General features: G+C 40.2%; 2 protein-coding genes across 9 annotated transcripts; both read left to right on the top strand.

Annotated features, from left to right (window-relative positions):
• The first annotated feature begins 1,124 nt into the window (after positions 1 to 1,124).
• LOC138186857 (protein lozenge) lies at positions 1,125 to 45,769 on the top strand. 8 transcript variants are annotated; one of them, XM_069127109.1, is made up of 7 exons: positions 1,125 to 1,248; positions 21,112 to 22,048; positions 23,027 to 23,257; positions 29,961 to 30,074; positions 35,532 to 35,726; positions 41,040 to 41,333; positions 43,725 to 45,769. In XM_069127109.1, the coding sequence occupies exons 2-7, from the start codon at positions 21,745 to 21,747 to the stop codon at positions 44,066 to 44,068; spliced, it is 1,482 nt and encodes a 493-aa protein (XP_068983210.1). In that variant the 5' UTR covers positions 1,125 to 1,248; positions 21,112 to 21,744; the 3' UTR covers positions 44,069 to 45,769. The 8 variants fall into 8 exon arrangements, with proteins under 8 accessions (XP_068983210.1, XP_068983207.1, XP_068983209.1 ...); XM_069127106.1 differs by lacking the exon at positions 1,125 to 1,248 and adding an exon at positions 12,080 to 12,487; XM_069127108.1 differs by lacking the exon at positions 1,125 to 1,248 and adding an exon at positions 12,080 to 12,460.
• A 2,059-nt stretch (positions 45,770 to 47,828) lies between these two features.
• On the top strand, positions 47,829 to 48,611 carry LOC138187125 (uncharacterized). Its single transcript, XM_069127607.1, has one exon. The coding sequence runs from the start codon at positions 47,829 to 47,831 to the stop codon at positions 48,609 to 48,611; it is 783 nt and encodes a 260-aa protein (XP_068983708.1).
• Positions 48,612 to 72,089: the final 23,478 nt, after the last annotated feature.

The following is a 72,089-nucleotide window of genomic DNA, read 5'->3' on the forward strand; positions in this document are numbered from 1 at the left end:
TAAAAATGATGCGGTTCGACCGATTAATCGCCAGCAAGCCGCGGCAGCGGCCATAAATATAGGATACGCGAGCGGCGGATCATTCGTAGGCGGATAATTGATTTTTTGTTTTCGTTCTAGTTCGGCCGAAATTAAAGTTTCATTTTGCTAAAGCGGCAAACCGTACAGCCGGGCAGAGAGGGAAGGCCGCGACGGAATTAGAGATGAATAGCTGTGACAGGGCGACTCGTTCACCAACGATAACACATTGCGGCGACGAGTTGGTTCGTTGGCGCCTGTATCACGGTTTACGTTTTGGTGGTCTTTACGGGTTCCATATCACACGGTTGTTTGTCTTCTCGTATCTAACAGTATCGCACAGCCATACCGTGCTGCGCCGCAGGAAAATTTTTGTTCAGAAAAGAACTATTCTCACAGTTCGATCACCTCCGCCTTTATCTTTTGTCGTACTGTGTGTTTATGGAGATATACCGACGCTAGAATTGCTTCTGATATTCACGTCGTTCGTGAATGGCAGAGAACAAAGTAAAGTTAAAATTTCTTTGTATTTTTAGGATTTTCAAATCCTCAAATCAATCGCTAATAATTTTTGCGAGAAACTATCGATAATCACTCGGCAAAGTATTTTCTTCGTCAATTAAAGATTTAAAAAATTTGACGTTAATGTCTAGGAACATTTCAGCTAACTTTCCGAATCTTTCGTTTTACTTCCTCCGGTATTTTATTACATTTTCTATTTTAATTTCTTTATTTTATTTTCCCCTGTGGAGGAAATTATACTTTAACATAACTATATGATTAGAATTCCTTTCCAGTTTTCAATTCTCAAATTTTTCAACTATGTCCTAAACTACCTTACTGTACATTTTTTATTTCACAAAATGTAGTCTTCATTCTCGATTCACAATATTTAGCACACTAACAGTTAAGGGGCTTTCTCGTCAATTTTTCTAATTTTGTTTTTTATTTTTTCAGATATCCAGAAAGAGAGACGGAGCGCAAACGATAGAGAACCACTCACAACTTCGACAGTTAGTTAACTTTTCCGCTAATTTTTCTAATTTTACTTTTTTTCCAGATATTCAGAAAGAGGGCAGAAACGTGAACGATACGGAACGATTGAGCGACGTTTAAAGAAAATGGCTGTAATTGACGGCGATGGGCTGCGTACGGGCGCAACGAAACCTCCTGCCAGTTCTCACGGGCAGCGACAGTTGTATCGGAAGGCAGCAACAAACTGCAGGCCAGGTATGTCGTATCGCGCTCCACCGACCGGTTAACCGGCAATTAGCCGATCTCGCTCGTAAATGTAAATTAGCGCCGGTGGGCCGAATCGGTGGCCGAAAAAAGAGTAAATTATCGCGGCAGCTGAGCGGATGCCCCTAACACGTAGCGAGGAACCGGCCTTTTACCCCGGCGGACGGCCACATGAACGATTATCCTGACGCTTCTAAAATACCGTTTCGTCGACGAGCAATTTAGATCACTCTACCGTGTCCAGGAAATTATTCGTAAACGTTTTGGTTTTTGGTACTGGTTTCGTTGTTGCGTATGTTGAAGTTTGAAGAGCTTTGGAGAAATAATTTATCGTCTTCGAAGTGGTTAGATTCTGTCTGTTATCCTGCAAAATATCGTTTTCTGCACTTTTGCAGCAGGTTATTCGTAAACGCGTTGATTTTTGTTAGATATTAATTTCATTGTTGTATGTCGTTAGATTGGAAGATTTTTGTAGACTTTGTTTATCTTATCAATAATTACTCTGACGCTTCTAAAATACAGTTTGCCGTGTCGTGTCCAAGAAATTATTTGCAAACGGTTTTTGGTATTAATTTCATTGTTAGTTTTTATTTATATTGTTCTTGAAGAAGTTCGTAGATATAATTTATTATCGTTAACGTGATCAGATCCTATCGATTCTCAGGAGTTTTCTAAGATTTCGACTCAGGCGGAGCTGACGGTACAGATTCCGAGGCGCTGATAGGCTTCCGGTTTCTCAGACGTGTCCTCCGTGTCTGGATCTCTGCGGATATTCGGATAAGACCTTTATTCTGATATCTTTATTGTTGACCATTGTAAATGTAACCAACGTAGAGCCGACAAATGTCGTTTACGAAGAAATAAATACGAGGTATCTGCATATATTAGAATTGACGCAGCAGCTGTTGTCCAAGAGTGCCACAATTGTAAATATAGAGAAATAAAGGCTGTTTCTATTGGATTTAATAATATTACAACTAAAAACAGTGGCAAACTTTGGTAATGAGAAATCTATGTATTTAGGCGTAATCCAGAAGACGATTCACTGAAGAATTCAGCACCAGACCGTGTGTTTATTTATACAAATCGATATTCTTATGGGGATAATTAAAAAAGTGGAATCTAGGTAGAGGAATTATTTTACATACAAATGTTATAGCGAATATCGTACTTTGCACTTTTCGCATTCTGTACACTTTTGCATCTTCAGACTTCCCATAAAAGCGTAAAAATCTATAGTCCGTTTCTTACAAATTGGTATCGTTTTCACATAAATCTATATTTCTCTCGACACTGCTAACTTTTCAGGGATGGTGTTCGGGATATTTCTGGTTAGCCGTCGACCTTATGTCGTTTCTTCGCGGCCGTTTAATAATTCCCTGCAATGGCAGCGTTGGCTGGCAGCTGCGTAGTGAGATGCCGTTCTTAATTAGCGCATGTCTTAAACGTCTGTCTCGTACAAAGGGCGCTGAAGTTTCCCAGAAGTGCCGAGAGTCGGGGTCGCGGTAATTCGAACAGGTGCGTTGCCAAACTTCGGGATTAATTCACGGTTTGATTCTCCCTTTGTGGATCACTGTCTCTAAACACTCTTCGAGATCCAGCCTCTTGATCGATCTCGGGACTCCATCGAATAAATATGTTTTTGTCGAGATTAACTAAAAAACAAAGCTTTGTTGTGGTTAGCGGCAGAAACATCAAATCTGTCAAAGGGACAGATTTCTTTCCTTCTTTTATTTTCAGTAATTAAAAGTATCAAGCAGCTTTTGACGAAATTAATATAGATTTTTATTGATATCGAAACATAATTATTTGTATTTATTTTATTTTTATTACATCGCTTTAATTACATTTATTCTTATAGAGCATATATTCACATTTATATTAGAGAGTGGCTTTCTAGCGTTAAAAGAAATTTATGGAGTTTTCTAATTTAAACGCAGATATGTAGTCTGATCCGGAAGTAATGAGGCTATTTCATGGGTAACTCAAATTAGTAACTTTGACGGGGAACAAATAAATTACTACGTTCTATGATTCTCATTAAAATAATCAAATTACGTTCAACTTAATTGCTTTTGTTGATATAAAGTGATCACCAGATAAGTAATTGCGTGTTTGGTGCATTATCACTGCATTATCAATCAATGAATTTTTAGTAGAAAAGAGCGTTGTAATAGTATTGCAAACTCCTTGTTATTCGTCCATCTTCTTCTTATCCACCGAAATTAAAAATTATCTTAAACTCATCGTTATTTTCGCATAATTATAGATCTTTAAAATTCTACGACCAAGCGAATGATTCGCATTTCAAACGATCAAGATTTCCACCGTTGCTTCGAACAATTGGAAAAACTTCTACTTTTAAACGTTCCTCAAGAATACTAATTGTAGGATAATTACTTTTGATTGTTAAACATCCGACGATACGATAAAATCCCTTGTAAATGCTTTCACATGTCTATGTACGCTTTCATATGTCTAATAACAGGCTCGTATGTCCAATAACACATGTCCAGTGATCTCGTTACTTTTGAACCAAACTACGTACCTTGTAATCATTTGGTTCGCGCTCTTCAACCCTTTTATTCGATAAACTACACGATCTGTCAAGTCCTTGCATAAATTCGCAGAATCCGGTGCGTTTAAAAAAAAAAAACCGTATACCGGTTCATAAAAAGAGGAAAAAGCTATACAAGAACGATGTCGAACGAAACCGCGAAAAGTTAATCGAACAGGAAGCAGTAAATTCCAATCGACCTCGTTGCTACTTCGATCTTCGGTCAAATTCACAATTCACGAAAAAAAGAGAGAGAGGGAGAGACGAAGAGAGACAGAGAGAGAGAGAGAGAGAGAGAGAGAGAGAGAGAGAGAGAGAGAGAGAGAGAGAGGAAGGAGGAAGAGAGGAACAAGGGAGGGATGGAAAACTGGTGTAGGAAACGGGGGGTGGGTGGTGTGCGCGGAGTCGACGGACGGTGGAGATCAGAAAGCAATTAGAGCGTCCAACGCGATCATGGTAGCGAAGAGTGCTCGAGCCGCGTCAACACTACCGGCGGCGCAAATTGTAGCCCCGTCCCGAAAAAAATATGATACCCATCAAGCCACCGCGACGTTTTTATCGCCGGGGAAAAAATGTTCTGGCCGCGAGCGTGCTGCTCTGGCTCGTACTAGTCCATGCCAACGAAATTTCCGAGGCTTCGTTTTTTGTCACACACCGCGACTTCGCCGCTGCTAACGGCGACCGAAAAAAGGCAACGGACAAGTCACAAAAAAAAGAAAAACAAAGAGAGAGAGAGAGATAGAGAGAGAGAAATAGAGAGTCTGGGAGAGAGAGAGAGAGAGAGAAAGAGAGGGAGAGAGTCGGAGAAGCAGAAACGCAGGAAACGGAGAAAGAGCGAAAAGAAAAATAGAAAAAGGGGAAAAGTATGACGAGAGAAAGAGGGAGATAGAACGAGGTGAAAATCAAAAAAATACCTGTATGTACGAGTGAAACGGAAGTATATAAAAAAGAAACGGGAGAGACACGGGGTAAGAAAGAGAGAGGAAAAGAGAGAATTCGCTTGACGTCACGCACTGGTAACGGCGCTTTATCGAACTCTCATTACCGCCGGCAGGGAGGAGGCGGTGGTGTACGGGGGTGTTATAGGGGGTAGGTTTGGCGGAGAGTGTGTTTTTCGGCCTCGTGTGGTCGGCCGCCACTCCCTCGTTGCACACCAACGTTGCCATCCCTCCTTTCCTCTCGCATCCTTCCGCCCTTCTGGCCTCACCCATCCCTCTCGTCACCCCTTATCCATCCCTCCCCATCCGCTCCCCCTCCCCTCGTTGCCCGCCGCTAACCCTTTTTACCCCTCAGCCTGCCCCCCGCGACCCTTCGTCGCGTAAACTACCCCGCGCTCTCCTCCATACCACCCCACACGACCGCTGGACGCAATAATAAACAACCGCCGGTCGCTATGGCGACGCGTCCATCGCGCGCGAACAAAACACTGCACCCTCTCTCTGTCACTCTCACCCCCTCCCCCCGTCAGCCTGGTCGCCCGGTTTTCTCTCTTTTCACCCTCCAACACCCTCTCTTTCCACCTGAAATGTGCTTCTTTCTCTGATCCATTCGGCTACTGGCCACCTTCTTCCACCACCCTCCCCCTTCGCTCTTCTCGCGTATATACACGCTATTCTTCTCTTTCTGTCTTTACCTCTCTGTACACCTCCAATCCCTTCGCAACTATTCACCCCCTTCTCTCTTTCCCTTGTACATCGGTTAGATCGACTCTCTTTCTCCCTCCCTTCCTCCCTCCCTCCCTCCCTTCCTCTGCGTTTCGTTGAACTGATACGCGCTAGCTGGTCGACGGGTTTGTCGTTCGCGCTGTTACATGCGTGCATGAGCCGAGCGACAAACCGGTCCTGGAATTACATTAAAACAATACCATTCGGGTGGTTAAGGTTTTGCGGGATGTTTGCCGTCCCCTTGTCCGGGGCTCACGGATTTTTCGAGGCTGATTAACGTCCGCGGTTCACCGTGGCCCACGACGAACCGTCATTCGTCGACGTTTAAAAATACGCCACCTTTTTTTTTTACACTCTCGCTGCTCGATGCGATGGGAGAATTCCACCCTCTGCGGTGTGTCGGGACCGGGCTCCGTCTCCAGGGTGATGTTTACGAACGGAGCAATTTCATTTTGGCCTCATTTCCGCGCAATAATTGCAACTGGAGCTCGTACTTTAAAAAAATTAATTAACATTTCATTTTAATATCGATGGCCAGCGTGTGTCGTTTCGTTCTCCCTCCTCTCTTGTCGTGTTCCCACTGACCGGACAGAATTTTATTGAAAATTCCTTTGGCCTCGAAAAATCATTGAACCAGGGGCAACTGATAAATGAATTGCAATTAAATCAGCAGATACGCGTTTACGTTTCGTCGCGTGATAAATAAAATACCGGATTGAAACTCGAAATTGCTCGTCGATATATATATTTTTCTTTTTTTATTTTTTGTTTTTTTTTTCGGAGAAAAAAAGACGCTCGCAAATTGACGTTCCACTGGCTGATCCTCGGGAGAATATCGGTTAACGATCGACGTTTAAAAATTGCATCGACGGGACCGTTGTCGATGCGTAATTATCAAGCCGTTGTTCGTTTATTATGAGGATACGCGCGCGCCGGCTCGTAATGGCGCGTGACGAAAAAGGGGGTTGCGCAGCCCCTGGTCGTGCGAAGGGCTATAAAAGTACATCCGTGTCGCCATCTCTGAGTAGAACGGCGAACATATCTGTCGTTTTGTCTGTGAAAAGCCAGAACGAAAGAGCGCTCAAATATAAATAGTTTTATTTATGCCATCTGTGCTTAAAAATTTCAATGGCTTGAAAAACTGGGTTGGAAAGAAGCGTGCGATTTATGCAAAATTACCCGTCACCAATCCACTTATCGTGTGTTACTAATTCTTCTCGAATATCGGTTGTAAGTCTGGTCATAAAAATTGCTATAAAAGTTGTTCATAGTTGACAATTACTAGCAGCTATGAAAATATACATCTTCCTATTCGACAATTAACGAGTGAATCTGTCAGAAGCGAAACTGATCAACTCCACTTTTTATTCGTTTGCGGATTTCGTTGTATATAAATACGCGTTAAATATTCATCTCTCCAGGAACAAATATTTCGTTCCACATATTCATTCATCGCCAAAGGGCTAACATAGATAATGGTAAATTCTAAGTTGAATTTAAAAAACAGTGTTTGTAACATAATCATCTTTTTTGTTTTCCCGTATTTTATAAAAGTATACATCTGCTTAAGCTATTGTAAAATGTCCAGTGATATAGTTTTCTGTGTTTCTCTCTGTAATTTCGTATTTTTACTATTGAACATTTTGGATGCGCACGTTCATATATATCATACGGCCAAAAACATATCGCATTGTAGATGATTGCGGATTTGCAGTTCGATTAGGTTCATGTAAATTCACGAGCCATTTGCTATTGCTAGTTGCTATTTGCTGTACAACTTTGCGTAGCTGAGACTGCATCACGAGCATCGAATATTTCATTTCGTAATGACAAAACTGATAGTCGTCTGAAAATGTTTTCTAGGCTTGTGTTATAATTAAAATGGAAACAAAAATACAATCGTTGATATATCTACAGTGGCTACAGTGGTTGGCAAGAATTGAATTTACATACTAATTAAATCTAAGTACATTAAATTTCGTTTCACTTAGTAGTACTTTAAAACGAACACAAAAATTTGATACAATAAAAATGAGACATAGAACTTGATAAATGAAAAACGCTTCGTTCAGATAAATTAAGGGTATCGTCAATACTCTTTCTAACCACTGTAGTTATCTTAATGTAGAAATTAATAAATGTGAAACATTTGCATTTTTCAGAATTGACACAACCTTCGATAGTTAAACTATCTCGTTATTGACGGATTAACGTTTAACAACGAATCTGGTCACAATTCTATAACGGAACTTCTTCGCAGAATCAATTTTTCATGGTCGATAATTCGTCAAAGGGCGATCTCTTTACGCGATGTAAAAACACAGCCAGACGTCTTTAACGATTCGAGTTTTCTTTGAAGCAACCGCCATTCTCGGTGCCTGCGTACGACCATCTCGCGTCTACTTTTAGTCGTTCAGGGAAGATCCGTGTCTCTTTCGTTTTCTCTTTCTGGTACACGGCTATGGTTCGTTTTCGTCGCACCCTCACAGTCTGGAGGCAACCTCCGCCCACCAAAACCGCAGCTCCCGCTCGGCCTGTACACCCTCACCCGCCACGTCGCTACTAACCGTTCAGGAAATGTTTATTCTGCCCTTTTACCGGTAGTTCCAAAGGATTTTTGGATTTCGTTGCCAGCCGCAATTTGGAAGTCAACGACCATCCCTTACGCAACCCTCTTTCGAAACTTTCTTCGATGTTGAGGGTTCTGTTACGCTCCATTCATTTTTGGTCGATTGACTTAGGTAGAGGATTGGGTTAGGGAAGATCAGAGAGAGGAAGAACTGGGGATTTTGGAAATTCATTTTAATTGTCGAATGTTGCTTGGATAAAAAAGCGAAACTAGATCTTAGAATTTTCAGTTATCTAAAATAGGGTTTTAATATTTGGGATCTGAACGATTATTTAGTTAGATATTTAGTTATCCGAGATTGTTTTTTCTTTTAAGCGGATCGTAGAAAATAATTGGAAGTTTTGACAATTTTTGTGAAATTGAAGAATTGACTCGATTTTAAAGAAAAGTAGATCGCAGATTTTTAATTATTTGGGTTTAACTTAAAATCAACTTGCATCTCGATTGATTCTCCTAAGTGTATTAAAACAAATAATCAGAAGTTTCGAAATTTATTTGAAAATTGAAGTTTTCTTTCAAATGAATTGGACGTTTTATAAATTTATTGAAAGTTTGAAGATTTCATTCGATAATAGAAATAATAGTGGTTGCAGGTTTCTAAGTATATAAATGTAATGTTTTATTTGATTAATTTCCATTAAGTGAATCGGAGAAAATAATCAGGTGTGTTGAAAACTCACATAAAAATTAATAATGAGCTGTTTCAAGAAACAAAGAGGACCAATTTATGGACCAAGTATTTGAATTTAATATTTCAACATTTTTTTCCATAAGAAGACTGAATTTAATTTCCGTGGATAGAACATGATTTAATTAATTCCAGAATAGTGGTGGCTATGCCTGTGAAAGTTTGCTTAGCTGGCTGATTCTCGTTCCAAAGGTTTCTTCGTTAATTTATTCATTCCTCTCGGTACGTCGATGTGAATTTTCCATTTCCAGGAATTACGGAGAGGGAAAAAATTAGTAACGGCGGGAAAAATACGGGTTCATGTTTTCGCAAACGTTGGTTCTTGGTAGATCTTAGGTTGGAATCGGAGTGAGAAGAACGAGGATGCGCCAGTGGGCTGGCCAGGCCACAGCGCCGCCCCTCGACTCTCGACTTACTTTTGCCATCTTGCCTCCGATTCTGCGGTTAGCCCCACTTCGACCAGAAACCAGGCAAGCCGCTTGTACTCTTCGCTCGCAAACTGGCCCCGTGAATCGACCGTCCACGATCGCGTGTCCTGGAGAGACCATTTTTTCCATCTCCAATCAAATTGTCGCTATAAACTCAAAAAATTTGTCTTCCACGCTGTGAATGTTTCTCTTTGCTGAAACTTTGGCGACCCTTCTCCACGTTTGCGCTTAACGCCTTTAATTCTTCACCAATACGTTTCGATACTTTTCAATAAAATACTCATCATATTATGCGGTGGCTATTAGCGTATTTAAGTAAATCATGAAGTCGTGGATCTTATGACAAATGTTTTTCTTATAGAGTCAGTTAGTTGTCATTCGACGATAAAACAACCCTTGTCCATGTTTACCCTTCTTCAGAAATTTTTCAAATTCAAAAAAATTCTCCGAAGACTTTAATTTTTCACCAATACGTTTTTGGTTAATAAGTTTTATTATCGTATTATGCAATTGTGGAGTTTGCAGCAGTAAGGAGGCGGCTTTAACACTTTTTGGAAAAGAGAGGAAGAGATAGATTTTGTATTAAAAAAATGCAAAATTTATTACTAGAAATGTACTCCACTGACTATAAATTTATTAACACATTTGTGAAAAAGTGACTTGATTTTGATTGATTTTATGTTGGTTTTTGTTTACTCAAAGTACTAGGAAGTACAGCCACCTTCTAGCGGATCTACACTTGTATCGTACAAAAACTGTATTTAATTAAGTCATAAGGTATTAAATGATTGCTCATGAAAAGCAACTATTTAATTTTCATTCGACAGCATTTCAAGATATAGATCGTTTCTTATAAATGAAAGTTGGCTTTCGCTACTGGGATATGTCTGAGAAATTGATGAGAGCAACGATAAAAATTGGCGAGAGCGTGTTGGGTAACAGATCTCGGTTTTCGAATGGCAACGATTATTCGGTTCACGCGTTATTTATTTCTCTGGTATGGAATATAATCCGGATAATGGGTTGGCTGATGAGCTGCTGAAGCAGACAAACGCCAGCCGCATCGAGCTACTGGCACGGAACGGTATTCTGGTATTTTTTCTTTCATTGAATGCGCAGGAATTAACGCGGTTTCCCCCTTCTCCCTCTTTCTGTTTCTGTGTCTCCATGGAACGCGGTATTCGCCAAACGAATCACAGATCCACGTTGATTGCCTTTAGTGTCACTTTCGAAATACATTGTTTCCATCAGCATTTCTTTTTTTGCATGAGAAATAAAAATCGATCAATATTCAGTTTTACCGTGTGACAAACACATTTTCTAAATTTCTTCAAAAATCCGTCCTCTTATGCGAATCTTCGGTTCTACGCGCTAAGAACATCTTCAAATTTCAAACAAAGATTCAAATTTCATTCTTCATTATTTGTGATTTTCAGACAATGATATACTGTTGCAAGATACTGGCTCTGATTTGACGCGAAATGCATCGAGTAAAGAAAAGGATATGGTAATTGACAAGTAGAAAGAGTTCATCGTTTTTCGATAAGGAAAGAAGAATTTATATATCGATAAAGGTTGTATAAAAAATATGTTGAATATTCATCCAGAATTTACCGCGCCTTATTCATATTTTGATCTCAATAGAACTCTTTTTTCATGACAGAAGATAAAATCGTATAGCATCATGTGACGGTGAGTAAGCAAGTTAAAATACTTCTCTTACCGTTGTGCTGTCTGAAATGTTATTTTCTCAACAACGAACAAGCATATCATCTTTCTTTTTTAAAATCTCCACCTCATCATTTTTAAAAATATCTCCTGTTTCAAGCATGAAATTATTCATGTTTCAGAACCGTAAAGACGGTTTCACTTACACGATTCTTTTCCCAAAATCTCTATGTGTAAACATTAAAAATATATCCTGCTTCATCTTTTCCTAAAATCATTCATGTTTCATGATCAAAAAAGTTCTAATTACGCCCTACATCTTATTTAAAACTTCACTAAACTTTCCCCAAAATCATTCATATGTCAAGATCGAAAAGACTACACCACTCTTTTTTCAAAATCTCCACCTCGAAAGATATATCTTGCTCAAAACCTCAGCCATTTCTAATATTATTCGCACCCTGAAAATCGAAAAAATGATTTCGATTGCATCATTCTCTAAAATTATTCATATTCTGAAAACCGAAGAAAACCATACCACCTACGCTATCTCCTTCTTAAAATCTCCGCCTCCCAAAACAATAACAATCAAAATCTCCAGTTTTCAAAATTCCTCATATTCAAAATCTTATGTATCGTTTTCTAAATCAAATAAACAATCGAATCTGCGCCGCTCTTCGTCCAAAAACTACTATCCACCCCCTCCCCCCCAAAACCGTGCCTAAACAAAAACCATTAACAACTGGCAAAATGGAAAAAAACGTTTGCAGCTCATTCGGCCTGACATTGAACCCATTAGCGTGAAAGTATCCGAGGTCAGCTCGTCGGTGCGTCTACCCCCGCGTCGGTAAAGGAAACAACAAAATTTGGCGTGCGCGGGGGTGTATAGGGTTGGTTTGCATGCGCGGCCGCGCGCTCACGGCCATAATAATAATTTTTACAAGCCCGCGTGTAATCAAGGCTGCGTGTTACACATGTTCCGTCGGTGGCTGCCCCTACTCGCACCGCGTACGTCCCCCGTCTTTGTCGTTGTAGGGGTGGTCGTGGCACGTGGTAGGGGCGGTTGATCGCGGGAAGGGGGCGCGCACGGTCGACGGAGGGGAGAGAGTTCCAGTTCCAGTGGGGCGGTCGTGCTCGTTAGAGCGAAACTACCCTCTACGGGATAGAGACGAGGCGGCTAACCCCTCTTTGGGGGCGAGAGAGGCGACGAACGAGGGAGGGGGCGGCGTAGTATTCACGCGGCACGGTTGCTGTTGGTGCTGTGCTGTTGTTGCTCCTTCTGCTCGTGCCCCGGTACCGTTCTTCGTGTATTGTTGTCCAATCGAGCGTACCGACGAACCGGTTTCGAAGCACGCGCGCCGCTCTCCACGCATGGTACGCCGTAACTTTTTCCTTTTTCCGATCGTGCTACGCACTACGCCGCCTCGTGACACGTGCCGTTGTTGTTGTTGTTGTTCGACCGATGTGCGTATTTCGACTATGGCCGGCTTGGTGAGAAGGTAGAAGAAGATGTAGATTATGGTGGATGTGATTTAAGGAACCAGTGTCTTCTGATCGCTATAGGATTCTGTAGGTTGAATTTGTTGGTTGAATGGGGTGAGTCGTGTATTAGGATGTTGGTACATGTATGTCAATTTTAGCGAAACGTGCATTGCTATTTGGATTTTTAATTGTTATGCAGAAACACTCTGTTTAATAAGTGGAAGAATTATTAATAATTAATTAATTAAGTGTTGCTACCAGTAGGTTCCTTCTGACGCAATGATCTTAAGAATGCTTGGCTTCTGAACGGTAGTATTATAGGTAGAATGTGCTGTTGTTACGATGAATATTAAGTTTTGCGAGATATTTTTCAAAGACACTCTTTGGAAATTGTCCTGGGGAGGGAATATCGTATATTCAAAATTTGTTGTTAATCGTTCTTTCCTGTCGATCCACTGATTTATGGAACGAGCGTCTTTTGATCACTATAGGATTGTAAATAGGATTCTCTGTTATGGGATGAACCACGTAATACGACATAAATAAATTTTAATTTTTATAAAAGGTGGCTCGTGATTCGAATTTTGAATTGCTACATAGAAACACTGTTCAGTAGCCACTGTGGAAGAATTACTTTATCTCAAGAATTTCTTTTATTTTTCATCGAACTAGTGATTCATAGAACGAGTGTCTTTTAGATACTCCAGAAATCTATAGCGGTCCAGAAATCAAATACAATTGATAGAGTAAAAATAGGACACTGGTATGCTTTAATTTTAATGAAAAGTCTCTTACTATTTACTTGAACTCTGATTTTTATAAAGATATTTATCACATTTATAAATCACATTAAAAATGTTCTGAAATATATAATTTTTCAAAATAGAATAATAAGTAAATTAATGGAAATATGCAAGAATTTGCGGTAGGAAAAATGGGAAAGTTACCGCGTGTAGAATCTTGACTGCAAGGGGAATAGGGCGTCGGTGGTCGGACGCGGCGATCACGCGAATGGGCTCGATCTTTTTGTCGCGTTTCACCCGCTCGTTTTCCATGTGTCGTTCGACCGTGTGCTCGTTTTACGAGCATCGATTTCCGCGTAACACGGTTTTTCGATGAATCCCGCCGCGTTGCGTGATCACGTTCGCTTCCTTTAACGACACGTGCTCCGGATTGCGTTTCCATTAGTCTCGTTATCATACTCTCGATTCCTACCGTTCTGTCTCAATATTTCCAACTATCCATACACTGTAAAACTATCTTTCCTTTTGACGAAACAGTAAATTCCACGTAACGATCGATCAAAGTTAACGTTCGAGATCGAAATAGTTTCAAAATATCTTTTCTAATGTAAACTTCTGGATATTACTTGTAGAAGAAAGCCGCCTTTCGAATATTGCTACTTTTGAGATTTGAAGTATATGTACCTCGTTAATAGTACATGGAGCACGTGCTTCATTCGAACCCTAGAAACTATCATTAATCGATAATGGAGCTATTAATTATTGTCATTATTGTCACATGGTCTGCTGCGCTAATCTAGCGATCTGAATTGACTGACAGATCTCCACATTTGTCTCGAAAGCTATAACAGACGTCTAAAACTCTTTCTAATATTCTTTCCTCCGCGTATTATTATACATTATAGAATTTCATGAAAATCCTTCAATTACTTTAGTTGTTAGATTATACACGACTGACACTTTTGAAGTTCTTGTGTTTTGATAAAAAGATATAGGAAAAGAAAATATCATCAACATTATCTAAAAAAAAAAAAAAAAGAGAGGAGAATGAAGTAGCCATATTTCAGTAACTTGAATACTGAACTACTATATCACAATACTTAATCATTGTAACATGTGACAAAATATTAGTCAGATGGCATCTAAATTCTCGAGAAATTTTAATTCTTCTAAAATAAGTCACCTCTTTAACATCTTGGAAATATATAATAGTTACTTGACATCCAAATTAAGAAAAAATTTCAGTTCTCCCAAATGTTAATAAACTTCTAACACATCAGTGTACTAACAATTCAATATTCTCCTCTCATATCTTCCAACCATCAAATTACACATGTACATTATTGAAAATTGAACACCATACGAAAATTATTGTGTTTAAAATAAACAAACGAAATAAACAAGCTCCATAAAAACGCCAACAAGAGTAAAAACCGTAGACAGATCTTGATCTTACTTTCACCGTGGATGAATTTCAATTTTCCTAAAATAAAATACCAAACGCTCCTTGCTGTTTCGACACGCTAACAATTCGATATTCTTCTTTGGTATCTTTCACCGTTCGTTCCACATTATACACCACTGGAATTAATGCCATAGACAAATTGTTTTGTTCAAAATAATCGAATCACGACCCGTGAAAACAGTAACGAGGGGAAAATCGACGATGGTAAAAAGAAGTCGAGCAGGAATATTCCGTGGTTGGCCGGTCGCGCGCTGATCGAAGCGTGACGAGCGGTAATTGAATGTAGGTATGGCATTTGCATTGACAAGCTCCAACAGAGATAATTCGAATCTCGTCGAACGCAACGGTCCACACGGGCGTTAGGTCGTTTGTCAATACGACGACGGCCGTCCGGTTTCCACGTTTCCACCGTATCGCTGTTTGTCACCGTCTCGTCGACGATCGTTCGCCGCTGAATACCGCTACTTCTCTGCCAGTTCGCGCGATTCATTCCGCGAATCTCGTTGCTGTTATTCAAATAAGCGACAGACTGTTGGGCTACCATGGCGCCAGGCTGCAACGTTCCGTCGTTTTCGTTCTGATTCCGTCAGCCTAATGCGCTTCGATGCTCAACGGTGGTTATATTCGTTCTCTTCCCATTTCACGGTTTCAGATCAATGATATTATATTTCGATACGTTGATATTCTATAAAACATACACCTCGTTATAGAAATTCAAAGATACGAAAATTTCGAATGTAAGAAAGTTCGTTCTGTATTTTAAGGGTATAATTTTTATTACAGTAGACATTCTAAAAAAATAAAATTTAGAAATATTGAATATTGGGATTTGAAAAACAGAAGATATAGGACAATTGACAGCTAGCTTACCTTATAGTAAGGTTCTATAATTATCTAATTATTAATTACTCATCCAGCAGCTTCGGTTCTTAGTCTAAGCGCAGGAAGTAGGATTCCGCTTGATTTCCTAATTTGGAAAATAAAAATTTTAGTACAAAACTCTTCTGAAGAATATGAACTTGCAGAGCAAGAAAATTTTTAATTTAAAAAATGCGAGAATTGAAGTTGGATACTGAGATTTGAGGAGCAAAGGCTCTAAGATATTTGAACGATATTTGAAAGATATTTGAAAGAGGCTTTAGATCTTAACATTCAGCGAGAGTTCATGAGCAAACGTGTAATTCCAAATTTTGTCTTATTCTTCACAAAATGTAGAATATCTGTTTATTTTCGAAGAGATAGACGATTGTTCGAGCAAATGAAAAAGATTGATGGGTAGCGGGGCATCGATTAATACGATGTGGGGGAAGAAGCATCGAAGATCGAGGAGGGAAGTATCGATCTTTCGAGCGGAGATCCGCGCGCGTCAATCGTACGTGTTTGCCTGGCGGCAAGTCCGCGACCGGCTGGCTATCGTCAGGATATATTCGCACAGGAAATGGGTAGTTCCATTGTTTGCACGTTCGTACAAACAGTGCAGCTGCGAGGATGCGCCGACCCAGCGGTTCTCTCTGTTTGATTTTCGAAAGTGAAGCTTCATTGTAGCGTATGTCGGTGCAGTGTATACCGTCGTGTCTGCTGTTTTCGATCGACCAAAGAATCGAGAGAACACTTCCAAGGAAACGTCTGTGACGTGTCAACATTTCGACGATTTTCCACGAAGCTTCTGATAATAACGAGCCAAGACAGAACCAATCATCTGTGACTTTGCGAGAAATTCTAAATCAAAAATTTTCAGATATCGTGTGTTCTATATTCTTGGAATTCTCATCATCCAATGTTCTTTAATTTTTATAATTTTTATTATTTTTAAAAGAAGCATTGTTTTTATCAGGTTTTATATTTCATCTTCACAGTATTGAATTTTTATAGTCCTATACTACTAAATGATACATAATTTAATTTACTTGGACTCAATTAATCTACTAGTCACTGTATAATTTTCGATTAGGTACTGAAACTACTCATTTCTATATTTATATCTTCTATTTTTCAAGTTTCGATACCTATATCATATTTTTAATTGCCATCAAGTGGGACTTCCTTACGTTGTAAATTCTTATTTCCCCGAATTTCCATAGTGAAACTTTTGTTTTCTAAATTAGTGGATCAAGAAGAATCTTTTATTCGCCTCGATGCTGCATGTTCACAGTTTATCGCAGTAGTCATTATGATTATTTGGAATACCCCTCAATTTCGTATTTTACAAAAATTGTTAGATTGCTTTCCTCTTTGCGGTTGATTATTGGATTTTATCCTACGGTTAGTTACCACCAAGAGTACCTACATTCGGTTCTATATAATTTACGAAAAGCGTCGGAAAATTTTATTTGCTTTTCGACTTTCTAACTAACTGTTTTATTCATCTTACTACAGATAAACAGTAATTTTTACGTTTTACGAAAAGCGTTAGAAAATTTCAAGCGTTTGCTTCTCTCCTTTACGATCGACGATTTAACTCGTCATCCTACTATCGACATACGATATCTATTTTTCTAGTAAAACAATCCTGGACACCTCCTAATGTCTGAAATGCAGAGCGATCAGAGCACGAGTGCACCAAACGTCAGAAATTCGAGTTAGCAGCGTCGAAAACCGCGAAACCGGGAAACCACTGGGCTTTGGGTTTCGAGTTGCCGTTGAAAAACACCAACGATCCCGCTAATCCGGCTGGAGAGTCCAGTTACGCGGGTGTTCTCGATATTAAATCGCGGGGCCCTCAACCTCATATCGGCGGGTAAACGAGAGACGAGGGAGAAACAACGGCGCGGAGGGAGAGGGTGGAAACTCTCTGGCAAACACCCGAGAACAATGATGATGACGCTCGGTCCGTCTCCTCATTAACTTTCGACTAATTAAACGCAACGACGCTCGTTACGAGGCGAGACGACGGTCGGCGCGAATTTTGGCGCACGCCACGACGCGAAAGAAAAAAGTCGCCGACCGATTCACCCGGTGAATCGATCGATCGATCGAAGTCGTCCCCGCTTCGGTTTAGCTCCGCTCCGCCCCGCGAGCCGTCGGTCCGTCGGTCCGTCAGACGCACGCGAGCCACACCGCAAAAGGGTCGAAACGAAAGGGGTGGGAAAGAGAGGACCGTGAGTATGAGAAAGAGAAGGATAGAGGTTAGAGAGAGGGTTAGGGGTCCGGTGGGAGATAAAGCGATAAAGAGCAACGGAGGAGAAAGAGAAAGAGGGCCAAGCCAGCCAGAGAATGTGAGACGAAAAGAGCCAGTGTAAGAGAAAGAGAGGATACGCTTGTGCGACGAACGGAGACGAACGCTCGCGGAAGGAGTGGGGTTGCTCACGGGGTGTGAGAGGAACCAGGAAAGGGGAAAGGGATGCTGCGTGTGTTGGCATGGACCAGTGCGTCAACGGCTGTTGCCTCACACGAACCGCCGAAATTATAGTTAGTGGCCCCGACGGGTATTTTCAGAGACGACTGTGACTACCAAAACACGCCAGCCTTCTCGGATTCTCCGCCAGCTATCTCGGAATCCCTCGTGTCACTGGAACATTCCAAGATATTCTTCGAACATTCGGAAACTTTGCGGATTTTCAGACGTTCTGAAGATGAAAATTGTTTAGAGTTGAAGTGTACTGAATTATATCGGTTTCTTTGGTGGGATTTTGGTGTACATCGTTTGGTGGATAGAGAGATTGCAGGTTGACAATAACACGTCGTGAACTTGTATCTCGTTTATGCTGGACCGATGACAGTAGAGAAGATTGTGGTGGATGGAAGCTTTGCTGTGGAAATCGAAGGTTCCATGAGAGTGAGGTTTTGTTGCGGTGAAGATTGTGATAGTCCGTCGGTTGCTGCAGTGAACACGGCCAGACAGTGAGTGCGATTCTTTCAATGGAACTTGTATTACTTGGTGATTAGGTCCATGAATATGCTCAAGAATTTAATCAAGAATTTCTTCTCACCTTTTCGAAGCATTTTTCGAATTCTCCACGAAGGAAGATTCTTCTTCCTCGATGCTCGCATGTGTCATGGATTTAAGAAGAAACGTCAAAAATCGTCTTAGCAATATAACAAGCTTCGCAATTAGTGCGAATGATATTACCGTGATACTTTCAAGAGTCGATGGAAATATTTTCCCCGGAAGTGGAAACACGAGAGTAGCCCAGCAAGAGATTTGAATGCGAAGTTAAGCGAGAATCTTATCCGTTGCCGTGTCGTTCTTTCAGGAGGGTCGTAAGATTCTTCTCCCCTCTATCTTCATTAGCATCGTGCTATCATAATCTCTAATCGTCATCTTCGAGTCAAAAGACTCTTTGAAGAAGTCTTCGAAAAAGGACAAACGTTTCTTTCAAAGATCTACATCAACAAAGCACATTGGTCTGATTATTTACACACGGAATTCCTCAGCCTTCAAACTCTTATCAAACAATTGCATACCTCTAATCTAATTGCCATCTTATCAAACATTAGGATTCTTCGACAACAGTTCCCCTCAAAAATCAACTTTGACAATGACAATTATTCTAATCTACATCCGTAGATTCCTAAAAACGGAAGACTCCGTCTCAAACTTTCGTCAAACTGCTCCATACTTTATTGATCTAATCACCACCCTCTCAAACACCGAGAATCTTCGACGAAAGTCTCTCTCGAGAATTCACATTAACAACTCTAACCGATTGCTTCAATTGCTTCAAACCGAATGCTTCAATCAGACCGGATCTGAAGACTTTTGTCTCAAACGTTTGTCAAACAACTTCGTATCTCTAGTCCGACCGAAAGATTTTGCATACGAGTTTCTCCAAAAAATCCGCATTGATAAAGCGAATTAAGCTAATTACCTACGATGTACGAAGCGAAGACGCGTTGCCTTCGTGTGTTAAGCTAAGGAGTGGAAATCCGCGAATAATCAGGCGCCGATCGCTCGTTATCGTGCCCGATGGCCTGGTGATCCGCGACACATTCCGATGACAAGTGGCTGATTAGGAGCGGCGCCGGAGTGTCTGAACGATTACCGAATCCTGCTCGGTATCTGACGGCGCTATCCTGGCCTGCCACTGACAGAACAACGTGGTAACGTGCCACGTGCACTTTGACACGCGGTTGTTACGTGCGTAGGGGTTGGATATCCATGTGGCGTGTGGGGGTTGCCTACCGGCGGGCGTTCTTTTTCCCCTATTTTTTCCGTCCCCACCACCAGCCCGCTCCAACCCCTCCTGGAACCACCTGGATCCGGTGTGTCAGCCCCGGTGACGTGCGCAAAAATTACTGAATGAACGGTGACGTCACCGGCCGACCCGCGTGAAAAGTGTGCGAGTCGTTCCTGTCCGTGTCAACCACTCGTTTCGTCTCTTTTTCTCGTACGTGGCACGCTCGCCACCCTATCTTCCCTCTCTTCCCTCTCTTCGTTCGCCGTCTGTTATTCACCATTTTTCCGTACCAGCTTCTCGTTTCGCGTTTTATCAGCGGCGACGCGATCGGTTCAGGGTGTATCGCGTCGGTTCGAAGCTCGATCGAACCGATTGAAGGGCTCCAGGCGAGATAAAGGCCCTTGCTAGCCGTCGTTAAATGGATTAGAAGCGGAAGGGTTGGTCGCACCGGCGACGGCACTCCACCCTCTGCCTCGAGACTCTCCTGGGACCAACCCTTTCTCCCACAGTTTTTGATCACGCTAACTGGTCTCGATCTTGCCCTTTTCGAAGCGATGCTATTTTCCGAGTCTCTGCCATTTGGCTTTGACCATGGTAAAATGTTGTACGAATTTTGGTTTGAATGTTGGCGGATGCAGATAAAATGATTGGGCAGGTTTGGGAATGTTTTATTCTTGAACGGTGTAGAGATAGAGACTTGAACGGGTTGCCAAGTATAGTATTATAAGTTTCATATCTTAAATATAATACTACAACCGAACATAAATGTTATCACACGTAACGCAATTTTTAATACAGTAGAATATCGTTTATATAAACTCTATTTACCTATATCAAATTTTAGGGCTACTTAATTATTATCATAGATAGCGGGAAGAACTTCACTAAATTATAAGAAGTTGAAAATATGTGTCTTCCGTGTTTGGCATTAGAAATACAGGAAATTTGGAGGACCAAGACATGTGATTATTCTCTAAGCAGTTTCTTTTCTGTATTTTTTGTTACATTTCTAAATCGTTTGTTTTGAATTCATTTTATTACATGGACCAACGCTTAGAATCTTTTCTAATATCTGCTTCTCTGTATATCCTCGTCTAGAATTTTATGGAAATCCTCTTTGATCTTTGAGCAGTATATTGCGGTGTAAAAATATTAGTCAGTTGATATTTAAATTAATTAATGTCCTTTCAATATTCTTTTCACGTTATTCTTCGTAGCGATTATTAAAATATGTAAATTGTTGCGTTCAAAATTATAGAATCTGTGAAAATAGTAACTGGCAAAATTTACATGACAGACAAATTATTCTGTCTAAAATAATCGAGTCCGTGAATGTAGTAACTACGGGACAATTGTCTTTCTTCCCTAAGAATCTCCATTATCTACCTTTGACCTGAATTTTCTTGGTTACAGGTGAAACCAGGAGATCGAAATTTTTCTTAGATGCTTCTGGTGTTTGCATTAATCAACGCGTGAGTCTTCGTTACCGCAAGATAAAATTCCCTATAAATAGCGTTTCTTGAAGAGTGGGTCGCTGGAAACAAAACTTAACAAGCTCCAAAGATCCAACAAATCAAGTAATCTCAAGATCACATCCAAAGAAATCAACTTGGAAGATCCTCGACTCACGCCATTAAAAATTAACTTAAAAGCTTTCATCCACAAGCATCATCGAACTTTCTAAAAACTACCAAAATCTCCCAAAATCTCCCATAATTTTCCACAAACTCTTCAACGTCATTATCGAAGCAAAATTTCCGAAAGAAGTACGGAAGTACTCGAAGAAAGAATAACACGATTACATATACAAAGAATTCTTCAAGATTGCCAAATGCTATTCTGAGCTCGCCGTTAAAGTAAAATCTTCGAGAGAAGAGGGTGTATCAAAGTAATCAGAGAAAGAATCGTCGAGCGTCGGGCAGCGCCATGTCAGGTCGCGAAGCCTGACCCAGGAAGAGGTGTACCGGGTGAGGGTCCTCGTAAGAGCCGAGAAGTTCCAGCAGTGAACCGAATGGAAGGATGTATCATCCGGCGTTCTGACTGCCTATGGATATATTCGGCCGTTGCAACGGCGGCGGTGGCGGAAGCACGGTATCCGGAAGCGGCGCTGGCTCGGTGAGGGGGTCCAGCAACGAGTCCAGCTGTGGAACAGCGAGTGCTCCCAGCGAGAGCGGCGGAACCAGCGACAGGATGCAGTTGACAGGAGCCTCGGCTCCTGGCGCTGCCGCCTCGCCGGAGTCGGGTGTTTCTCCTTTGACCGATGCTTACACCAAGATGACCAGCGACATCCTGGCCGAGAGAACCCTCGGTGACTTCGTCAGCGAGCACCCTGGAGAACTCGTTCGGACAGGTATACGCGAGAAACGATCGGCATACTGTGGATTTTTACGGGTTTATGGGAATCTTTACCACACACCGTATCTTCATTTATGTGCATTTTTATCGAACTAAATTTTTCTGCACAAGAATCTTTTATTATATATCAAACGCGTTGAATGATTTTTTTTTTGAAAAGTGAAACCTACATTGTATCTTATTTTGTTTACTCTAGTTTTAGTATATAAAACAGGCTCCCTTTTGTATAAAAATTGAGTTTAGTAGAAATGTAGGTGGATAGGGAGATAAGTTATTCATTAGGAAAATATGTAAATATAGGTGGAGTCTACATACTGGGCCGAAATTGTAGTTGGTGTCTGATTTCGATCGGTTGGATCTACTTAGAATTAGTTGAACGTGTAAAGTCTCATGTGAACGAAAAATTATAGCTATGGAGTTTTCTGTTATATGATCGACTTGTTTATAATTCGGATCGTTAACGATCCAAATAAATGTTCTGTCACACAGATAATAGAACACTAGTAGGTTTTGCATCTTTAAATTTCCCACAAATACATAAACATCCGCAGTACTTTGTTAGAATTCGCCTGTATCTGTGCTCTTATTAACAGATTGTAACATGTAAAATGTTTGATGCTTAACGATTCATATCACTTAATCCTAAAAAGGATACGAAATACACGTTTACATAAATGTTAAAAAGATTTGAATTATGTGTGAAAGACAGAGTTTCAAGCTTTCAAAGAGAAAGACAAGATTCAAAGAGTTAAAAAATTTTATATATCACAGTCTGCACGTATAACTACATATAAAGTTAGTTATCAAGTAGACAGATAATAGAGAAACTTTCCAATCGAAAAATATCTTCGTACATGTCGTTTAACCATAGTCAGAAAATTAATTAATATTGATATACGGGAGGCCATAGATGTCTGAAAATGTTATGTTCCTGGTTTAGCTGTGAGGTTAGGTATATTTAATTCCATTACAGGGTCCCCTCACTTGGTCTGCAGCGTATTGCCAGCTCACTGGAGGTCCAACAAGACCCTTCCAGTAGCCTTCAAGGTGGTGGCTCTAGGCGAGGTCGGCGATGGCACTTTGGTCACTGTTCGTGCTGGTAACGACGAGAACTGCTGTGCTGAGCTGAGAAACTCGACCGCTCTGATGAAGAACCAGGTGGCCAAGTTCAATGATCTTAGGTTCGTCGGGAGAAGCGGCAGAGGTGAGTCTTTTATCCAACTAATTTTTAAAACTTTGTCCCTTTGACAAAGCGTCAAATGCAAACGACCTTTTTCTTCCTCATAAAATTTGAATACAGAAGATTTTCACAAATTTACCTACAAAAAAGTCATACATCAAGCGATCAGAAAACAATCTTTTCAAGCGACAGTCTCGTTAAAAGAAAAGTACCAGGCTACAAGTCACACTATCTTCCTTTTCCAAAATATATTTCCATAGTTGTTCATGGTAACGCTATGCAATAGCCAAAGTGTTCTCAAAAAAAAAAAAAAGAAGAAAATAGCAAAAGCAATCGATAAATATTAACAGTCTTTGCAAAAAGAAACACCAAGAACTATAAGTCCTGACGATTGTCCATGGAAAATTTGAATCCAGATATTTCTACGAATTCATCCACGAAAACTTGATGCACCAATCGAACAACATTTTCGAGAAAAAGGTATAAAATACTCTTGCAAACACTATATAGCCTCCCTCTAAAATTCAAATTCAAAGTTTACTTCCCTTCTCGCGAGAATATTCTGCAACAGTCAAACAGACTTCGCAAGAAGAGCCACGTAACTCGTGAAATTAGTTCGCAACGAATCCGCCCCTTTCTTCTTCATTCACTAAACTACGGAGTTGTTGATCTTCGCGTTGACACGCTGCGTTACGGGAAGAAAACTGTGGAGGAGGGGTTTGGCGGGAAGGAAGCTCAAAGAATTCGGCCGCGTAGTAAGGGTAGGTCGCGGACGCCTTCGCGACGACCCTCGTTTTTCCTTGAGGAAAAGAGTCCTCTCGTAAGCGGCCGCGACGACCTCGAAAATTGGACGTTTCGCAGGGGTTGCCGAGTCGTTGATTGGTGTGCCAACCGAACTCGAGGAGACGACGACGTCGTCTTGGGGTGGGTAATGGGTTTTATTTGTCCGCACCACCGCCGAGCAACCTCCTCTTTACTTTCCTTCGTCGAAGTCTCGCCCCCTGAGAACAGGCTCGTTTCGCGCAGAAACGATGAGAAGGGGCTTGAAAAGACCCGACACCCCTGGAAACAGGGACGGCCGATATTAATTGAGGTTTCACTTGGATTTTAATTAACGTTATTAGGGTTGTTTCGTGCCTGCCGATTAGGTAACTCCTTTGACCTACTTCGAACATCTCTGTGAAAATCTTTCGTGTTTTGCTTTTTGGTTGTGCGGTATATTGGATATTGAGACAGATTCTTTCTATCGAAAGATTTTATTCTTTTCAATTAGCACACGTGTTACACGGATTACATGGACGTTTGAGGTTGCAAAATATCCCTTTTATTATATATATTTTATATATTGGCAATGTTTATAAATATTAAGCTAAGATTATATTCCGAGCTACTTATTCTTAACGTGTCCTTGTTTTACTTTATTATAAATGTTCTTTCATAGAAAAAAGGGGTGTGTCATGGAGAATTTCGCTAGTATATTTTTAAATAGAAGTATTTTCTGAGGAGTCACTGCGGTTATATTAAAATATATTGAAATAATTGAATATTAAGTTATAATTATATTCTGACATATTTTTAACGTGTCTTCTCTACTTTATTAAAAACGTTCCCTTTATATAAATGCTGAGAGTCACGGGTTGTTTGATTATTATAAAAACAGATGACATCTTCTCATATGCAGACATTTTGCTCACGGATGAATGATAGAGTTAACTGCTATGATTCTTTTCCAACGTCTCAACTGTCAATGACTAATATATTCTTATTGTCAGTCGCAGTTAAGATAGTTTATTTTGTATTGAAATCGCAAGACGAATGGTAGAATAGATTTAAAGGCTGAATTAGGGTTGAAAATAGGGGGGAGGGAGGACGTTCGAAACCATGAAATACCCGAATTTTCTATCCGACAACGAGGGGGTTGAATCCACCCTCGAGCTCACAGAAACGCGCCAGTCATTTGTCTGGGATTAGCTCTCAATTGTTTTCGTCGAGCGCGGAATTAACATAAGCTAGGATGAAGAATGTAAGAGAAGTGTCTCTCGTCAGGATTCCTGCGACTCCCTGGCTCCTTGAATATTCCCTGGGAGAACCGATGCGCGCCAAACTCTGCAGCGAATCCCTAATGATCCTACCGTTTGTCGAACTCGAAAACATTCCTCTGTATGCATGTGACGGAAAGGTTAGCTTTCATTCTGTTTCCGGAAGGTTCGAAAACTATTTTGCAATGGAAACGTCAACAGAATTCTTTCCTCTAACAATCATGAATATTCCTTTGTATGCCTGTGTGATAGAAATTTTAGGTTTCGTTCTCTTTCTAGAAGAATTGGAAATTATTATGAAGTGGAAACGCTGAGGATAAATTTCTTGGAAGAAATCGTCCAAAAAATTACGACACGTATCCTATGGTGTTTAAAATTAAGTAAATTTGTACAAGATCTGACGAGACCCCGTCGCTAGATACATAGGTTTATTCGCGAGTGGAAAGTTGAAGGGTATCCGTCTGCTCGTAGGGCTGAAACTATAAGCGCCCAAATGATCTATCTCGTTACAGAGCTTAGGGTTGAAGGGGTGGAAACGATCCAGACCTTGCCGCGATAGAGCTGGCATTGCAGACGAACGTGCGGGAACAGGGCTATAGCTTATCATCGATATTACAAGATTCTGGCACGACGTGTTCTGGTTTCTTCGAATCTAGACTATTTTAAGAGAATGGAAAATTAGGAAGAGGATGGTAGAACTGTGATCTGTAATACGTATGAAGTTTAGCTCGTATTACAAACAGTTTTATTAACGTAACTTTTTGGTACGCTTTTAATCATTATCTTATACGAATAGAGAATTCTGATTGCTAATAATTTTCTTAATAATCTGCATTAATTATTCTATTTACGTGAGACTGTCAGGTATTCTAGTACGTATGAATCATTACGTCTAACGAACGCTTGATACTCAATAAACTTCGCTGTTAGTGCTCGCTCACGTGTCTCAGTTTCACTAAAGGAATAGCATCTGTTAGAAGTTTTAAATGATACAATTCCAATAATTATATGCAATTACATAATATTTCGCAAAAGTTTGCACACAATGTTCGCATATTTATATATTTCGTAATTTCGTCGTATTTGAAGCAAAACGGTGATTTTGAAGGAAAGGTGGACCGGTTTTCGCTGACGGCAGTTCATCCTGACCATAATCAATTCGTTATCAGCGTACAATAGCACATTTGCGATTCGTTTGGGAAAATTGAAATTAATTAGTTAGCTCGACAACGGTCCCGCAACAATCTACACCGTTCTGCTAGCCGTGTACACGCACGGTTCACATTTTCCCTGAGAATCGTATGTTAACGAGCATTATCAGGAAATCGATCTCTACGCACTTCTGCCTATCCTCCTTTTTTTCACTTACGTTCATCCACACTCGGCGCTAGTTCAGTTTAACTCTTTAATGTTTATCACATTCAATCCTTTACTTGTTTAGGGCAGTTTCTTCCATTCCATCACATTAACAATTGATACGTAAATTTCAGAAAAAGTCCAGTTTCTATATATAATTTGAGCATACAGTAGAAGGTAGAATTATTTGAGTGATCCAAGTTTCAATATTTAAAACTTCAATCTTGAAGCTTGCATAGAATGACTAAAATTGTTGTATATTATGAGACACCGTTAGCTCCTGATATAACAACGAGAGATTGAGAAAATATCGTGTACTTTAAGTTCAGCAAGAGAATTCGTTTAAATTGAATCTGTTAACTCAATTGCTCTATTGCAGTTAGCCAGATTCCTAGAAACGAGTATTTACTAATAAATATAGTAGCGAATAAAAGAAAGTTCAAAATTGATACTGTTTAGGAATCGCGAAGAAGCCGCGAACACTGTTGCGATTTGATTTCTGATAAAGACGACGCTTTTCGACCAGCGATTGGCATAACGGACTTGGTGGCGATTAGAATCGTTTGCTCTCTCCAAGGGATCGGTCGAGAATTTGTTTGAAAGGACGATCGTCTCGTTTGTAAAGTCCAGTCACTACATTTATCCTTTAATTACTGCCTCTGCCCGCCAGTGAGGTTTCATTGGCTAACCTATGCAGGTGTTACCTTACAGGTGTCATCACGTTTAATGGAATTACAGAACAATTAAGTAAAATGTTCAACATATTGGTGATTAAATGTCATGTATACCTCATCCCTTTCTCTACAGATATACTACAAATTTAATAATAATAATATTTGTGCTAAATATTTTTTATCGTACTATAAACTTCTATCATACATTACAATCATCTATTCTGAAATACATATTATATTTTTCTCGTTGTGCTTATTAAATATAAATTCATTTTGTAAAACCATGTCTTTCTATGCTTCTTATTTTATAAACTCTATTTCACCCACCTCTATGTGTTAGGTGATTAATTGAATTATGCATTACCGAAACCAAAGACGAAGTCTTCGGAAAATTAGAACGTGGAATCTTCTACAATGTAGAGGTTGAGCTCGAAAGGGATATTCGTTGATTGAACATGAGATCGCAAATGACAGGGGATATCTTTGGAATCAGGCAAGGGATGTTTCGATAAAACGCTCGTTAAAGAGGGGACAATGTTGCGTTAAAAAAAAGTGGTGCCACGCAGAACACGGTGGTTGCACACGCAGAGGTTCACCGCAATTCCACGTGCACCCTCTTTCACTCTTTCTCTCGCCCTCATCGTTTCTCACCCCGAGTGGATCGCTGATCGCGTGGCTTTTTCTATCCCACCCTTCCTGACGCTTCTACACGATTCTAAAAGTGAATCACTGTTATCCGCCATACGAGTTCACACAACTCCTATCACGCTATCACATCTAATTCCTTTATAAATGGCAAACATTCCTCCAAAGAGAAGTGGGAGATGACAAAGAAATAGAGAAGAATTATGGTTCGAATTACATTCAATGTCTCGTCGTGATTATTTCATATTTATCGTTAGTAAGTTACATTCAAAGGATATCCATAATTTAGTCATATTATTGTAAATTTTTCTAATCAATAGCGTGATTATCTCCTTGTTACATGTATTTCTATTAAATTAAATTTTGATACGAAATAATCCAATTTTATAGTATTCTGCAATTGCTTCGCTATTGTTTCATACAACTGCGGTTTTAGGGAAGATTGCAAAGGATTCACAGAGGAGATAGGATAATGTCTTAAGTTTTCAATAAAACAAACGCAATAAGAAACTTACGTACAGTGTCTGTCTGGAAAAATGGTGGAGTTTTTATGAAAGGATTTTACAATAGTCACCGATAATTTCATTGATTATTAACAATATTATCGAATTTTGGCAAGTTACAAATTAGAAATTAGATTAGAGATTAGAGATTACATAGTTCTTTCCTATGAATTTACGATTTTACGACAATCACCTGACTCGAAACTTGTAGAATTAAACTTGAAAAGAATAAAACTGTATAAATTCTGACTCGTAACTTATGAAGATAGATCCGTGACTTGCAAAATTTCACCGATAATATTAATTCGTAGTCATAACTTCAAAATGGCAGTAACAATTAGATAGAATAGATACAGTAGGTAGAACTCATGTAACAACTTACAAAGATATAGACTTATTATTTTTCAAACAGACTACTACGTACTGTAAGTCATAAAATTTTCGTTCTGCGAATTCGAGGAAACGTTTTGCAACTAGTTTAAACTTCTTTCTTTAGACAACTGTAAGATTATTACTCCTGGTGAAAGGAGGAAAGAAAGGGAGAAAGTATCGGGGGAATAATGGCGAGTGTCGAGCGTGGCCACACGGTGGTTCACCACGCGAGCTTCTCGTTTTCGAGCGGGGAATCCCGTCAGTTTGTTGCAAGTCACGGCATCCTCCATGGCCGAGCCCTGGCAAACCTTTTCACCCAACTGAAGTTAGTGGTTCCACGGGCAACCCTGCACACGTAGGTATCACCCTTGGTGCCAGTCGCCGTGGAACCATTAAAGGTCACCCCCAATAACTTCGCCCCTTCTTTCTTTCCACGTCCTACGATTCTCGATGAGCAATTCCCCGCCACCCAAGTTCGATTTTCAAACCGGTTCATTTACCATTCTCTCGTTGTAATTTAGAGAACAAGTTATTTGGAACAGGGATGAACTATCTGTTTCTGTTTAGAAATTAGAAAACAACTGTATACTATTTGTTTTTTTTTTTTTTTTAATAAAAAACTTCAATATGGAATTGTTTGGAAAGTTTGTAGCTTTTTGAGAATTGTGTTGTGGTAGATTATGAGAGATTCGGAAGAGGTTAGATTGTTATAAATGTTATTATGAATTTTAAATAACATTACTTTGTAAAATACGACAAAATAATTTGTGCATATCTGGCGATAACGATGTCTTAAATCAAAGAGAAAGTAAATGAGATACAGAGCAAAAATTCATCAGCTGCCCTTAAACTTTTACGAGTTATACAGAGTAAAGAGGGTTGTTTTTCGTCGTTAGGTCCCTAATAGGCTTTTTAACATAACTGGACTCAACCACCCCCATAGGACGATCGTGTTGGCTGGTCACCATCACCGTCGACGACGCCCTCGATACATTACCGACGGTTAATTTGGTTACTACCAGAGTTTCGGTCGGCCAGCCACGTTTGCGAACTTCTGTTTCAATGTATAATGATAAAAAAAAAAGACGACAAAATATGACGCGACGAAAACTAATATTTTTGTATTTCGTGGTTTCAGGGAAGAGCTTCACGTTGACCATCACCGTGTCCACGACGCCACCGCAAGTTGCCACGTACACGAAGGCCATTAAAGTAACTGTGGATGGGCCGCGAGAACCGCGATCCAAGACCAGTGAGTATCACTGTAAGCATTGCTGTTCTTATTTATTATTTAAATTACACTCCACTAGTGTTAACATCGGACATTGAGGTGTTCTATCGACTTTTTTTTTGCGAGAAATAGTTGTATCGGTTTATTGGAAATTATTTCTTGATACTTCGAGCTATCCGCGATCCTTAAAATAATTTTTAATTCAAAAGCAAATTGTACTTTTCGCTACTCGCAATTTATTCAGCCATTTTCAAACCTATCAATCAACGATTTAATAATCTCTTCACCTGTTTCTTCAAAGTTTAACCATTTACGGGTGTCAGTTTTGTTAACATCTAAATTTTTCTTAATTTCAGTGTTAACGTTTATGTGTTACGATTGATTCACGATTTAAGGGAAGGTTTAAGCTTTTGAAAGGCGTGCAGACCTCAAAATCCACAGTCTCGTGCAAATCTAAATTTCTCCTGATCTCGTAAACTTTCAACCTATTACCACCAGCTATCTCGAAACTTTGCACAATTTTTTCAACTCTTCGCAATGTTGCGACACGCCATAGCTCGTGAAAAAAAAATTGAGACTTGGTGCAGGTCGCGTAACTCGCTCCGACGGGAGGCGTCGAAAGCCGCAAGTTGGAAATGGCCCGGAGGCGGCGGTGCGGTTCGCTCGTCGGGCTAAGTTTCGCGCAATTGCCATTATTTATAACCGCGGCCGGCCGCCATAACATTGATAAAGGGCTGCGGCGTTTAGCCGCGGAGATATTGTGCGTCGCCTGCGAAGTTTGCCGTCTCGTTGAAAGAGGAACTGCCGACCAGCCGCATCCTCCTTCGAATACAACGCGCTCGCTGCCTTCCAGACGCACAATTACCACCCCTAGCCGTCGGTTATTTCGTGGCGACGTGTGTCAGCTTCCTCGTTCCTTCGGAACGTTTGCCCAACCTTACACGCTGAATGGAACCGGTATTATGTCAGAGAATCGAAATTTACCGACCCCTTCGCTGTTTGTAAATCTACGCCCAGACGCAAGCCACTGAGATTGAGCTATCGAAGTTGCAAGGGATGTGAAAGGAGAGGGGATCGTCGGTTATCGATGGATGTTTCATTAGGATTTACGAGCTTTTGGAACTTCTTCCTGTGTGTTTGCATTTTTTCTTTTTTTTTTTTTTTTTTTGTTCTTTTCCTTCTAGCTTCCTTTTCTGTTTTTTTTTTAGGATTTTTAGTGGGACGTTAGTTCCGTACGATTGTACATCGCATTCGTTGGAGAATATAAGACTATTTTGGCTGTTTCTCTCTTGTGAAACGTGTCTTTACTTTAATCCACGAAGAGCCAACCAACAGTTTATGGAAATGTCGTAAATACTTCAATTTCTTTAAATTTCATCAAATTGCAGATTTTAGATGGAAGAAACACGGTACCTAATGAAAAGAATATTATGGAAAACCTTGGAATTCTATTTCACAGCTACAATTACAACAATAGTTAGGATTATTTCAATGTATCTATATGTACTTTTCCTTTTATGCGGAAACTATTTTACAGTAACATTTCTAATGAAGCATTCCTACAGAATATGGACAGTATATAGAGTATAGAGGATTCCTAGCGCTATTAAGTGCTAAATTTCTCTTGTATCTACAAAGCGAATTCAGAAATCATACTCCAAGCCAATTCTTGCAAGCATTTGCACTCTTTACACGTCGAAAATAGCTGATGTAACATTGTTTTATATTTATCATGCACATCCGTTCGCCTGTTCGGACCACCCACGAAATCGTCATAAAATACCTTAAATTCGTGTATCGCAAAGTGTACGCGAAGATTATCAAAGGTTCGTAGTTCATCGACTTAAATACATAAATTTTATTTGGATTATTAGAAACTTTATGGCAATGTAGATGGCCGTAATGGAGAATACTATAAAATGAGCGGCGCGTTGCATCTGCTAGAAACAAAATGTTTTCCCCGAAATAAAGGGATCTAGTCGAAGGGACGCGGCTCGAGATAAAAGGGTTACGTGTTGTGGGTGGTCGATCGGCGTTTCTTTAAACCGACCGCTTCCTCGTCTTTGACACGCTCCCTAATTTTATTACGTCTACATCCTCCGACACCGGTGAAACGAATTCAGAGACACGAGTATTAACTCTTTTTGGTTTCGTTCCCTAAATTAAGAACTATTAGTTCTTTGTAGTTTCATGGAGAATCGGACTCGACGTTCTCTCTCATTCGATTCTCCTCAGTTCTAATAAATCGAAACTTTTGTGTTGTAAATGAATGTAGAAGAAATATTTCTCCGTAGATATGTTATTGGTTATGAAACTGTAAAAATTCATAGGAATTATGAACAGATTTTGAAAGCCGAAGTATTACCATTACTACACCGGAAATATATATAGTACCAACCTCGATAACGATTTTTCCAAGAAGTTGTAGAGTTAAGAATATTTAACTTGATCGACTCGTAATAATAAGATAGTCTACTCCTACAACGAATGAATGCTACAATGAACAGTTTTCGACATTAAATTGAGGTTTTTAACAAGAAAAGCAAATGCTAGAAAAGTCACAATTTATTTCACTTAAAATCACTATTTTAAATTTACCTTAGAATTTGTCATCATCATGTTTGTATCATCCTCTTACTATCGATGAGCCGATGAAAGTAAATCATTTCTTTCTTCAAAATTGAATATTAAACACCTATTTATATAACGAAATTAAGCAATCGATAAAAATTGGTTGATCGGTCTTCTGATAAACTCGTACGATATCCACACAAGATTCACTCTCCATCCCTTTTGTCGAAAGGGCTATAAACAAATTTCGTATCCTCGCCGTGAATCATTGAACCCTTCTTTCGCTCGACCAGCAATATATCAGCCCTATGAATTCTATCCGGGGTCCTAGAAGGAAGAGGCAGATCCGATGGCGGAACGAACGCGGCGGCTCGTTCGAACTCGAGGCGGGCGCCGCTCGAGGGTCGTAATTAATTAAACAAGCAATTCATTACACATTCTACCCTCGTCCCATAGCCAAAGGTGGCCGCCACAGAAAGAGGATGCAGGGCCAAGGAAATTGATCGAGAGTACGAGAACGAGGGAGATAGAGTCTGTCAGTGGCGCGAAGGTCGCCTCTGGCGGAAGTTGGAAACCCGAAATCCCGAGTTGCGCACACACCTTTCATCGGAGCGATCCGCTTTTGTTAGAAAATAGCACGAAATGGCCGGCCCCCGTGTCGTCTCCGACGTGTCGAGAGGGTCGATCGGGGGCGACGGAACGAAATGAGAAGCTGTCGCAGCCAGCTGCTAACTCTCGAGAAATTCCCTGGCAGTCGCCGGTCGCAACGCGTAAAGGGGTGTCCGATGAAATCGATAGTAACGAGTCTGGAGAAGGTCCGAGTCACTTGCGAAATCCTCGTGGAAAAATCTGTTGCGGCCGCTGAACGCTTTGAAGTGGCTCTTTGGATCAGGTCTGCTTGATTTTCCGATGAAGCGAGCTTTGTTGATCTTCACGGAGGTCGAGGTCTTTTGTTTCTGGTTAAATCGATACTGATATCTTGGAGACGGTGAAAGAAAATTTAGTCCGGTTTGACAAGGTCTGTGAAAGTAAATTGGCAAAATTCGCTTACGAGATCTCCTCGTGGAAAGATCTGTTGCGATCATTAATCGCTTGGAAATGGGCCTTTGGATCGGGTCTGCTCGATGTTGGATGATGAAAGGAGGTTTGTCGAGCTCCTTGGAGATTGCAGTCCTTTGTTTCTGCTTAAATTCATAATGATACACTTTGAGGATGATGCGACAAGGCACGAGAAAATTTGGTCAGGTTTGACAAGGTCCATGGAGATAGATAGACAAGAATGTTATTTAGAAGAATGTCATACTATGACAATATTAAAAAAGACCGTTTTTATAGCATTGTACTATGTTTCCATGCTTTCTATGCACCATTACATCTTCAAATTTCCCATAAATGCATGAAAATTCGCGTATATCTGACTCCCACAAATTCTTCGAACCTTCTGCAATTTACGAAATCCTTGCAATTCTGCCCAACGTTTGACGTAAGGAAGTCGTCGGCAAATTTCTTCGTGTTGGAAGTTTCACTGCGTACGAAGGATGGTGTCGGTCGTTTAACGATAGATCTCGTTAGCTCTGGCCCCTGTTCCACCGTCGCGCCCCCATTGTGTCCCCGGGATCGTGCAGCGTACCCTATTCAGCAAACCGGCGGGAATTTCGGGTTGCCGAGTTAGAATTAGGGCTTCGATTGGATTATCAGGACGACGTGGGGATCTCTGTCCCTCGTTCCATCTCTCTCCCTCTCTCACTCTATGCTCCCTCCTGGCTTTGGTCTCCGGTGCCTTCTCCCGTGGCGCCGGTGTTGGTTCGTAGATTTCGACGGTTCACGTAGGAAAGCCAGGTCCACGTGTGGTGCCAGACTGGCCTAACCTAACCTGACCATAGTAGCAGCAGCCTCGTGAGATAGCACACTCTCTCGCCTGTTGGGACGTCTTTAATTGGGTTGGCGACACCGTCCCCGGGAAATAAAATGAATCGCTGCCTCGACCTGTCTCCTCGACCTGTTCACCTCTTCCCTGTATTCGGTTTTACTCGTTCGAAACTGTGAGCTCGTGTACCTAGCTCGTGCAAGATGATCGGAGAGAGAACACCGGTTGCCTAGGGAAATAAAAGCCGATAAATGAGAATTGAGGGACTTTTGAGAGTATGGACAGTGGGCACGCATTAGTGAAGAGCTGTTCTCTCTGTTTCCCCAGAGAAAGAGAGAGAGAGAGAGAGAGAGAGAGAGAATTTTAGGGTGGTCAGATCGAAGGTAGAATTTTGAAGCGCGATCTGAAGAAATTTCCGAGCTGAGGCGTAGTTCTGTTCGGTGAAATTTGATGAATTTAGTTGAGGATGGAGGGAGGAGGTTTCTTTCCCCTGAAGAGTGCGTACAATAGGTGAAGCGTTCTTTGGTGACGAATTTATGAAGCGTAGGCTTTATTCTATTTTAACTATCTTGCATATCTTTTACATACACATAACAACGAAGAAACGTATAACAGTTTCATTCATATCTGAACAATGATGAATAATATTCCTTAAATCAAATAAATAAAATATTCCTTATTAGATCCTTTTATAAAATATAACTTCCGAGTCTGAATATTAAATAAATTCTAGTTCATTATCGCTAACAAAATATCTATGTAACGAATTGCTTCCACTGACACATAGAGTTTCATAAGTAACTGTAGTAAAGAGTAAATAATACAGAAACGATATAATAAAGATTGTAATTGAAACAGAAATTTTAGTTCCTCGTCAAAGTTATTCAGGATGAGGATTCGTTAAGGTTCATAAATGTTTCAATGGTATTTTGTTCAGTTTTTAACGAAAGATTCATATCTTTTAAATAAAAAACATCGAAGAGAAGAAGGATTGATGCGGTTACCGGAAGTCCAGTGGACAGGCGCACGGTTGATCGCAGTGTTGTCTCTTTTAGGGCAGCAGCAGCAGTTCCACGCGTTCGCGTTCGCCTCGCAAAGAGGTGGCCCGTTTTTCGCTTCGCCACTGGTGGATCCTCTGCAACCCTTGCCGAATCCCCTGCAGCCGCTGCCGAATCCATTGCAGCCACGAGATCCGTTGTCCTCCTTCAGGCACGCGATGCCAGCCAACTGTCAAAGTAAGTATTCGATCCGCTTATCTGCATGATGAATGTTGCTCCTCCGTCCCTGTCGCGTCATCTAATTCTAACTTTGATCTTAACCTTCCAGTTCTATTTTCTTTGAATTTAATGCTCATGATATTTGTAGTACTAATTATCGCTTCGCTAGGCGTATTTTCATTTAGGTATTGAGCAGACTTGATTGATAGAAGGACGCTTGCGATATGAAGCTTTCATCGCGTTTCAGTATTTCTATTTCGCAAATCGCTTTACATAAAAGCTATTATGTAAATGTAGCCCTTCGCCGTTTCTCAGATTTTTGCTAAAATTTCTCTTGCTAAGATGATTAGACATGTGATTTGACCAGGCTCTAAATACGTTTAAGAGGAATCAAATCGAACGAATGGCCATAGGGATACGAGGATGTTTTTCCGATGAAGGAAACTCTGTGATGGATTTAACCCTACGATAGTGTATAATAATAAAGTAATTGCCATATACACGAGCATTTACGTTTTAATAACTTCGATTAATTAATAATTAATAATTAAATTAACAATTAAGTAACCAAATTAATAATTTCCCAGATGCAGTTTGCCATTTATTTACAATTTCCTCAAGGCAGCCTGACTAATTTTAATAGAGATTTGCAAGGAGAAATTTTAAATGTCGTTTCATGAATGACGATTGCAAACTAAATTCAACTTTCCATCCCTTCTGATTGATAAAGGGATGTGTGAATACTTTAATTTATGACTTCGCAATATCCTTCACTAAAGAATGCATAGTCGTAATTCGATGGTCATCGTGAGAATAATTGAATTGTTCTAAGAATAATCGAAAGATCTTTAAGAAAATACAAAAGCCTTCTCTCGATCTTCCATAACATAAATTCGATCTAAAAAATGAAATTTCATCGACAATATCGTAAGAAGCGACTGTCTGGAAGCTGGGAATATTTCCAAGCAGACGCTGCCCTCCTGGTCTCGAATACAGGAAGGGAGAAAGAGAGAGAGAGAGAGAGAGAGAGAGAGAGGTTTAGGCTTGCGAGAACTAGCTTCTCGACTCTAGAGGCGGAAACCACAAGCCTGTTCAAAGCTAGATTAAATATTATATTAAAGGGGTTGCCACGGGAGCGGCGGCTGCCTCGTCGAGGATGGTTCGTCGTTTTGGCCTGGTAACCCCCGCGTTCTCTCTACGTTTGCAACCGGATTCGCGAATTTCTATATGAAACATCGCGCTTACAGTTTCATCCCCTTCCCGCCCTTGCCTCCTTTTCTCTCAGAAAATCTCACGTTCCACCAGGTATGGTCTTGCGGAAATAAAGCGAAATTTTTCAACCAAAGTTCGAGAGATTTTCATATGTTCGCGGATTTATCCGCGCAATTTATTATCTTCTCGCGGGAAGAAACCCGTGTGGAAAATATTCGGCGAAGATAGAGATAGAGAGTCGATTTAATGAGTCGCCTTCGGATCCAAAAGCGATAACGCGGCAAAATTCCTCGATAAAGTATCAAGCATGCCGGGTATTTCCTTTATTAACTTTTTTCCCCACATCGGACATCGATAATTCGCGTCGGCGTTTCTCGATCCACTCGTTGCTCCTCCATCTTTGCCGTGAATTTTGTGACATCCGCTGGCTGGTAACTTTCGTCGATTAACGCCGTCCAATGCTCCGTAGACTTTTTGCTAGCTCATAGTATATCTTCTATATAACTTGATGTTTCATTATATCAATTGTAAAGACTACTCTTATCTATGTTTCTCTTTGTCCAAGAAAGAGCATGGATATTCCAGTGTTATTAATTTCAGTACACCACATCTCAGTATCTTTTTTTAGACATATATTCGTATTGCAAAATTGCTGTAACAATATTTGTAATTATATGATTCAAGGGTTGAGTTTAATTAAATCATGAAGTTACATGGAACCTAAATTTTCATTCAGCAATAAATAAAGGATATGGTACATTTATCATATTATTGATTTGACGATAATATAAGTCATATCTTTGAAATTAATAATTGTTGTTTTTGTTATGAGCTCTTCAATTATTTACTATACATGTTTATAATATTCATAATCTTAGGGTGGTGAAATGAGATTTTGATGTTTCTCAATCGTGCACTAATATTTTATAATACACGTTAGGACAATAATCATCGCTCAAAAAACATTGTTCTAAGAAGAAATGTTAATTTGTATTTATTAGGTATATTGTAAAGTAGGTTGATCATTCCGTCGACAAATTTTGCCCGTATATTTACGACTTATAAATTGATGTGAAACGTATACACATTTTAATCGTCAAAGTATAAACAATAAAGAATTCAATTGATAAATTGTTCTATTATAGGCTGCACCTTAGATGTGTTACAGAATATAAAGTAATGGATAGAAAAATCTGCAAGAGTTTTTCTTTTCTAACTAAATAATAATCCTACAAAAAGCTAAATAATAAATCTTCCTATATTTGATAATAATATATAATTAAATATAAATAATATATAATAAATATATATAATTAATATATAAAATAAAATTTGATATATTCAACGACGAAGACTAATTAATAAAAATATCGGTCGAAACGATAATTGATCTTTTCCTTCCAAAATATATGAGCAACTTTCTGATCAATCTAATATTACCGTAAGATACCATCCCTAAATATCTTGATCTAATCGAAGAAAATGAAGATAGGAGATAGAATTGCTGCTAAATCGAAGCTGTGAAATTAGCGTCGCGTTAATCAAAGGTTTCTCCTTACGTCGCGATATCAGCCCCAAAGGAAGCTTCCTTTCTCCCCTGGCCCGGTTAAAATTGAACGAACGATGTGAAAGCATGCTGGCTCGCGCTATTTAGGGTTAGCCTCTCGTCAACGACGGCCCAGTGGCGCTGGTCGAGCTCTCGGTTATTTGAGTTGGCCGGAGGTACGCGCGGGGGATGACCAACCCTTTGATCTCGAACGCGCCCTCCATCCCACCGTTTTCTGTCCGGCTGCACCCCTCGCGCTTCCAGAGCTTTCCGCCTTCAACCCCGTAACTCATTGGAAAATCTATCGGGTATGCTGCCTATATGCCGCAAAAATAAATCCAACCCCGAGGGGGCGCAAAAGAAGCTTCGATCCCCCGTGTATATTCCCCGGCAAACTAATTCGGATCGACGAATAATCTTCTCTCGTTCGAGCGTTTTCACTCTTTCGTTTCCTCTATATTTTTTACCTTTGCTACACGGCCTTTGTCAATTTTCAGACTATGATATTTACCTATACAAGGTGTCTTGTAAATGGGGTACAACTGGGAAGAGTATGATACCGCGTCACCGATATGGTTGCGTAAAAATTAACGTCGAGGATTTATTTCTGATAGAAGAAAAAAGTGAGTGGAAGACTAATTTCTAACGAAAGGAAAAAGTAAGTCGAAAATTAATTTCTAATAATGGAAATTTAGTTTCTTAATTGGGAGATTTAGTGTAGAGAATAGGAGTTTGTATTTGATAAAATGTGAAGTATTTTCAAGAATTTTTGAATTTGGAAGGTGTATATTTTAAAACGTTTAAAAAATAAGTTTGGTTTTCGTGCATCATCAATACCAGTGATTTGATAATGCTTTCCCGTTATACATGAAGCGTATGATTCTTAGTAATTATGCTAATTCTAATAGATAATTCCCTGGTTAAACGTCTTCCATGAAGATTCAGCAAATAAAATAAAATCATTAAACTTGTTCACTGTAAATATTTGCTTGGTGTACCTGCACTTAACTGTTATATCGGAACTGGACATATTAATATCTCTATTTACTACTTGTTATGCTTATTTTACCGTGTAATTGAGAACATACAATAAAACAGAATATTCACACACGGTAACTTTCATTGCTTTGTAATAAAAGGAATTTAATTTCATGGAAATTTATTACAAAGAACAGAATCGTGTATTCAATAGAATGTAAAATATTTTCCACAATTTCTGAAGTAATAACATTTATCTTTATGAAATTTCCTGTTTCTTTGTGTCCTCTAACATCCAATACGTATACGTAAGTACAGATATTAATTTACAGCGAAGTTAATTAAGTCCAGGTATAATTATGTGCACGCTTAGATATCCAAAATGAATTTTCAAAGTTAAGATGTTCGAAATGAATTTTTTTTCAAAAGTAATAGCTCGCGGAATCGTCCGATTTATATTTGGCTTTACGTTTTTCGTCGTTATATCGATGCGATTCTTTGGCTTCCTGTTGCCTGATTCACTGCAAATGGATTTGCTTGGAAGATATTTAAGTTTGGCCTCGCTCGCCTTTGTGCTTCGCTCTTTTATCAGCTTTGCGTTATGTTTTCGATCGAAACGGGGCTTGGACGATTAGTTGGAGAAAGTGTACTATATTATAGCACCGCTTCTTACAAGTTCGTAAACGCTCCTCTATTGGCTTGCGCTCCTCGTTTGCTGGCTGCTTTCAATGTGTTTTCCTGCTGTGCTAAGTACCCCCTTTTCAATTCAAGTTCTATTTGTGTTAGTATAAAGTACTACGGCTTGTTTCTTGATCATTTAACTTGGACCTTTGAGAACTTCAAACTTTGAACAACAAACATTCGATAAGAATGAGTGTTTTAACATAAAACTCGTCGAATTCTTTGAAAAATTACATTATCGTAAAATCGTCATGATCATAAAATTCAATATGCTCATAAGAAAAATTATTCTCACTTTACTTCTCGATTTCATTTCTGATAAAAAGGAACATGTTTCATAAAGTATAATTGTTAATCCTTTCAGTGCTCAGATGTCCGACGTCGTTTATGAATATTGCTTACATCAATATTGAAATTACACAAAAACAAAAATGCAAAGTCCTTAAAGTTACTTATTATATATAATTTGTATATCCATTGTTAATCACATACGTTAGAAATAATAGATTATATACTTTATATATACACACAAAATATTAAATCACTATAAACACAAACATTTTATCACCATCTCTCCTGTGAAACACATGTCCTCTATAGATAAATATTATTACACTATCGGTTCGTTCACAAATCTGTAATAGACATTCAAGAAATACGTGGTATTTCATTTTTCATTCGAGTTGAATGTTCAAAAACGTACAAAAATTTAAACAAAGATATAGCTCGAATTAAATTGTCAGAAGAACTTGTCCCTATTTACATATTCGTCGCCCTAGATGGTTTCGTAGCGTTGAAAGGATTAACTAATCATTTGATTTGCCTCGATCATAAACGAAGGACGCGTTAGTCGAGATGGCCGAAAAGGATCAAAAATCGCAATTGTGATACACGAACGAGCATGATCTCCTCAGACATGTCCCAGTTCGGTCTGACTGCAAGCAATTCATGGGGATACGGAAGCACGGCTGGCTACGCTGGTTATCTTCCCGGCCCTTTGTCGTCGTGCGCGGCACAAGCGTCGTTCCCACCCCCGCCACCGCCACCTCCACCACCACCCCCGTCGTCCTCGTCGTTGGCGTCTTTCGCGGGCGCCGCGTCTATGAACACGCCAACGGCGCCCGATTCGACAGCGGGATCCACTGTTACTTCCGGTACCGGTGCAGGATCCACGGCACAGCAGGATGCGTTCTCAGCGGTATCATCCCGTAAGTCTTCAGTTCTCTCTTTCTCTCCCTCTCTCCCTCTCATTAGAAGATGTTTTGTGTCCTCCTCTCGCGTAATTGATTCATCATTGATGCGTCGTTTTATCAGCACGGGAATTCCTTTCAATTCATTGATATTACCGTAGTATAGCGTGCTTCTTTGGGAAACGTGGAACGTCGTGTTAAATCGATTTTTGAATTTGATTTTAGGAGGTTATAGAGGCATTAGTATGGCGGTTCGTTTTAGAAGAAACGAGGTTCTATTTATAAATGTAATTTTTGGATTAAATTTTTACGAATTACAGTCAGTGTTTTTAAAGTAGATTCTTTGGACAAATGATATTCTCAGTCTTTGTCTCATTTCCCGAGTCATTGCCAGAGGTCTTCATTCCGAAGTAATTTCATTTTACCGATCGTGAATTTTCGAATCTTTTTAATTGTACGATGAGATCTTTTAAATGATTTTCGATCTTGGAGAATAGAAAGAAGCTAAGAGACTAGCTGCCAATACAATTTGTCTTGCAGCTAAAGATTCTTTAGAAACAATAGCACGATATACTGATCAAACTATTATTTATTTGATGAGTTATTCCGTACTAATTAAACTGGATGATTAAGACTTTCTATTGAAGTTAGTAATCCAAGGTATAAAGTAAGAATTCTAGCAGGTATTTTTCAAAGGATATTTTGCAACAAATTAATGAAAAAATCTTCATAGCTCGTTTCAGTTATATGTTATACTTTGCATTTGATAGGTTTATTTCATTTACAACGGATAGTTGTCCAAACGTACGTGAACCAAACGCACGCTTACTTCCTGTCAAACTATCGTATTAATAGTTGATCGTCCGATGTTTACAGTACGCACTACAGTGCATTTGTAATCGATATTGTAGCGTTACGCAATCAGCGACAATCAATGGAATTAGTTTCACCATAACGTCATCAACGTTCCCAACAATTGCAAACAGAATAGACTAAATTCAGTCTGAAAAAAACTCAAACGTGCGTCTCCGCAAGTTGAAAATCAAAATACCTATAGGATGAAAAAAAAATACCTATAGGATAAATCAGAAAGAGATGGACTATCGGTTTAAATAGTCGAATTACGTCATCGTTATCATTGAGACTGTGGAAAACGAAACTGATCTACTTGTCTTTTTATTAATTTGTTAACTTAATTACGCTAATATACATGATTGACGTTCAATTCTTAAGAAACAAATGATTTACCTTCGTACATTCATTCGTCGCAAGAAAATGGAAAAACATTTAGGTGGTAGATTCTAACCCATAAACCCGAAATAAAGATTAATATGCCTAACTGTATCACAAAAAATCAAACCTACTATCATCCCCGAGACAGTGAAAACCATGCTCTATAGAACGCACTTTGTTTTGAGTCGATATTTCGATCGGTTGCCGAGATACAGGGCCCGAAAGCCGCTTAGCTAATGCACGCGGGGAAGATGAATGGGCCAGTCATTGCCATGACCTACATTTTTTCCTGGAAATGCGTACGCGCGATAGTAAATAGTAAAAAAGCTGCTGACTCGGTGTCTGCACTGACCAGCGCACGTGACGCGAGCTTGTGATAGGTCAGTGACGAGGTACAAGCGAGAGGTCCGAGCGTACGACAAGGACAGACGTAGCGAGATATTAAAAATTATCTTGCGCTTCCAACAACGATATCTCGGGAACCGAACGTCCGATCGGCGTGAAACAAAAATGCATTTACAGGGGAACGTCCTAAGTATATCATCGTGTTGAATTTGTTAAGAAATTTGTATTATTTCTGTTCCCACAATTGATTGAATTTCTGGTAATTTCAGTAGGGTCTTTCAGGGTTCTTTAGGGTTTATTATGATATATATGGGATACTTTGGAGTAATATTAGTTATGTTTTACGTCTTTTAGTTAAAGAAAAATATCACACGCGTTTCATCACGGTGGTTTTGTTAAGAGATTTTTATTAATTTCGTTATAACGATTGATTTAATTTGTAGTAATTGCAATACGGATTATTGAGATGTTTGAGGGCTTACGGGAGATAGTATGAGTTAGTTTGGAGTAATATCTCGTGTCAATAATATATTTATGTGTTTTCTATTTATAAATAATTACACCTCTTCTCACCATCATCCTCATCAAACTAAAAAATTAAACTACAGAGGACAATCTCTCTTTCCCTGCAAAGATAACGGTTCCAGGCTTTAAAATCTCATACTTAATTAATAATTCATTATTACCGTCGTAGTCTTTCATCAACAATAAATCAAACAATTATTTTAAACTGTCTGCTTCGAAAATTCCCATCGTGATTCTCTATTCTCACCATCACTCTCGTTAAAAATTAAACCACAAAAGCGAATTTCTCTTTTCCCCCGAAAACAGTGGTGCCAGACTCGACGACGACGGGTCAATCGGATCCCTTGGACCCTCTGAGCAGCCTAATGTCGGGGACACCGAGTCAGAGGTACCAGGACTACGTGTCTCCCAGGTCCTTATCGACGGACTCGAGTACCACGGAGAGTCCTGTGCACGAGGAGCAAGGCTTCGGTCAAAATTACGGCAACTACTTCCCAACGCCCGGCGTCCTGCCCAGCATCCTCTATTCCCAATTATACGGGAATCAGTTTCAGAATTCGGAGAGCCCCGAGCAGAGAGCAGTGGCGGACAGTTGCAGCGTCAGACAGGAAGAAGTCAGACCGGACAACAACGTCTGGAGGCCTTACTGAGAGCCAGACGAATCGTTCCCGTGATAATTCTGATTTTAGAACTTTTCTCTCGTCGACTGTCGTGGACGATAACGTTGAGATGAGCAAACTGTGATCGGTGAAGATGGACGAGGTGTTGGTCTCGAACAAGCGAACGAAACTAGCTATTAGTGGGCATTAAAAAAAAAAAAGGAAATCAAACAAGAGAGAACAATCCGGTGCATGTTCGAGGATGACGAAGAAATTTGCCTGGCAGCGATTGTCAGGAAATTTGGTTTTCCTTCTTTGATTTTTCGATTGGTTCTGTTTTTCTACCTTTTTTCGTTTGGCTGGTTATGTCTCGACGAATTGAAAATCTGTAGAGAGGGGCTGATTTGTAATTTACCGAGTGTGTGATGAGTGAACGTGCTACTGCTGGCCCACGGTGATGGTGACGATGATGATGATGTATATAGAAACATTGTACATAGATAGAGCATTGTCGTTTCATCGAGTCATTCATCACTGTCGACGGACTGCGCGACGTGTGACGACTTGTACCGGGTGTCTGCCGGATGCTTGGTCGAGCTCCGGATTATACTGCACTCTGCTTGTCTCGCAGATGAGAAATTGGATATCTCGTCTATGACTTTTCAAATTTTTTAACTTGGTTAGGTCCATCTTAGATTATGCGATTTTTGTATAAGAGTGTTCGTATTGTTTTTTATCTTTTTTCCAGCGATATTGGGATACGAATTTTTAATTAATAGTATATGCAATGTTAACGTTTACGAATTTCGAATAGAATAATTTCTGAGTTTTCGTAGTTTTAAAATTGTTTACTTTGGTTCTTTTACAGTTTGAACATTTTTCTATGACAGTAGATATTCTGTCTCTTCTTTTTTTTTTTTTTTTTTTTTGTTACAATATTAGGACATGGATTTTGGAATAATTTTGGGCTAATAGCATAATTAATGCAAAAAGTGTTATCTATGAATTCGACAGTATTTCAAAGGAAAAAATAATTTTTTAATTTTCTTTAAATTCTTAATATACACATATCATTGTCGATCTCTAAAGTAAAAATTTTAACACCAAGCGGACTAAAGTCGATGTTTGACCGTAGATAAGATTCTCAGTGCAAAGATTAAAGTCTTCTTTCATCTTCAAGATAAGCAGATTTTCTATAACTCGACCAGTTATCAAATACACCCAGTGTAACTTTTATTCCTTTCGATTATGTTTTCATAGTATAACGCGATTTGATCGATTTGACTGCGGGCTCGTGTGCAATATCGTCGATTCGCGATTCTCGCAGAAATTTCATTGCGATATGTCGAGCGAGAATCGTGTATCGACGGAGAGTCAAGAGGATAAGAATATATCGATTCGTATCACGCGAACGAAGGAGAAAAATCTCGCGATTCAACGAAAGAGAAAGAAGCTCCTCGCTTTCACATCGAAATTCCCCTCCATGAAATGGAACGCAAAAGAAAAGGTAAACGAAAGCTCGCGTTATAATGTTTGGATAAATGTTATGACGCGATTAATCGATTAAACGTCGGTAACGATTTATTCGTTTTTTTTTTCTCTGAAAACCGACGACGTCTACATTCTGCCCCACCCCCTCAAAAAAAAAAGAAAAAAAAGAAAAAAAAAACGATGATTTCAGATATACATATCTACTGACCTATTGTTATCGTAGTTTTTGACCGAGTCGAAATAAAAGTGTATTTCAAAATACGATAGACCACGTGGGTGTTTTTTCCGGTCCACTTATATTGGTTCTCTTCCAAAATTTTTTGTTCGTTCTTTTGAAGATATTTTCTGAATGGTTCTTTGCTTTATTTTGATACTTTAAAAAAATTTTCCAAATTTTCTTTACACAATTTTTACATTTAGATCTGAAAATATTAAACACAACTTTTAATAGTAGTTTCTTGTTTGCAGAAGTTTCTTTAGATCCTTTTTTTTTACATTTTTCTCTAGCATTCTTGACATGTTTCTGTGTTTAAATTTTAAAGCAGTCGTTTGGAGTTTGTCGAAGTAAAAATACCAGCTTACCAATAGCAATTAGTGCAGTAATTTTACTTGGATTGTCTACTAATACCCAATAAAATTCTCCTGTTAATTATTGCAACAAATTCAAACGACGAATTCAGAAGCCTAGAATTATTAATAAAGTGTTCCAATAAGAATTAAAGTAATAATTTTACTTGTGTCTTTTATTAATATTTCTCGCACCAATGTTATACATTTTCTAATACACGACCTGTATCATTATTTCGAGTCTTTCAGATCAGTAGTATGAATGTTCCAGTGAGAAAAACTTTTTATTTCATGAACTTTTCCACAGCAGTATTTTGAGAAAAAATTAACCTACCCCTGTTATAAACGTAGAACTTCCTTTATTGGCATAAAAATTAATTAGGTTCCATTCTAGATTTAAACATTTCCTTATTAGCTTGGAATCTCAAAGTACCAGTTTTATCATTTCTAAAATACATCATAAACGTCTCTTGGCTTTCCAATTAAAAGTAAAAAATTAAGAAGGCTAAGGTTGTTCCAAAGGAAAATTTGTTAAATAAATGATAAACTTATCTAGAAGTATCATCGAATTACTTTCAAGGTTTAATATATTCTCTTCAATTCCCAAACTTCTTTTATTATTAACATAAATCAACAATATCAATGATAGAGAGAAGAACTAATTAAAAAATTCATCTATTAAAGGATCACATCAGCAAGTTTCCTTCTCTTTCTAATTTTGTTGTCCATTATTATGAAACAAGCTTAGCTGGGATCCGTGGTGGCCAGAGCAACAAGGGTCAACGATGTTGGTACGGTAAAAAGTACATAAGATCGGTGCTCGTAATGGTGGTTCTGTCAGGTAAAGGGTGGCGCAGGTAACGATACGAATCTCTACAAAGCTTCCCTAAAGCCGACAGTTCCAAAGGATCCTCCACCAGGACGATGCTGTGCGTGTATGTAAATTGGCAAAAGATTTAATTAAACGTAGTCCCCGGGAGGAAGATTCTCCGTTGGTTTTGCCTTCTGCCTCCGAGCGGCTCTCTACTAACGAACACGCGTTTTGAATTTAGTATTTCAGAGGTTCGGTTGTCTCGCATCAACGATCCCTGTAATTAACTCGTTCGCGGATTATGAACCATCTCTCTCAACTGACTGATTTTTCAGAGAAAATTTGAAACCGGGAATTTTATTTAATTCTTCGTATCCTACCTTTCATTATTTTTCACAGTCTTAACCTTTAAAAAGTTTCTCCACTTTTTAACCCTTTGAAATTTGCTCAGATCTGTCTCATTGCTCGGCATAATTTTATTTGTACGTTTTATGTCGGAAGGTATTATGAAATTTCTCTATGTGTAGAATATAAAAAGGAATGGCAGACTAATTACCGTGAAAATGTAATAAATCAACTACTTCGATGGTCTCATAGTACGATTTCTAAAGTACTAACGACTCAAATAAAAAGGTGGTAATTAAATTGTAAATATGAAATGATGTATGAATAATAAAACTGATGCGTTTGTGAAACAAGAGCAGCTCACGCTGATACTTCGTATACTCGAATACACGATGCATATATTACGTTAGATAAAGTATCATGCCGTTAAATAACAACATTATGCACATTTACATTGTTATGCATATAACAGTATAAAGCGCCGTCTGTCGCCCGTGTCCGCTCCCTTGTCGAGGGGGCCGAGCGGCGTGGTTATGTGGCGTTGGCCGTGTCGCTGGACGTGGTCAACGCCTTCAACAGCATCACCTGGGACAGAATATGCCGGGCCCTCGAATTTCATCGGATACCCGCGTACCTGCGGGATGTGATGCGGGCGTTCCTCCGGGACCGGAGTATCGTCTACACCGTAAGGGGCGGAGGGGTGACCGGGAGGGCTGTACACCGCGGGGTCCCGCAAGTTTCCGTGCTACTGGCGACGACACGTTGGTGCTGGTCTGGGGCACGGCATGGGGTAGAACCGTCCGCCTGGCGGAGCTGGCGGTGGCCTGCGTGGTCGCCGAAATCAAGGGATTGGGACTGAGGGTGTCCCCTGAGAAGTCCGAGGCAATGTGGTTTTGCCGCAAGGCCGATCACGGGATGCCTCCAGTGGGTTATCGCCTGAGGTTGGAGGGGGCTGAGATCGGGGTCGGAACCAGCATGAAGTATCTGACCCTCGACAGCCACTGGACCTTCGGCGCTCACTTCGAGCGCCTGATGTCTGTTGAGGCGACGGCGAACGCCTTAGGACGTCTGCTGCCTCGGCTGGGCGGGCCCGACGTCGGAGTGCGCCGACTGTACGCCGGCGTGGTGCGATTGAGGCTCCTCTACGGAGATCCGATCTGGGCGGAGGACCTGATGACCAACCGTCGCAGTCTCCTAGTGGTCAGGAGGCTGCACAGGACGGTGGCCATCAGGGTAGTGACGGGCTTCCGCACCATTTCGACGGCGGCAGCGGCGGTGCTCGCCGGGTTTCCCCCGTTCGAATTGCAGGCCTTGAGGTGTCGTAAGATTTATCTCCACACTCGGGGTCTGTCGACACGAGAGCGGGTGCGCCAGGGATAAGGGTCCTCAGGGCCGTCCTTCCAAACTGGGACGTTTGGTTAGACGGCGGCGGGCCTCCCCTGACCTACAGGGTGACGCAGGTGCTCACCGGACACGGTTGCTTCGGTGAGTATCTGCACCGAATCGGGAAGGAGACGACCGCGCGCTGCCACCACTGCGATGCGAGCGTGGATTCGGCGCAGCACACGGTGGAATACTGCCCGGCGTGGGCGCGGCCGCGCCACGACCTCATCGTGGAAATCGGTTGGGATCTCTCGCCGCAGACGATCTTCGAGGCATTGTTGGTAAGCGAGAGAAGGAGGAGGGCCGTGACCTCCTTCTGTGAGCAAGTCATACTTCGAAAAGAGGCCGCGGAGAGGGTGAGGGTGCGGTACTCTCATCCTGAGAGGATTGACCGGCGCGCTTCGATGAGACACACTAGGTCCGTCGCGTCCTCCGGTGGCGTGCAAACTTAGGCGTTGGCAGCTCAGCGCTCCGGGGCCGCAAAGCAGCCCGGTAGGGGAACCGGACTGCCTGGCACGGCGGCTCCGGCGACGAGGCGCGGTGTGACGTGGCCGCACATCGCTCCATTATGGGACGTATTGTGCGCGGGGGGCGGGCGGTGTATCGCTTACACCGGTTCCCGGGCCCCTCTCGATCGCAGCCGGGACGGTCATCGTGGAGGTTTTAGTCGGTTGGAGTCCGGCACTACCACGCCGCTTTTCCCCAGAAGCGACCTGGTGTCCGTGCGGATTTCCTCCACGTTAATAAAAAAAAAAAAAGTATAAAGCGCCGTAACGACGTGATTCCTGCATAAAAGCAAACCTTTCTGCCAAAATCTAACCAGTGGAGACACTGAAGGTATCAGAAATAGAGTCATTCTAAGCGACCAAAGTATCATCTCCTCTTACGCCTATATCATCCCTCTATCTTCTTATCTTCACACTGTAATACACCCTTCACAATGTTGATAATAATTTACCTAATAATCCATTATTATTAAACCTAGTAACTCATTATACGATGCTATTACACTATGTGAAAGTATACCATCGAAAATTAACCAATGGAGACTTTGTAAGTGGTATACGAAATATTAGTAGCAAGTAAAGTACCTTTCACGTCTCTACCGTCATCTTCCCATCTCCTACCCGCCCCATGAAACGCTCTCTAATTTATTCCGCTAAAAAGAGCGCGATTTTGCCGCGTGTCGCGCGCAAACCAGCCACAGAAGAGCGGTGTTTATCGGTGTTTCGCGAAGGTAGCCCCTGGACAGACAGTAGGGTGGCTGGTCGTCGCACGCACAACTCGTCGTTTATACGCGGTGCCGGCATAATGGAGCAGCGTAGAGCGGACCACGGATAATGGAGTATGAAGAATAGCGTGTGGTGAACGTCGAGGATAGTCTACAACAGCCCTCTTCATCCTCTCGTTTTTCATCCTTCTCTTCTCCTCTCTTTTTCCCTCTCGCTATCCATTCTTCTTGCTATACCAGTGCTGCAGTGGTTCTTAACCGGTGTTGCATAGAATACATAGCGTCCCTTAGAAACTTGTTACAAGTGTACCGCGAAACGAAGTATTCCTCTAAAAGAATCGTTCTAGTTTACAGTCTTTACGAGTATAATATCCTTTTTTACTTCCTCTCTTCGCTCTTACGTAATTTATAATCTATACGTTTTAACAAGTACGTTTATGCATATTCGTATCGTTAGTTTTTATAACTATGCGAGTGCTTATGCATTTTCGGGAAATTTCAAGTTGCAAAGATCTAAATGTACGCAGTACGTGTATATAATAAAAATATCCAGCGCAGAGTATTTATTATGATATTTAGCGGATGAAAGAAATTTCTGTCGAACTTCTATCTCTTTAGTCTCGTTCATAAAAATATAAAATTAACTGTTCCGCGACTACGAAAAAAATAACGCATTAACCGCCACGCCAATCATCGATGACACACGTTACTAAATTTTTTAGATTGATAGAAATAGGATAGATTTTACGTTAATTGACAAATTTTCAATTTGTTAACAAATTTTAACAAATTTTCGACAATCTGAATGATATAGATAACATTGTCAGGAAAAGGTGCGCATATGCAATTTAATATTTTGCAAAAATTCAATGTTCTGGCGTAGCGTATTTCATTTTATTGCGGCTCCCACGACAAAAAATATGGAAAATTCGCCTGGCAGTCAACGTGTTAAGAACCACTGTTCTATACTCTACACTATCCTCCTATCTCTCTCTTTCATTTGCAAAAAGAGAAACAGAGAGAGAGGATTGGTCGCGCGAGAGACACGGCTCGTTGGCTCGACCAGTTGGCCATGCCGATTTATCGCGCTGCAGCCGAGCCGCATTACCAATTCCCGGTAAATTCACGCGTGTCATCGCACCGTGACCCGTGATTTTTCTTGGACCCTCTCTGTCTTCTTGGAGAACGCGCGTGGTGTCGTAAATCGATATGTGAAACAAAGAAACGTTCGATCGGAGCAACGTATATCTTTGGATGGGGTTATTGTTTCGAAAGGGGGTTGGAGAAGGGTTGCTTCCTGTTCTCGATATTGGGATGTGAGATTTTGTTTTCTTGTCGAGGAAGAAGACTGTAAATCCTCGATCGGAGGATTTCCTTTGTACTGTCGATCGTTTATTAATACCTTGACGTTGGGATCAGTATCTTGTATGGATCGTGCATGATAATATAAAAAGCTCGTTTAATTCGCTTTTCGTTCGTTAAAGTGTTGCAAGATAAATATCCATGAAGACTCTTTACGTTATTTAGAAGTACTATCTCCCCGAAGTTTTATGTATATATGAATTTCTAGAGATTTATAAGAATATCTCTATCCAACTTCATAAAATGCAACTTTTGGTAAACCTTCATCTCTCCCCGCCAAAATTCATTAACAGCGTCCTATATGAATCGTGTATAACAGGAAATACTTGTTCGGAAATTATAATTTTCTCCACAAAATTCCATATCACTCTTCTAAAAACCAACAGATTCTAATAAACCTTCCCCTGCGCTAGAACCATTTAATTAACCTCTCGTTCGCGGGGTCAATATCTTGCATGGATCATATACGATAATGTGAAAAGTTGTTCAGAAATTACAATCTCCTCCTCAAAATTTTTCCATCACATCACGAAACAGCTTCCAATCAACGACCATCTATAATCTCTACCGCAGAAGGGGAAAAAACACGAACGAAAAATGCCCCAGAGCCCCACATACAATGTGGATCGAACGCAGTGTACTCGTACATAGTGCAAGCATTACTCTTATCCTCCTTTCGTCCATGTTCCTCTCTGTCTCACCTTTCCTACGCATAGAGTGCACGTGGCGTTCACCGTAAGCGTTCGTTCGGCTTGGCAAGCGGGAAACGAAGGGGTTGGGGGTGGTTGCAGAGGAAGGGGGTGGTCGTTACACGCACCGGTCACTGCCACCCCCGTGGCTATCGCCAGCCGAAACCCCCCATGCAAAATCACCCTTTGTCCCGGTCTCGATGGGAAATTACTTTTTGTCCGTCGATTACGGGGTGAATTTTCGGACAACGAGACCCGATCATTTCGAACGAGATACGGCTTTGGTCCGAGATATTCGCGAGAAGGGGTGTCCAGGCTTCGTTACCACCACCGCTCGTTCCCTCTTTCTGCTTCTATTTCTCGTTGGATAAATCGCGAGGTCAAGTAACGGTAACTCGATAATGGACCGCTTTGAATTTTCTACCAGCCCCTTTTACTACAGTTTCTTTTGTTTTTATTATTTCTAGTTTTGTGCGTCCGGTGAGAATTTGATTCTACAGCTTTTGTATTAGACAAACGAACAGCTCAGAAGCAATGAATTGATTTCGTAAATCGAGGAGCATAGCAAAACGATGATACCACGAACGTAAGATTTTTTAGATTTACATTTACACACAGAGAAAGATGATGCATTTTTTTCGATGGAAAGTAAGTCTTTCGAAATGAATAATGTTTTAAAAATATAAAACGTGGAAATAGTTATTTATCTGATATTAGATTTTTAACATGTTTCTTATTTTAACAAATAGAGAATAAAAATAATCAGAAATTTTGTTGGAAAATTTCTTTTTATTAATTGCCTCGATAAAATCATTGAATTCAAACTTCAAAGCTTTCCTTATAACACAGTCGTTTAAATTAACTACTAAACATTTTCAATTTTATCGAAACAGTCCCCTAAAAATATTCTTCACGAACATCTATCTATCTCAAATGGTTGGTAGAAGCACAAGAGCAGCGATTCTTTTTACTATACAACCTATATACATATCATTGGAAGCAAAGCAATACGATGAATGTTTCTGAATATATGTAATGATATTCCCGTAAGCACCATGATATCATCTTAAAAATCACTTGCACTTTTTCGATAACTGCAAAAATAAAAGGCCTGAGGCCAGTCATTTTGACTGGTTTCGTAGATCGAATGTTAAATATCCCCCAACTTGTGCACTCGTCACTATACGTAATCAATTTTAGTAGAACGTGGCTCCAAAACTGAATCTCACGAACGCGTACGTATCTCAAAGAGATGGCAGAAGGGGATGGAACGAGCTGACGGATCGCGGATCGGCCAGAAATAAGTAAGACTTGACGAAGTGCGCCCGCGGGGCTGCAACCCTTGATTACCGAGATCTTCATCTACATGCTAAACATCGTTCCTCAGTGCCGTCTTGAATACTCTTGTACTTACGTATGTATCTAGATTCAGAGAGTCTGGCTTCGTCCGCCCCCTGTTCACCCTCTGTCTTCCTCCGGCGAGTTTCACCCTCCTTCGCTCGCTGCCTGCGAAACACATTCACGTACCATCTATATGATGTTTGCTTAGATTAAATTAACCGACCGTGAACTCATCTTTTGTTCTTCGTACTGTCGGCCCACCCCCTCCATCCCTTGCCAGTTGCCTGTGAAAGAGGGTGAACCGAGAGAAAAAAAATGGGAGCTGCTCCTGAGGGAAAATGCTTGCCTCCGCATTGTATTTTAAATCGCTGTAATTTTATTTTCAGAATAGATACGAATTGGATTATCGTAGCGTTATATGTTATAGTATGTTGGTTCGGTTCTATTTCTTCTTTTTTGAGCTGGTGTTTTTCTTCTTTCTTTTTTTTTTATTTGATAGAAATTTTTTGTGAGTTAAAGGGTGGTTAGTGAGCAAGAAAAAAGGGTTTTCTTCGGACAGCGCGCCATCCTTCTTAGTGGTGCGACAGGGTACTACAGGTTTCTTAAAAGGAGGCGCCACTTCTTTAAGAAAGTCGCCTTATTCTTTTCCTTTCTTACCGACTCGCGCTCTTCAATTCTTTCGAGTTTCTTTGGCTCGTTCTAATCCATTTGAAATATAGAATTTTTGTATCTTCCTTTGGATATTGTCCCGAGAATTTCTAGTTATCTTTGCTTCTTTTTTTCATTGACCATTTTTTAATTAATATCGTGATGGATAAAACGCACTTTTAGGATGTTTATAGTTCCGTTTCGTATTTCTTAAAACTGAATAAAGAGTTTCTGTAATGTTAGTAGAAAAATTGAAACGAAAGTGTAAAGACGTTTTTACTAACGAAAGAAATTCGTTTTCAGGTACTTCTTGCGTCGTTCGAAGCTGTTCTTTACCGACTCCTTCGCGAGCTGCCTTACCACGAGGGTGGAGACTACTTTCTTAAGGGTGGCCAGAAGAAAGAGGGTGAGTCTTCTTAAATGTCTTTACGATCTTACTCGCTTGAGGGCGACACTGGTATCGTGTTTTGAAAAAGAACCAAGAAAGTATCTCTCCTAATTGAACTGTTTTATTTTTTTTCAGTAATAAATCTTTATAAAACGAATTGAAAAAAACGATAAAAAATAATGACGTCATCGAAGGGCTTCATCTTATACGATCCAGCTTCTTAAATGCGTAGCATAAATTTTCAATATTTATTAGCTTTCTCTCTGAAAATAATACTCTCTCTGAATACAATATTTAGTTTTGATGAAATTGAAGATAAATTCTGAGTTACTTCTATAATTCTAATTATAAGCTAGGATGTATCGATATCGAAGTATTGTGCGAGGGAAGAAAGATCCGTTGTTAAGAAATATAAGAGCAGCATTCTCCCGTGAAATTTGCATTCGAAACGAGCAGGTAAAGTACCCGAGATCTCGCGAAGGGCCAGACACTCAAGAGCTCCCCTCCTGACCGGCTTCAAAAGTGCTCCCAATTATTTTCCTCCCATCCGTCGTGATTTCTTCGCCCTCTTCTCGAATTGATGTTCAATTTTTTATCTCCCATTGCCTATGCAAATACACCGGCGACTCCTTGCCCGTATAAAGACTTCCTGCTTACTCTGCAAAGAAATTAATTTCCCTCGTCAGCTTCGACCTGTCGTTACCTCATGTATTAACCCTTACAAATCGCATTACTTTTTTCGTATGTATGATAGACATATCTGAGACTTATCATGTCAAATAAACGAAGTTCTAAGAGCCGAAATATTCTAAAAAATTCTACGGAAGCCTGTAATTTAATTTTTTTGGAAGGGTTACAGATATACGAAACAAAAATTCCTCATTTTAAATCCCGCGAATAAAATTTGAAATTCTTCGTGTCACAAACGGCTCCAAAAAATCTTACTTCCCTAATAATAAACGATGGACGCTGCATTTTTTCTTAAACGACATCCACAATGTTCAATCAGCTCTTTACCCTTTCCATCCATTAAGCTTTACGAAGTTCATTAATTGTTTCGGGAACATGATAGAAATATGTAAGGGCTCGTTATCTTAAATGCCACAAATATACTTCAAAATTATTATCTTAAATTGCACAAATATACTTCGAAATCCTCTGTACGTAATAACAAACGATAGACGCGATATTTCCCCTTAAACGTCATCCAATGTTCAGTCACCTCTTTACCCTTCCCATGCATTAACCCTTACAAATCCTATTAATTCCTCCATCGCCACCGTGCAGTCTCCACCAGTCACAAACATCCCCTCCTTTGTTCTAAAGAAAAAAGAACGACATCGAAGCCAAATAAAATAAAAGAAACAAAATAGATATCGAATATTCGGTCGGTTCCGCCATCGTGGCCGAGTGAAAGTTGACGAAGAACACGGGTCAGGGAGAGACAGAGAAAGGGAGAGAGAAAGAGAGAGAGACAACAACGGACGGAATACGCGGCGGAACGGACCTAAAACAGTACAGAGAGAGATCTCGGCGAGTATCTTGGCCGGGTCTCGCCGGTAGCTAGGCAACCCACCCCGCTGCTTGATCCGCCGCCTGGTTTCTCCTCACTTTCACCCACCCCCGTTCACCCCTAGCGCCCCTAGCTCCTCCACGATGCTCTCTCCGCTCTTCTCCGCCGTGCGAGGCTTCGTCGTCTCCAGCTCGCTCTCTCGGAGCCGTCGACGAGAGCACAGCGACCCTCTTTCAAAATCCCCCCTCCCACCGGTTCCTTGGAGGCCCTCATCCCCCATGGTTCGCCATCCAGCCCATCCGCCACCCCTTTCGGCTGTTCTCTCACCGCGGGTGCGCGGGATCCCCCAGCCGCTGCCGCAACGGCCACGCTGGGGTACCTCAGAACCCCAGCCTTGCTACCCACCACCTCTCTCTCTCACTCTCCCACTCTCTCTCTCTCTCTCTCTCTCTCTTATTCGCCCACCTCTTCGAGGTGCCAAGACTCATGAGAACTCACCCAGAAAAATTCTAGTCGATCCGAGAACCGACGACGCCTCCTCGCTCTCCTCGTTTCCTCTTTCTATCCCTTCCGTACCACTTTCGACGTGTCTCACCGGTACTACTATTGTATGTAACCGGGAATTTTATAGTCTGCTGGGTGATAAAGGTGGGATTTTAGGTTGCAGGTGTGGACGGATGGCTTCGAAGTCGTTTTGGGTTAGAGGATATTTTTCGGTTGCTCTTTTTTAATTTTCTTGGTTAGTTATATCGATACCGTTGGATTGAAACAAATCGCTCCTTCGGCCAATTTTTGGTTGCATTTTATATTATTAGAAGAAGTTTAGGTTTTAATTTCGTTTTGTATTTTATAATCTTTCTGCGTACATCTTTCTGATCTTGGTTCTTTTACCGTGTCTTCGCGATACCTTCGATTGATGCGTGGCAATTTTACAGTTTTCTGGTTGATAAAAGGTGGATTTGTCGTTGCAAGTCTGTACGAATTTGGAGTTACGGCGTATTTTTTGTATTAGTGGTAACGTTAGGTTGTAACAGTTTGAGTTTAAATCGCCTAATTTTGGAGCTTTTAATTTTACAAACGAACCCTGTCAAATTTTATCAACTTTACGTGAATTATCGTGAATATTGGAAACTTTAGAAAATTTAAGATACAGAAGAGTTAACAGAACCCTTCAAGGAACCTCTTTGTCCGACTACTTATTTAGCTTTTCTACTTACGTGAAGATATCACACGTCCGCTAATACATTTTTAATCAGCGTAAGAACCTTGCTAAAGCAAACTTGTTCTGCAGATAATCTATCGCCAGATATCCACCTTCGCCAAATTTGCATTTTTACAAAACCACCTCTAATCCCTACTTCTACTTCTTACATACCTCGAACCTCGAACGACATTTTTTAAAAATGCCATTTGCACTATCTTCCAAAAATCTGCTTAATCCCTTTACGCGCGCAATATCAACGACCTTCTCCAGACTTCGTCCTTAACATCGACGATCCTCGACCATCATCCAGTAACTTTTCAAACTTCTACCTTTCTATCGAGCGAGCAAGCTTTCTTTTTCTTTGCTCTCTCGCAGCATGGTGCTACCCCTTCATCCGAGACTCTCAACACCCTATTCCTGGAGGAGAATTCCTGGAACTACTCGCACGGTTTCACGACATTCCCAGGTGAAACTCTCACCCCTAAAGGAGAACCAAGGATGGGATCTCGGTTCGCCGAGGTTGGTCGCGTCTGGAAAATCTTAACACCCTTCGAGGCACCATTTTGTTTTGCGGTTGGAATGCGCGGTACGTGCGTGAACGAGGCGGTTCTGCGCATCGTCTTGCGGTTGGTTTGTGGTCCTGGGGGTGGCTAGGCCCGATCATTGGCCGCGGGGGTGCCGGGGCTGGTTTTTGGGGGTGTGGTGGCACCTTGCGGTTTGAGGGCTGATCTGCCATCAGCAGAGGGCGGCTCTCTTATCGACCTTCCATTGGCTCCCCTCGACCGCGGTATCCGAGACCAAGAAGTCGACGAAGATGTCAATTCGCTTCACGTTGATTCGTATCCCTGTAGAACCTTGATCAGAGTGTTACTCAAACGGGACAAGATGTTGTTTGTTGGTATGGTGGCTGACAGGCGCGAATTTTATACGTTTTCCTCTGGGAGTCGTAATGGATTGAAATATAGTTTGCTGCACCGAAATATTTAACACTAAGTTTACCAGGCCCGGTCAAATGGCCGGTTTGAAACTTTAATTTAAAATTGTACATCCATTGTACATATAACTTTATGTAAATTCTTATATTAACAAAAATTAAGAAATTGATTAATCAGACAATGTAAGGATTTATATAAAGTTAGATGAAAAGAAATAACAATGAATGGACAATTTTGAATTAAATTTCGAAACCGGTCATTTGACTAGGCCTGGTATGGTTAGTGTTAATTTTACAAAAAATATAATTTTTCTTTGACAAAATTATGTAGGTTATTCACACCGTTAAAAGTTGTTTGGTTCGTGAAATTTGTGTCATTCTAATTTTTCTAAAAGGTTAGTAAAATGTGGGTCACTGGTGTCCACCGTAGCCAACGTATTAATAGCCTTCGTGAATAAGTGTTGAGGATCTGTAGAGGATGTTAGAGGGATTGCGAGATACAGAATGGTATAGGAAATGGTCTTGCGTGTTTTACTCTTTTTAATGTTAGAATTCATTCCATTTACGCTGACTTGAAAAATTGAATTTTTGCGTCTTTAATAATTACCGTCTCCTCGGTATACAATTAATTAGGACAATTGGAAAAATTAATTACAAAGATACGAGATTATATTCACGGTCTAGAACTTTTATTAGTCAACGTACAATGCACAAAATACATCTATAACATTCGAGGAATAACTGCTTGAATTACGTACCATATAAATTCACATTATAATTTGACACGTTATATGAATATCTTTTCGTATTCGATCTCGTAATTAGCATTGATAAATTCCAAATATATAACAATATTTTCATGATTTAGAATTTTTATTGGTAAAAGCGCGGTATGCGGAAGTCATCTTTACATAATCCTCACGTAATGAAATCATTATTTGTATTAATAAATGGGCATGGAAAAAGATCAATCGAATGAATAGAGAAATCAAAACAGTAGCTGGCGCATAAATATCGAAGCTTTTTAACCGGCGGTCGTGCTATATTAGTCGGCTGGTGGTGCTGCTGGCAGCGAAAGCAACCCTCGCCCAGGGGGGAAGCTACCCCCGACGTTTAATTACGCGTCCCTCCGTAAACCAGCCGAAGGTTCCCTTTCATTAAGGCAATAATTTTAATAATTTTTATCTTTCCGTATAATCTGCCTAATTAAAATTACGCTTTGATCGCGCCGCGCCTAGCTAACCCTCTTTCTTCCGCTCATCTCGGAGGTATTTCGAGACGCGTTGTAATTTACATCCACGACTATCCTGCAACCCTAATCTTCGTGCGTTTGCACTATTTCGGGTCTTTTCTTTAATTTTTTAGTAGACGCAGAAAAATCATAAAATATTCAGTAATGGTATAATAAAAAAATTTTCGACCTATCTTAAGAGAACTATGTACAGTGCATGCATCTCGGTTCTACTGATTTATCGTACCAACGTTACATTAATCAACGAAGATTACACTCCACGTTTTTACGTTTCCAAAAATTGCTTATTTTTAAAGTCTTATCTGTATAAGAGTTGGAAGTGTGATTTAAGTATACATTGTAAAACGAATATACAAAATTCCATGTATCTTCTTTAATTCTATTAATCTGTTATATCAACGCTATATTCTTCACGCAACAAATCGTACACCACAAACATATAAATTTCCAAAGAAAGAAAAAAAGAACAGCATACCAATAGAAAATTAATAATCCATTGCGTCGAATCAATTCGCTAATCGTATCAGAGAAGGCTAAGAAACGAAACGAAGGACGTTCCTCTTGCTAAAATCGGGGCGAAGAGGATCGTCAATACGTAAAATAGAATTCGTTCAACGGGAATCCTCCGTTTGAAAGTCCGCGAAAGCCTGGCGAAAAGAGCATTGCATCAGTCGGGTGATGTCTTTCGGGAACGTTCGAGTTCCACGTTATCGGGGCGCGTTCGTCTAACGCTTCTCATTTTACTCAACACTTTTCAAAACTTCTCATCCTTCTTCTACATATATATGTATATATATATATAGATAGATAGATAGAGAAGTATATATATGCTTCTCTTCTTTCGCCTGTCTGTTGGCCTTGGCTGGGCTCGTTTTCTCTCGTTCCTCGTTTCTCGGCTCTTTTCGCAGCCCGTGCAAAGAGACGCAAAGGGCTGGGGCTTGTTTCGTTGCCTCCCTTGCCAGGGAGCAAAAGATAGAAAGGAAGAAACGCGAATGCAAGAGGAAGCAAGAGGAAGCAAGAGGAAGCGGAAAGAGGTCGTATTCAAATGTTGATGAAATTGACCAGACAAGCTTTGATCTGGCCTCTTCAAATATTCGCCGAAAGATTGAAGTGAACATCTGAGGAGAGCGAAAATTATCTTGGACGGTCTGCCCGGAGAAATACGGGTATCTCCACCCCCAAAGCGACGGGACGCGTGTATGTTGATTATGTTTCCTGCGAATTTGTTACTCTTATGGGTGCGATTACTCTCACGGAATCGTTGTACTTTCGTACGAGAAGTTTCGAAATTTGTTTTATATAAAATGAAATCGAGAGATAAAAATTTGGCTGATATAAAAAATCATGCAGCTTCTTTCAAGCATATGTTGATTATATAATTCTTTTAAATGTACAACAATAACAAGAAATCAAGATTTATTTGAAATAAAAGGACGATACTAGAAATATTCAAATATCTTTTTCTTCATATTTCTCTCAAGTTTCTCTTAAATATGCAGTAAATAAAATAATACTTCATAAATTTATCCATCTAAATTCTTGCATTATTTTTAATATACGTTAGATGTGTAATTTATACAGTCAATAATTCAGCCGCTCTAATGCCAATTCTGTTTATATTTATCTTTTACTTGGACGTTGATCTCGAATACAGATATAAATTAACTTCTACCATCGGCATCAAAATTCCTTCAAAATTACAATTTCTATAAACCGAGGCAATCAAGCCACAATAAACTTATCGACGTCCATACATGAGCAACAATGACAATTACATTCTACCTTAATGATTGATTTCTAACTAGATGTGTTCCACAGAAATCAATCTTAAATATCTGAATAAAATAACTTCCACCACCGACGTTCAAACTCCTGCAAACTGGCCACTTCTTTAAATCGAAGCAATCCAACCACGGTAAACTGATCGACGTGCAAACAACAGCAACAACGACAGCTATATTCTCTTTAGCGGAGGGTGAGAAACACTCGTGCGCTGCACGAAGTGGCTGCGTGTCCCAAGGAGGATCAAAGCGGCAGCGTGGAATCAATTTTTAAGAAAGAAGATGTCGACCGGATGTTCTCGAGTCTGCCGCTCAACCGGGGGTTGACTGCACCCCCTCGTTCGTCCTCTCTCCGCCGTTTCACGGCCTTGCTTTCATCCATAGTCCATAGCCGCGCAGTGAGAGGGTGGTTTTGATTTATGGAAACCGGCCGGCAGATTTACGAATATCAAATTCGCGTTTAAGAGGGTCGATGCCGCGGCGAGGGTGGCTCTCAGCCACCCCTCGCTCTCATGTGTGTACATTACCGAGTGGATTTACAGCCTAATTCTCCAAGAAGCTATGTTCCTTCTCTATTTTTTCTCGTGGCGAGAAATTTCCAGCTTTTGTTTGACGTTGCTCTCGAACCCTAGCTTTTCTAATTAGAGACACAGAGAACGTTGAACGTGTGCGTGCGTATATTCGTGCGTGTATTCGTCAGAGGAGAAGTTTCGGTAGTTCCTTGTTCTGTCTTTATTAGAGAACGAGAGAGTGGCGGCTTCGTTCGCTGCGTTTCCGGATCGATCCAGGTTACGCGACGAGAACAGAGATTAATTAACCGAAGAAGAGGTTCTGATAGATTCCGTGATGAATTTTGGACAATCTCGGAGTCACTAGATTGATGTTTCTTTGGGAATTTGATTGCCCAGAGGGAGATGCGAGAGACTTTTGGCTTTTATTTTATTAAGGGGTTAATAACGAAATTGGCAGATTGATGTTTCCTTGGGAATTTGATTAGTTTGAGAATGTTTAAGTCTCTTGGTTTTTAACTTATCAAGAGGTTAACAGCGAAGGGTGGTATTGACAGACACAAATAAAGTAGCTTACATGTATCGTTTGTCGACATTCTATGTAAAATTCCAAAGGGTTGACGTATTCTAATTTCCTGTCTTCCATGTGTATTTCATGCTTCGTTGTTTCCTTGTTATTGCCTTTCCCTAGTATCTCTGCAATTATTGTAAATTGTGCAATTATTTCTACATCATTAGGATTACCGTTTTATACATCGCACAAGCTATTTTTCTATCAACTTTTTCCCTTCTTTTGCTACAACTTCCACACGCTCTATTTAAAAGAGAGATTTTCCCTAGGAATTATTTTTAAAATCTTTATTTCGAAAAGTAACGATTACTCGGATGTTTCCTTACATTTTACAAAGTTGACAGAGCAGCGGCTTGTGAAAGTAGACGAAACACGAAGGATAATTTCGGAGAAATTGCGCGACTCTTTCCCCAGAAGAATCCCAACGTATATAAGAAGAAGACGGGAGTAGGAGCAGAAGCATATTCGCGGCCCCTGCGCTTTAATATTTAAAGTCGCATCTGAAATATGTCGATTCTGGCACATAAACAGGGGGTGTCGGAGGACCTGGTTCCCTCTTAGGGACGTTAGAGTGTCCTGGATGATTTATTCGTCGCGTTACTTCCTGACCTGCGAGGTTTACCGTCGTCGGAATTTGCATTCTTCTTGGCCGCGTTTCCTGTCGGGGTTGGGTCGCGCAAGAGGCTTCTTGGAACTCTAAGAATCACGTGTCTTTCTACGAGTCAACGCGACCAACGAGAATCTTTTATGCCATGTATATTTCTCTTTGTCTATTGTACTTAATCTGTCATTTTTCCTTTCTTTGGCCTACTCAGGCTTCGTTTTATCCAAATTCAAATGTTTCTTCTCGAAACATCGTTTTGTTCGAGGATAGATTAGATTGCTTTCGACGAAGGTGTTTATGCAGTGGATATGAAAAGTATCTGTCATCTTCCAATGAAACATATTTTATCAGGTTTTATATTTCAAGCTTTTGTACTTCCAATTCCAATTTTTATTTGTAATTGTAATTTGTAATTTGTAATTCCAGTTTTTATAATCATATAAAAGTACTTAATAAATATGCTTGGATCTAATTCACTGCACATTCGCAATTATAAATTATAAATTGTACAATATAAATGCGTGCTATGATCGATTTCGTTCGATTCTTCGAAAAATGAAGAACGTGTAAGGTATATTCATTTGTGTCAGAATTCATAGAAGTATGTCAATGTAGATTTGTTAGTGATTAAATTTGAAGTTAATCATTTGAAAATAGACGTTGTCGACCACTGACGGTCAACGTCGTCTCAACGTTTTATTCTCAAACACACCCCCCCCCAATATTTCTGATATTCTCCAATCTCTACAACCACTCCTACGAAACCTCTCGAAATAACTTGCCAAACCATCCGACACCCCATTTGACCATCAGAAGCCATCATTCACCCCTGGTAACAGTTAAAAGAAAGCAAAGAAGATTCTTACGGAAACGATCGAACGGGTGGTTATTAAATAACGTTGGCCTAACGGCTTCTCTCCGAGCACGGACGTACCAGAGAAAAGGGAGGTAGGAATAGGGAAGGGGGGGGTGGTTTTTTGGCCAAAAATACCTCGCACGATACCGTGCATTCTTGGCGTGGGAGTCACCGCCGCGGCCTTAATTAAAAATCCAACGAGCCCCCAAAAATGAGCCGCTTGGTTTCGCGAAGCGGAATGGGGCGGTGAAAGGGGGAGAAAAATGTAACCGTGAAACGGTGAACGAGATAGAGAAAGATAGGATAGGGTTAAGGGGTTGGGGGTTTAAACGTCGGTGGGACGGGGGTGTGCTCGTACGTCGAGGCAGACCGCATTCTTTCGTTTAATTCCCGCGAATTTATAGAAGCGAGAGACGACAAACCGTGCGCCGCAATAGCTGGCTGTACCCGGGGCCCTTTCCGTGTTCTCCCGTTGCAGACGCACCCTTAAAAAGTATTGCCATCCAGCGGGGGTGTAATTGGATTCGACGCCGCGTCGTAGATGGGCACGCGCCTTTATTGCGTTCTTCTCGCCTGCACCAGAGCTCGATGACTTTCACGTAAGCAGAAAACAAGGTGCAGGAGATTCGAAACGTTAGCTTGCCGCTCGATTCCCGTTGGTTCCACTGATTTTTTTCTTCTTGTTCTTCTCTTATAGTTCTTTTTCTTGTGGATAACGGAAATTTCTAGAGGAAGTATCACGAGTTTCTTTCTTTTTCTCTTTTATGTTGGAGGGATGAGATAGATAGAATTGGGAATGGGAAAAGTGGAACGTGTGGAAGATGTGATCAGAATAGTTAACCCATTCACTGCCAACTACGAGATATCTCGTAATTATATATATTTATATAATGATATATAGATTTTATGAAATTCCATGTTTTCTTTAAAATAAAATCTTGGCGTCCAGAGCAAGACGCTCTAAATTTGCGTGGGTTAAGGGTTAGGCGCAGCAGGTTCTTGATTATGAGAACATCGATTACGAGATCGATTCATTATCGAAATACCGATTAGTGGAAAATTTGGCAAACGAATCTTTGCATAAGAAAAATTGAGGACTTATAACAGAAATTAAAGGAAATTGCTAACCTTTTATTATTAAGAAACTTTACGTTTTCATTTAATATGAATATAAAGTTATTTATCTTATTGATTATCCAAACAACGTGTGCCATAATTAATTCCACTCTCATTCTTTCGATTCTATTCCTAATTTTATATTGTAGAAAGACACCAAAGAAGACGTTAATTTTTAATCTTTAGCGTAATCACTTCTTCAAGTGATTTATAAATCAAAAGTAAGATAACACTAATTAACTTCCATTTCACTAATACTTAAAACTCAAGACACTGATTTAAATATTTTCTACAAACATTTTCAAAGATGGTCTTTTGGATGGATATTTTTTTCATCAAAAAATGACTAAACGCAGAATGAAGTGTAATTGCACCCTCGTTATTCGTATTAACTCTCAATTTATTAATAATTCAAACTCAGAACATTAACAGTCCAAGAATAATCTCCCTATTCGAATATTTCCACGCTAGACTTCTCTCTTTCTAAAAATCAGTAAAATAGTAGGGGGCTGTAGCAAGCCGTCCCCTGGTAATTGGGAAAGAAACGTTCGACTGGCGTTGTCAGTTCCGTTTAGCCTGTTATGGGGGGCGGGTTTAACCGAAAACGAGGGTAAACGAGGAAGGAGATCGGGCAAGCAGTCAGGCAGGAAGGCAAGCTAGCTAGGCGGCTGCTCTGAAATAATTAAACCGGCGCAAGTTTTTACGACAAGGTGTTCATTACGGTGGGTAATTAAGACGCCCCTTAACTAGACCCGCTAACCACCCCCGGGGGTGGTAAACCAACTTCTCCGCCCGGGGGGAAGCCGGCCGACGTCTTGGAAACCGACGGGGGATGATGGCGTAGGAAAGTTTTCCCGTTTTTAGAAGCGGACCGACTATTATCGCCGATTATGTTAGCCGAGGGAGATCTTCGAGGAATCGCCTTCATGGTAAACTTGCTTTCCCTTCTTTTTTTCTTTTTCTTGTTCTTTTTCTTAGGGGAAGGGCGGAAATGGGGGAGGTAGAGAAGATTAGATCTTTAATGGTGTGACAAGTCAATCGATGCTTACGCACGTTGAGAGATAATAATTGTAATCGGAGGGATGATTTTGGATTTCGCGGTTGTGTATTTTCTATCATAATCTAATCGACGTGAATATTTATACAAATTCTTGTTTTTATGAGCACAAATAAAAAACAGAATTTAGGTAGAAAACGTTTTTATCAAGCTTACGTTAACGATGTAATTGAGTACATACAGATTTGTCTACAATTGAATAATTAATCGAAAGATAAAATTTGCAATATTCTTCTTCGGGTATCTTATACGTCTTTCCATATATTTCGTGCACTCTATGTATTTTTTATCTTCAAACTTTGCATATAAATACTTGCGCAACGATCCTACTAATCGCAATCCTAAAACGCTTATATATGCTTCCAATTGCTATGATATAAAGCTTATCGATATCAAATTCAACAGATCGATTCGAAAGACATTGGAAAACCAAGGATCCCGTTTGGAGAGCGAAGTTTGGTCGCGGCGTCTTCCTGCAGGTTCAGCAGACAGGTTTCTTAGTATGTGATAGGTATTAGCGAGAGGATTGAAATATTGGCTAAGTCCTCGGTAAGCTACACCCTGGCCGGGGAATTACTTTGGCCCTGCGCCCGCATTAATAAGTGACCGTCCCCGACAAACAGGCTGATCCCTTGATTTCAAGACTACCAGAGTCCAGGATCTGGCCGGCGTTAGCATTAAACTTTACTGCGCATCACGGTCTGCTTTTAATCTCGGATTAAGCGTAACGCTTCATCAGAGAAATAGCCATCTTCTATCTCGATTCTCGTCCTATCGCCTGTGTACACCTGTCTATCGATGATTCTTTCGAGTGTCTTCCCGATCGTTTCTGGCGGAGCTTTATAATTGTTGCAAGGGTGGAGTATTTTGTCGATTGACTGAGCGATGAATTGTTTCTGCGAAAAATAAAGAAGTCCAGAGTTAGGTAAGTTAAATATAATGTGTTACATGGTTTAATGATGGCTTTTTTTTTTAATGGTTTTGATGTAGAACGGTTTGGGAATAATTTTTAACTACAAAGTGTATCGTAGTTGGGAATAAATATAGTATATTGTTAATTCCAGTATTAATCTAATAAATCATCATAATAAAATCTTCCTCATAAGACAAACTCACCAAAGGGCCCATAATTCCTTCGGGTATCAAAAAGATAAACTCTGAAACAATAGCTGCCTCGATCATAAATCTGTCAGACGAGCAGCTTCCCATACGATCTTCTTTCTCCCCATGTATGACCAAGAAGCAGGACAGAAGAAGCTTCTCTTTTGCTCGCAACTCGCGTGCACTTTGGCTTATTAAGGGCTGATTCACCCTTGCCGCCCTCTACCGATAAACCTCGTCCTCTCGGCTGTCCCACAACCGTCGTTCATCACTACCCTCCGCGGAATGAATTACGCGACCCCGAATCTAACGTTTGCACTGGATGCATGTATCAGGATACGTCTCAACTTCGCCACTTGGAGATTTGTTGAATCGCGCGCAAGATGAATGTCTGCAAATTTTTGATAGAGTGGTTAATAGTGGTTCAAGATATTCTGGATATTCTGATTGGCTAGTTCGTAGTATTGTATCGATCCTGTTCATTTCTTATTTGTAAGTTTTATTTATGTATAATTATTATAGGTATAGTATACAGCGTATATATGTAAAGTATAAGAGTATAATACATATACTTATTATAAATTTTATTTATGAGGCAAAACTTTCCAGCTCACCCTCGTACATTTCAAAATATTTAATCCCGGCCATTCTACATTATATTTCCTAGGACAACAACAATATTTGAATCCTGAATTAGAAAGACAACTTTTATCTCCATTCTAGAGCACAAAATCCTATACTTCCTTGTATCCAATCGCCAAAAAGACGTCTGAACTTCAATCTGTTTGAACTACTCTGCAGATTTCAAAATCTAAGGTACATTTTCTACTCATCTACCATTCCCTATACCTCCTATATCTCACGAACGAAAGCCAAGCGAATCGTCGATGCACCCTTTCCCGAGCCCTCTCGCGCCCTGCTCGATGTTTACCCTTGCCTGGTCTCATCGTTACGCGATGCGACGGAGAAAAAGGAATAGAAAGCTCGGGCGCGAAACCCATGAAGAATGGCGACACTCAATCACGACTGGAAGACAACCGCCTGGGAGGCGAGCGTCCGAAACAATACGAAACAAACGGCCTCCGGGGGCGGATATTAGTTTTTCGATTCCTCGAGCCCCAATCGACGACTCCGATCCTCCTCACACCCACTTTCCGCCCCCGCGTTTTCAGCACGCACTCCTCCGTGTTATTTTTCTCAGTCATATTCCCAGCTGCGCATTTATCACTTTTAAACGAGCTTGGGAAAAGAAGTTACGAGCTTCGACTCTCTTCCTCTTCTTTAAAACCGATCCTCCGATTCTCCTTTCTCCTTCTTTCTCTCCCATTTTGCCTCTCTTTCCTTTTTCCCCCCTTTTTCTTTCTTTCTTTTTTCGAAGCTTCCTACAGCGCCTTTGTTAGCGTGTGTACGCGAGTGTCCATTTCTTTTTGTTTCGTTGTCGTAATGGAACGGTGGACCGGGGAAAGAGGAAGAGAGAGAGAGAGTGAGAGAGAGAGTGGAGACAGGTTCTAGAGAGCGACACCTCGGAGGGCCATAATTCTGCCACGCGAAATTTCCAACTACAGTGACGCGACCGTGGTTCAGTGTCTCCGCGTCTCCTCTGTTTTGGTTCTACATGCGATTCTATACGAGCCTTTGCGACGATTCCTGCGAGCTTTCTGGTCGGGGAAGGTCGGGAGCGTCGGAAAGAAATTTGGTTGAGAAAGATCGATCAGAAAAAATACGGTTCAGAGGAAAAGAATGAGTTGGAGAATTATTGCGAATGATAGGAAAGAAGATTGAAGGAAATATGGATGTTTTCAAGTGCCCTTCGCTTTTGGAAATTTGTTGGCCTCGTGGTTCGTTTAATGATAATTTTAGAATAAAGAGAAAAAGTGAAGAGATTTTGAAATGATTCTATATTTGCAAAAATCTCATTAATCCAGTACCTGCAAATGCCCCTCCACGTAGCATAAGACAAAGGAAAAATAGTAATTGAGAATTTATTCACTATCGCTTCCAAAAAATTTGCAAACCGAACGCTCGTGATTCCCAATTTCTAAAATTTATAATCTTTCGCCTGCTATATTTCTCTCATCACACAGTCTTTCCAAAAATGATTTACCAAATACAATACATCACTATAGGAAATTAAGAAGAATTGCTACTTAATTTTATCACAATTATATAATTCGAAATCAATGTTGCAAATAACAATAATAATATCTTTTAACTGTAGCAAAAAATATTCTCCTGAAGTAGCAAAAGTTCAAGTTAACGTCTTTCCAAATTCTTAGACTATCCTGTAGAACACACGTATAATAACTTCAAACTTTCGTCCATAGTAAGTGTAAGAAATAGTATCAAAGCATGCAAAGTATTCGTCATGAAAGTTTAAAAAATATCACCAGCAAGTGTCGTAATCAAACTGCAAACAGATTGTCTATCTCTTATCCGATGAATCTTCGTTGAAGTTCCTGAAGAATTTCGAAAGAAGGGTCAGGGGGCGTCACGGTTGCATAAGCGCTATCGTCCCGGGCTGCAAGCCGGCTAATGACAATTTAAATGCATGGAATTAACGTGGCCGAGGCGGGAGACGCGCCCGCGGCGGTCACGCGACAGCCAAATAATATCGTTTCATCCCCTACGGGACGCGCGTCGATTCGACTAACTAGAAACCTGCCCCGCCGACCGACCGCGACGGTTCACCGACAAAAAATAATCTCGAATCGACACCGACACGGATTTTTTCCGGTCCTGGATCGACCATCGATGTGCGAACGTTTGTTACGAGAGAATTTTCCGGGCGAAAGAACGGGACGAGTTTATTTTAGGGAGAATTGGAATTATTTTTTAATAACTTGGGGATTGAGAGTCGCGAAGTTGATTGAAGAGCTACTCGACTCTTTACTGTGACTTTTGTCAATAATTTTTAAATATTTCTCATTTTTTAAACGTTAATTTGTTTGAATATGCTGATTTATGTAGCAAGGGTTGGAATTACTTTTTGATATCTTGGAGAGGGGAGGCGATTGCAAGATTGATTAGGAGTTGAAATTATTAAATCAATCGTTGCTATTTCTATAATCTTCTACTAGTTTCCTTCCCTTCCTTGTATCCCTTCTTTTTAGAGAATTGCGATGATCTTGGTAAAAAATAATTTATAGCGATTGGTAGTAGTGTAAGTGAGTGATATGTCAGACATGGTTTGTCGTTAGAAGCTATTGAATAACAAGAATAGACAAAATTGAATCGATTTCGTTAAAGTAAAAGTTATGATTATGATAATCTGAGTAAGAAGTATTTTCGCCGAAAAGTAGTAGTACAAGTCGATGATATGTCAGGCATGCGTTCGAAATTAGAATTAAAAAGAGCTGGGCGTTATAAATTACTGATAAACAACAAAAAGTTTTTTTGTAGTCTATCTTGTATGAGATATCATGATTGAAAATAATTAGATACTAACGTGATTTTATATCAACTTTCTAAATCTTCTTCCTTTCCAATAAATATTTTTATCTTTATACGTGTATCATTATAGAAGTATCGTTTTAGAGCTGAGAATTTTCTCTCTCGTATATCTTTATAATATTTACAATATCTTTCAATATTTAGATTTGTAATAACATGTTTAGGAATTGGTAAAATATTAGTCGTTGAAAGTCGGACATTTCGTATGAAAAATACAGGAGAATTTTCTTCCATCGTTAATTCTTTCGTTTTCACCTTCTACCAAGGTATAAATATCAAATAAAATGACCTATTAAAAAAATAAATACACAAAAAGCGCTTCAAACTGTAAATCGTTCGATACAATAAATTTTTAGCCCTAAATAACTACTAAATATAATTCAAATCGTCTTTAACAAAAGACACCTGAAACTCGTTAAACGCCTCGTTCTCAACGCCTCGAATTCCGGTGGAGGCGTCGCGTTCGTACTTTCTCCTTCCAGTGGTAACTTTTAATTCGATCAAATTCACCGAGCGATCGGGCCGAAACACAGGGGAGCTACCGAAGATGAAACGAAACAGCCAGAGCGAAGGCTGCGTAACCGAATTTAGCGATTTTTAATTCCCGCCGGCGTGGCGTAGCGGGGCTTGGCCTTCCTGCAGCCGATACTACAAGGGGCTGGAATCACCCTAAATCGCTAATAAGGCTTCGCAAACCTCCGTACATCCCGCCGACAGGGATTCTCGGTTCTCATTCCCGATGCTAATCCTCTCGTCTGATCGGAATCCCTGTGAACAACATTCTCCCCAACCGATTTTCCAGATTTTTTTCTTATTCAGCGTTACTCCAGGAGCAAGACGGGATTTTTGTTGCTGCAAATGCGGTTTAAGTCGTTGATCTATTCGTCGTTGTATTAAATTAAATATACCATGTTAGAAATACAGAAATCAATTTAAAAGAATGCCAGTTTCTGGTTTAGGAGATTGCCAGGTTTATCGAATATTTATGGAACTAGAGAACATTTCTACTGATATAGTTGTAACATTAATTTCGCATTACGATAGTAACAAAATTAATAAGATGTTCGATATAGGTACGATGGAGGAAGCGATAACAAATTTTTAACTGCCATGCAATAATTTTCAACTCTCTCAATTATGCTCAATAATAAATATACATGTAACTATTCTCAACGTTCCATCATGCTAGCCTATATCTTGAAAAATAAAATTCTAAAAGATCCCTTATCGAATTTCGAACCTACGATACTGCGTATTATAAAGAAAATCCTAAAAGATCATCTACTGCACATTTCTTTTCAATGCATTCTATTATGTATATTTGAAAACCTACAATATCTCTTACTGAACTTCGTAATGTATAATCTATAAAATTTAATTTTCGAAAATCCTCCACAAATCTAAGAGAAATCACAATGTTCCTTCGTGCATCGAAAATTTTGTTCGCTTCCAATTTTGTCTGCATCTCATGTCAAATATGGAAAAATATTTCTCGACGGGGAAACAAAATTATTCCGGTCGTCGAGGTGATTCTTCGGTCGTTCCACTGATGGAGAATGGCTGACCGCTTCGAGGCGGAGATTTCGGCGGTTTCGCGGAATATTTCTAGGAAGAAGGAACGTTTCATTCTACGAGGCAGCACCGACGCTTTGAGATTAAAGGTTGGCCTGCGCCGAGCAACCACCGAAACGCGGAAAGACTGCGGATGCAGTTGCAGCGAGAAAATTAATTGCGCTGCACTTGTGCGGCCACGAATTACGACCGATGTGTATCCGTTTCCGGCACACGTTGATGCAACAAGATTTGTTCATCCTATTCAAAAGCATCTGCAGCTGCATAGACGATATTTCACGAATCACGAATTTTTC

This window comes from Bombus flavifrons, chromosome 14, assembly GCF_040668555.2.
Source record: "Bombus flavifrons isolate JBK064 chromosome 14, iyBomFlav1_principal, whole genome shotgun sequence".
Lineage (NCBI taxonomy): Eukaryota > Metazoa > Arthropoda > Insecta > Hymenoptera > Apidae > Bombus > Bombus flavifrons.

Excerpts from the sequence above, each read along its gene's own strand:
- LOC138186857 (XM_069127109.1), top strand. The coding sequence starts at position 21,745 with ATGGATATATTCGGCCGTTGCAACGGCGGCGGTGGCGGAAGCACGGTA. Across the intron at positions 30,075-35,531 it reads AGAACCGCGATCCAAGACCA|TGTTGTCTCTTTTAGGGCAG; the intron begins GTGAGTATCACT and ends GGTTGATCGCAG. Across the intron at positions 35,727-41,039 it reads GATGCCAGCCAACTGTCAAA|ACATGTCCCAGTTCGGTCTG; the intron begins GTAAGTATTCGA and ends TGATCTCCTCAG.
- LOC138187125 (XM_069127607.1), top strand. The coding sequence starts at position 47,829 with ATGCCGGGCCCTCGAATTTCATCGGATACCCGCGTACCTGCGGGATGT.